Here is a 72,089-nt window from a genome sequence, read left to right as displayed (position 1 = left end):
TACTAACAGTTGAGCTAGATAATCAAATAGAGTAAGCTATTTGGTTATCTCAACCTTTCTATTACTAAAAAGGTTACCCCTAGATTTCTTTAACCACTGACTATCACCACACATGCTTCCAAATCACCGAAGCACATATAACATCAAACTACATAAAATTAGCATTATTAGTCAATTTACAAATTGACTACCAGTACTAATTATCATTAAAGATTATAGTTAACTATTTATTTCCTTTTACTTAGTCAATTTAGATCTCTCATACCCCAATCAACCTTTCTATCATTTCTTCAAATTCCAACATGTCCCACCCATAATTTTAAACCCTTTTGTTACCATCTTAGGGCTATCTCAAACTTACAGCCTTAAAGCTTTATCATTAATTGCAAAATAGTGGCAAAACCTTAACTTAACTCTTGAGCATCTTTTTATTAATGAAAGGTAAAAAAAATTCCCTTAAAACTTCCCGATTCAATTTCTTTATAACTTATACTAAGAGAAATTAGGGTAGAATTTGAGCTAAAGCTAGTATGAAACTTAATCGGTAAGTTATTGGTTGAAAATTTCTCTTGAGGCTTCAAAACTTCTTGCCCCAGTAAAGACTTGTCTTCTCTTCCTCTTCTCCATGCATTTCCTCTCTTCTCCTCTTTGATTTCATGATCTATCCACGTAACTATTAATCAAGACTAGTTTTAAGGATTGAATCACAAATTAGTGTATTTACTTAGAGGTTTGTGCATTAGATTATAAGTTGTTACTAGATTTTAATCACTATCACCCAGTCTTGATGGTCATTAAGATACCTTCACATGTTTTTGTCTTTGAATCTAAAAAAGGTGAGGAAGAAGAAGGATGGAAGAGGTGGATTTTAATCTTAGGAAGTTACTTTAATGTTTGGTTGATTCTTGCACATTTTCTCTTTATTTTCTTCAAATTTAAATCAAACATAAACATTTAATTTCTTTCTTAAACTTTCAAATTCAACTCTAAAATTTTAACTTGTCATGACCATTAGCTTGACTTAGTTGCAAATTGCTTGTCCTTTGAGGATAGAATATCTTAGGCTGCTCTCACTACTACACTTTAGTTTCTTTGAGAAGCTTGACATGACTTAAGGCCTTTCAACTGGTGCTGTTGCTGTGAAGTGATGAGGCTAATCGTACACATATCAAAATAATACTAGTTTTAACCTTAATATAGTAGAGGGTCAACTTTAGGTCATCTCCTTAGTAAATGTCTAAAATTTAAAAGTGAGGATATTGAGTAAACAAATTATCCAATAGTTTAAGGGTTCAAACTACATCAAGTTATCTAAAAAAACTTATGCAAACTAAGCTAAAGGAAATGGATAAATTACCCTATGTTAATTATAGAGAATCTTAGATATTCAATGTTAGAGATCTTATTGCCCACTAAAGTGATTAAATGAGGCTCCCTTTCTCACTAGGTTAGGTTCCACTTAGGTCAATTAGACCTAGTTGGATTAGCTAGTTAACCTAACTTAATTCCCTAGATTAAGGTGAATTAAGCCACGACCAACCATCTAAATTTGGTTTTCTAGTGTGCATTCCTTAGACATAGCAACAATCAACTAAGAAAGAGACATGAATCATTACAAGATTATGCAATAACATAATTTAAGTCAATGAACAAATCAACAAGATTATATAAAGTCTATTTCAAGACAAATCATATCACATTAACTTAAGATTATCTAGCAATATGATATGGATGAAATTCATACTTTGAACAAGGCAAATGAGTAAACAAACATTCCTTCATTACAAAAGATGATGATCTCAAATTATAGTTCATGAACTAATCAAAATGAAACTTAAATCTAGTATTATAACTTGAAGTAAAATGAAGAGAATCTAGAGTTATAATATCCTTAACCAATTGAAGAAGGTGTAAACTCTATCTCTTCCGTCTCCCACCTAGGAATCCTCCATGATCTCTAGCCTTCCATCACCATAGTTGAAGCCATTAAGGTCTTCCACATTTAGATGAAACTCTTGCCTTCTCCCATAGTTGATTTGAGCCTTCAATCCTTGATTTCTTTAGAGGGCTTGGATAAGATTGAGAAGAGGAGAAGAATGAAAGTGGTTTTATGTGATTTGGATGAGAAATGAGAGAGATAAGAGTGATTGATTGGATAGGAAAATTGAAGAACAATTGAGAAAGTGAGAAAAAAATATTTGAATGTGATAAAATGAGTGAGAGATTGAATGGAGAGTGAGGAGCATGAAATTGGCTATGAGAAAATGAGAGAAAAGTGATGGAAATTTCTAAATTGGTTGTGGTCTTTAATTACTTGCACAAGTGGCCAAACTACTTAGTGAATTTGAAGGGAAATAGTTAATTATTTCAATGTAGACTTGATCTAACATAATGCACTATTCTAATAGGAAATTGGTTGCTTACCCTCAAAATTAAACTAAAGCTAACTCTATTACAATATAGGGCTAACCCTAAGTTATCTCTTAAGGAATGATCTTAGTCTAATTAAAAGTTATCTAGTGGAATAATTTACCTAAAGTTATAGGAATTTAGTTGCCTAATTATCTAAACTAATTACCTAATATGCAAGTAATTAAAATGCTAATTAAAGTGAGCGAAATGAACTTCCCTTTTCATAGAAGTAGAACCCTAGAGATTAGTTAATTTTGGACTCATTATTTTCTCATGATTAGGCTAAGCTAAGCTTCTCTTTCCTCTTGATTAAAGCTGTCATGACTTAAAAAAATTATCCTAAGCCAATCAACTTAATTAGCTAACTTTCCTATGTCTTAAATTAAAGTCCTTAGTTTAATTAACCAATTGGTGAAGAAATTAGCCAAATGGGTCACTTAGATCTCTCCCTTAAATGCCATATCCAAGACAAGGAATCAAGTAACTGTAAGATTATGTCAAAGTAGCCAACAACTCAAGTATTAACACCACAAGATTATGCAACATTAACATATGTAATTCATTAATTGAAAAAATACAAGATTATGTGGAAAACAAAGAGTGGCAAAAATCACCATAGCTGTCTAAGGAAGAATTAAATGAAACAATCCTTTCTTTTTATATCAACATGAAATTTAAATTAGAATTTACAAGCTAAGATGGTTAAACCCTATATTAAGGAATCTAACTATCTAGGAAAAAGAGAAGAGGATAGAAAATAAAAGAACTTTGCCAATTTAAAGCTCAAGACTCATTCTCCATTTTCATCTCTCTAGGATTCCACCAAAGAAATTAGCCAATCTTTATTATGTTTAAGAACTCTAGTAATTGCTTGTGAAGGCTTAACTCCATAGCTTTTAAATGATAGAAATGAGCTTCATCCTTGTAAAAGTGGGAGACATGGAACGAAATTGAAGAGGGAAGAAGAATGGTGTGACTTTTGTGAAGTTTTTATGGATGAATGTGGAGTAATGGGTGTTGGAAAAATGAAGAAAGTAGAGAGAAGGTGGAGAAAATGAAGAATAAGATGAACTAGAGAAAGAGAATGAAAGAGATTGAAATGTGTGTCATGAATCTGAAATTGAGGAATGTGGGACATGCTTAATGAGTTTGGCATCAGCTGAACACAAATGAAAAATAGAAAAAGAAGATAAAAAGGAAATGGGAGTCTTGTCACATTTGCAAGGTAGCATCCTCTTATTGGCTTGTAGATGATTCTAATATATGTCTACTTTTCCATGTGTCATTCACATTTTTCAAGCTAATTTAATCCCTTAAATGAAGTATAAAAAAACATTCAAACCATCAGCTTTAACCTCAAGGACTATTGACTTTAATTACCCAATTGATGTATAAGTCACATGCCACCTATTTCACATAAATCACATAATTCAATTAAATAACAAGTGACATAATAAAATCTAATTAATGACTAGAATTAAATTCAAAATTAGAAGAGAGAATTAATTAAAATAATTGAGTTTTAAGTTGTACAAAATTATATAAGAATTTTCACACAAAGGTAAATCGAAAATTAGGTTAAACAAAGACACTTTAGAAAGTATTGACTTTTATTTAATTACTCTCAAACTAAAATAAATTTTAAAAATATAATTTAGCCACTCATCAATTGGGCATAAAATTTACCTTTTTAATTTTTCTTGTACATTTTCTTAAAAGTTTATTTTTAGACTAAAATACCCCTGGTGCACTAAACCTAAACTCTTAGGCAATTTTCTAAATCTAATTCAATGAGTACACTTTAAAGTGATAAAACATTAATAAAAAAAAGTCCTAATTGACAAATAAAAGTGTGTAACAAATGTGTTCTATCACATTCCAAGCCTAATTTAGGCCTCTCTATGTTTGATTATGTCACGCTAATAATGAACTTTGGAAGCTCTCTTCAATTGCCTTGAGTTATGCCTTCGTTTTTCATATGAATTCACCTTCTCAGAATTAAATCAAATAATCAAATAACCATAGTGTGACATTTATTTAATTGGACTAAGCTAAGAATATTTAATTCATCTAAAGTATTAAAATGACTAAGGAAAAATGAATATGAAAGCCTCATAAGACACAGATGTGGACAAACACACACTTGAACTAAAATCAAAGGCTAATTGAAAACCTTTAGGGAGACAATTTTAAAATGTTATCTTTTCCTAATAACTTTCAACCTACGATGAATCAATAAAAATTAATTAAACTAATCATCTTAGCTCATTGAAAGAAATAAATCTTTAGCTTAACTCTAATTTGGTGAAAAAGTGCATTTAATGACCAAATTACCCCTTAGGCATGTAATTTAACATTTAGTCAAAATTGCACTTAGAATGTGATATGAATGTATATGGAGACTTTTGATGTGTATAAAATAGTCCTAATGAGCTAATAAATGTGTGTAAATAATATGTCTTATTAGGAAACAACATAGCCAACCATTTCATTTATTTGATCATCATTTTAATTTTCTTTTGCTTGAATTTTCTCTTTTATTCATTGAGTTTCAATGCAAGGGATGAGCTAGACATAATCTGGACAAGACTCAACACTACCTATATCTCTAAATTCTTCACTCAAATTCAAAATTAGAAAGATACACATCTTAGATTTAATTCAAGACTAGTTTCAGAATTTTTAGACAAGAAAAGTGTTCTTTAGAAATTTTACAAGACAATTGGGTCTAGGAAGCATTACTAGAGGAGTCCAAAATCTTGAGCTAATTTTGAGTGAGCATATCTCTATCCCTTTATGTCCAAATTAGTTGAGTATTATCTCAAACTTTTCTTCATTGTCTTAGCTTAGTTTCTTGTGTATTTCTCATTTTCCTTAATTTGCCATTAACCTATAAGGAGTGTTAGAAACTTATAGGGTCATCTTGGGAAAATTCTAACTTTTCAGAGTTGTTGATCATATTGTTTGATTTTTTGGGAGCTACTGGGAATTATTTTTGAGCTGAAAGTTTTATAGAGTATTCCTATACATTGTGGTTACATCATATAAAAATTCTAGACGATTTGGACATGAGTAAATGTGAATGAATCTTCAAAGTGTTAGTGCCAAAACCTTCAAAAATTTGGATAGAAGCTTAAATGAGAATTTCTAACTCTCCACTACTCCAATTTGGGTGATTTTTGTTTCTAAATTTTATTTGGCATATTAGCTTCATTTTTATCTATTTTGTGGTTTTGCTAATTATATTATTAAAGATAAACTAAAGTCTCTTTAGTTTCTCTCCTCCTTTGACATCATCAAAAAGATAAAGTTCAACCTAAAGTAGAATGTAACCTTGCTCAAATAAAGGCTTCTAAGATTTTTCTATCAAACATAAAATCTAGAGAAGGGTTGAGAGGAATTGGGGTTTATGATAGGTATAGGATCAAGAGGTTCTTCTTGTTCTAAAATGAACCTTTAATAGTTTACTGTTACCCTTTGTCTTCATTATTCTAGTAGCTTTCAATAACCATTTTCTCAATTGCTTTCTTATTTTGTTCCTCATTGATAGTCTCTTCAACTAAAATATGTTACGAATATTGGGAAGGTTTGGTTTGTCTATATTTAGAAACATATTTCTTCCTCTGAAAGGTTCTAGTAATTGATTATGCAAAGGGAAGAATAGGAGGTGAGGCAAAAGATTTTAGAATAAAGGAAGGGGTTGTAGGTTCTCTAACTTGCTTAGTGAGTTCACCAAGTAATTTTTTCACACTAATATCCATAATGTCTTCTTGAGTATATGCTACTTGGAATGTTAGAGTTCTTGAGGATTTTATTAAAAAGGGTAGTTTTGGGTTAAGCATACCATCAAAAGGGTATGTGTCTGTTTGTTTTTCTTGATGACCAAGGTTTTCAACTTGAGACTTCATTTGAGGATTTTCTATTTGGTTTTAGATCTCAACTTCTTTAGTGGATTGAAGTTGGTTTTATGATATGAGAAGGTTTTAGGTTTCCTAGTCTTAGGTTTTTAGAAATGAGGCTTATGAAGAAGGTATTTAGAATGGTGATAGTAGAGAAGGTGTACCTATATTGAGTTTGGTTTTAGCTTTTAGAGAGGCTGTAGGAGTCTTAGAGGTTGGGAAGAGGAGACTTCTTGAGCAAACCTTATCTAAATCTCGATAGTCTATCTTCAAATCCTTGCCCTTCAATTATACCCAAATGTTGAATGATCTTGTCCAATTTGCTATTCAAATACAACATAATCACTCCTAAGCTAGCAATGTCACTTTTTAAGTGTACTACTACTTGATCCAACTTGCCTTTAATTCTATTTAGTACTTTGTAGAGAAATGCAATTGATATTTCTCCTTAAGGCACTGGTAGTAATAGTAGAGCTTGTTGAGATGATGTAGGTTGCAAGGCTTTAACAGCAACTTTCTTGCTTTTCATTTTTCTCTCCAATTTCTTCATTTTAGTAACATTTTCATTTGAATCATCACCTTTCTAACTAGCTTGAATTTCATCTTATAGGGAGTTGTGTCCTTAAATTCCTTAGGCTCTTTTATAATACCTTCCAAGTGTTTGACATGGAAATGCTTAAAGATTGCTGATATTACTATAAGAAAGAATAGATTCCTATCCCATTGCTCCTCCTCTTTTTTTGTGTCAACCCTTGACATATACAACATTTTGTTGAGAATGTAGTGATACATGTTGATCTTCTTCTTCTTAATTAGTTGTGTTAATATTTCCACTTCAAACTTATTGCAATTATCGAAAGTGGTTTTTTTCATGGATAAAGAATCAAAATGCCACATAAGCCAGCATCCTGTGCTTGCAAGGAAAAGTTATAAGTTTAAAGATATACCTAGGCTTTGTTACCTCCTCTAGCATCTCCTCAGTCATCATAATTATCTTGTATTTTTCTTCTATTAAATGAAACTTGAGATAATTCTTTTGTGATACTCTATCAAATTCTTACAACTCAACATCATTTGGATTAATGTCCAGAATATAAACCAAGCTTTTAGAAGTAAGAAACATGAAACAACCTATCATAATAGATTTGTACACTTTTCTAGTTTATTCCTTACTAAAACTATAAACTTTCACCACCTCTGGAGAATATTCTAATTCTAGCTCTATTAACCCCTTGTAATCCTTAATATACTTGTCTATCTCAAAGTTGTGACTCCTAAAGAGTTATACTTTGACTAGCAGCTAAAACAATATTGAGAAGTACTTGTTGAAATTGGAGACATGTTTTGGATTTAGCAACTTTTCTTTTTTCAAGGGAGCTTTAATCATCTTTCTTGGAAGCACATTGTTGCCATCACATGATAGTTCTCTGCCAATCCTCATTAATTTAGCCTCTTCATGAGAAACTTGAGATTTATGAATAACTTATATTGTAGCTTCTCTTCCCTTTCTTGGAGTCCTTCTCTTTTTAGTTAGTTGAACTAAAGAATTCCCAGCTTCTTCAATTATAGCCTTAGTAAATTTCCTCTTCTTAGAGACTTCATTCCCTCTCTTCTTTCTAGTATCATTCTTTCTATTTTCTCAAACTAGATGAAACTCACTTGAGGGTAGGTTAAGTATGTAAAGAGGCTTAGAAGTAATTGGAGTAGAGAAGAAGTGTTCTTAGATGATGGGTAAATGATTTTGAGCACAAGAGTAGGCTTAGATTGCTCATAAAAGAAATTGGAGTTGAGAAAGAATGTAACAGACATTTTTAAATGTTATGAGTCACATTTAAAAATGAGAGAATGAAGCTTGATATATATGTATAGATATATATTTTCAAGCATGTTTTGGCATGTTTTATTCTTGAAATGTCTTTAATCCACTCTGAAGGTCATTTCATGCTTGGAACAACCTATTTCATGTTTGAAACATCCATATGCACATTTAACACAAGTTAAGACTTTTAAATGTATAACTATTTCATGCTTGAGCACCATGCATGATCATACTTAAAATGACATGGTGGAAGTACACTTGAATTCTCCCTTTTGTTTCATGCTTAACCCATTATGGGTTCTACACTTGAAATGGATAGGCCTCAAAATGGTTGCTCTTTATGACTTCTTCCATGCTTGAAAGCAACTTGCCTCTATACTTGAAATGGAATTATCCTTTAAGTGTGATATTTTGTGATCCAATCCATGCTCTGGACCCATTTCCTATCATGCTTGGATGAAATTAATGCTTTAAAGGAAAATTTTTGCGGAGTTTAATTCAAGTGTGAATTTTCCACTTTCACAATTGAAATGGCTTCCAAAGACTACTAATTTTTTATTTTCTGTTTATTACTTAAGTTGAGGATCATGCTTGGAATCACCCTAGTTTAGACTCTTTGAAACTCCAATTCAAACTTGAAACACCTTATTCTATGCTTAAAATGGAAGTTTCTTCAGACTTTATCATTAAAAGGATAAAAGCACTGAAATTCAAAGGTGAGATCCTATAAAATAATTCATAACCACTCCGAAGCTTAAGTTAGTAATACACAACATGCTAAAACTTAAATCGCAAGGTTAAGGTGAAGAAATGAATTACAATTTATTGAGACTTATCATTCCCAACTCTTTTCTTATGATGGTGAATTGTTCTTTAACTAAAGGCTTAATGAAAATGTCTATTGTAACATCCTAAATTCATGAATTTTAGAATTGAATGTTAATTAAGGAGTGAATTAGTAATTTAGTGTGTTATTAGGGGGTTAGATGGTGGAATGTTATTTTGACTCTTTGACATGTTACATTGACAAATTAGAGTGAAAAAATGCCATTACTACAAGAAACGCGTGAGTGTAGTGAGGAGTTTCCTCACTGTGCCACGTGCCATAGTGCATTGCACAGAAAGTTGGCTAATAAGTACGCAAAGGGCTCGTGGAATTCAGAGGAAAAAGTGAGAAAACACATAAAAGGTGAGGAGAAGAGGAGGAGTCTTTACTAAGGCAAGCTATTTTAGGAGCTCAAGAGATATTTATAATCTGTTACTTATCAGATAAGTCTTGTACTGCCTTAACCTCTGATTCTACACTGATTTTCATTAGTTTATACTATTAAGAAACCGCATCTCAAAGTTTTAAAGGGTTGATTTCTTATCCAATAATAGAAAGACTCTTTAGAGTTAAATTAAGACTTTGTGATTGGTTTGAACTTTAGTGATAGAGCTTTTAAGCTGTAGATTCAAATTTGTTAAGTTTGAAAAGAGAAAATGGGTGAAATTTGAGAATAAGTATGTTAATATTTGCAATAAGTGGTGTTTGTGTGTAAAAGGTAGAAACGGACATAGGATAAATAGTTGGGAAGGTTTGGGTATTTAATTATTATAATTGATACTATTAGTCAATGTAACAATTGATATAAGGTGCCAATTTTGTGTACATTTTCATGTGTAAAATGCATTGGAATAGCAATGGGAATTTTGTGTGAGAAAATGTACCACAGGTAACCTTTCTTGAGAACAAAAGTGTTGATATAACCAAATAGTTTGTTATGTTTATTAACTATTATAATTGTGTAGAAGTAAATGTATAATTATGAATTCAATGTTTGAGTTTTTATGCATTATTTTGTAACATAAATGGTTTTGGCATGTAAAGTGGTTTTGAAATGCTTGCTAAATGACTGTTATTTTTAAATGAATCATATATATATATATATATATATGTATGTATGTATATGGTGTAAGATGTGAAAAAGTGGTAATTTACACATGTTAAGAGCATGATCATAGGGGGTAAAAGTTTACTCTAGGTATATGCGGATGAGTGTGTATAGAGATATAAGTGAACAAAGCTATATAGTTGGACTAACACCATAGGACATCTGATGCAACAAATTATATTGGGCTAGCATTATAGGACATCTAGTATAGCACTATATTATGACTATTACCATGGGACATTCAAACAGTCTGGAAACTCTTTAGTGCCCATAAGGGTATGGCTAAGTGTCAACAACACCCCTATGACGAGTGTGTGTGAAGGGGAAAACTATAGTTCGGAAGTAGAATAGAATACCTTTAACCAAGTGTTTTTACCACTAAAGGTGTACACAAGTCAATATGCGATTGATCCATTAGAGCTTATGGTTTCAAGTCAGGGAGCTTTAGAGGATTAGTAGATATATGATCATGCTAGTCTTTGTGATTGTGTGAAAATGTTCAGAAGAAAGAAAAATATGTTTATAATTGATATATACATACATACATACATATAAACTGTTATTGCAGTTTTGTTTACATATATGTGGTTATATGTGTTAATGAGCATTTTGTTTACTTCTATGCCTACTCTATCTCACGTAGCACTAAGACTTTTAAACAAGATAACATTGAGCACTGGGGCCTCTACAGTGCCAATATACCCAATAGATTTCCAAACAATGTCCCAATACTAGGGGACTCCTACCTTCTCACAATGATCATATTAAACATGCTTAAGGATTCTAACACATAGTCATAACATAGATTATTTATGAAAATGCTCATTTCTATTTAAATCATAGAGTTTTGCAAATACTTATACTTAAATAGCATTTAGCTTTTTAAAATCCACAACACTAAAACATAAGTTGCCATTCCATTTCACATAGTTTCTAATTCATCAACATTATATATTAATACTATACTAGTACCAATAAGAACATTAGTTTTACATAAACAATCACACAACCATCCAAATACACAAATAGGGAGATTAGACAATCCAATTACCTCAATCCTTTTATTACTAAAAGGGTTACCGTGATCACACAATAGCTTCACATGTGTCCACTAGCACCACAATGCTTGATCAAAGGCTAATCTATAAGGTTAAACTCTTAATTGTCAATTCACACATTAATTACCCCATTTTTAACATAATTAAGGGTCCATTATACTCAAAACCTTAATTTAGCCCCAACAATTCTTCCAATATACTTTATTAATTTAATTTAACACCTAAACACATAAACAACATCATTACATTACCCACATTGCTCTTAATCACCCAATTTCTACCTAAGGTTAATCCAAACCCTAACCAAAAATTCCAAATCACTATAAAATCTATTAATCTAGGTTTACATGCTTGATTTAGCTCCTCAAGACCTTATCGAAGCCAACGAGTTTAGCCATTAGCCAAGAAAACTCAAAATCAAAGCCCTAATAATACCTTAATCCTTAAAAAGTTTAAACAAAGGGAGAGGAAGAGGTGTAGGAAGCTTACTTAAAGTTAAATATTAATCCAAATGCTTCCAAAATGGTCGAAAAATCATGCCCTAGCTGCCACAAGTTCGTCCTTTATTAACTCTCATTTTCTCTTTATTCCACTTTTGGTTTTCAGTCTAATTTTGTAAACTGATAAGTGTAAAAATTTGCACACGTGTTGTGGTACATTAGCCTGCCCACCATAGCGCATGACATAGAGAGCTCCACACAAGTTTTACATCTCTCTCTATGCCACGACCAACTCACACTCTAATCCAGCCCTCTTTTAAGATTGTCCAAAAATCTATTATCTACATTAGTTTCCCAAAATATCATTAACCAAAGATTTACTTAATTTGAATAAAATACCCTTATAAACATTGAAAATTTCTAAAATTAAAGTCTAGGATGTTACACATGGCATACAGTGAACGCATATGCCTTTATGCCACATGCCACAATGCATAGATCATATTTTTCCTAAAAATTATTTTTTGGAGTTAGTTTCCTTACATGCATGGATAAAGTGATTCCATTATGTACTATCTTATGACTTGAGCATTTTTGGAAATGGTTTTCAAATGCTTTAACTTGGGATCCCAACCCTTTTGAAAAGATTTATAAAGTTTGTTAGATTGCGTTGAAGGTTGAATGGTAATGTCAGAAGGGCATTACATCTATAAATTGTTTAGTTATTAGCACAATGTCCTTTTTTTTGCACGTGATCTTTGAGAAAATAATGCCTCACATCAATATGCTTTATCCTTAAGTATTGAATTGGATTTTTAGGTAGGTTGATAGTGCTTGTGTTGTCACACTTGATTGGGACTTCTTTGATATGTGCTTCCAAGTTCTCTAATTGTTGCTTTAACCATAGCACTTGTGCATAACAACTTCTAGCAACCAAGTATTCAGCCTTACATAAGATAGAGTAAGGAGCCAATCATTTGTCTAGACTTAGCTTGATCTACCTTCTTTCCCTTCTCATTTTTATTCATTTTAATTAAGGAGATCATGGGAGTTTTGCTCATATTTGAACTGCCAAACCTAAATTTCCTTAGTAGCTCTTTTTGTGTACTTAATCTGACTTATGAAGATCCCAAGAAAGAGTTGAGTTCACCTATCATTGACATCTCAAACTACTCCTTTCTGATCAATCTTTATTGTAGCCTTTAGGGAGATTTCTTCATACTTCATTCTCCTAAAAGTCGGTACTGCCTTTTCTTAAGGTTGCATGTTCATCTCCTTATAGATCTTGAGTCTTCCAATTCAATCGTGTATATCTTCTAGAATCACGCTTGTTTTATCTGTGTCTAAACATCTTCTTGGATCCTTAGTTCTTGAGACTTTCAAGGCTCTTGTTTATCCATTCTAAAACCACATGAATTTATATGGCACTCAACTATGCTGGGTATGAACAAGGTTAGCTTATGTAATACATGAGTTTTCACAGTTTCCTTTGCTTACTCTAGGATGAGAGGAAATCTCATTTCTTTAAGTTCACTGTTCAAGACATTCTTTTGATGCAAAAAATTAAGGTTTAACATGCTTTTTCTTAAAATGCATCTAACCTTTTCAAAATATGAGAAAAACACTAATGCATGTAAAATCATAAGAAAATTAATCATTTGGTCTTTATAGTTTTAACTCAATAGTAACTCAATACTTAAACTTTGACTCATTATAACTTAGTTTCTAAAGTTTTGACTTGGTTGTAACTCAATTTTTAAATGATGCCTCTTGCAATTTAATCCTTATAGTTTTAACCACTTAAACATTGATCCTTATATTTTAAAAAATAAAATTATTAAGATTAAAAATATGTTGTAAATTTATTACTAATATTTTAAATTAGTAAACCCTTTTAATCTTTATAAATATCATAAATATTAAAATTTTAAAATATTTTTAATCTTTATACTTTTGTTTTTAAAATATAGGGACTAATATTTAAGTATATGCAATTATAGGAACTAAATTGCAAGAGACAAAGTTCAGGGATTAATTTATAACCGAGTTAAAATTATAAAGATAGAGTTACAACAAGTTTAAATTCAGGAACTGAATTATAATTGAGTTAAAACTATAAGAATCAAATGATTAATTTTCCCTAAAATCATATATCTTTTTCAAATTCATGATGTATCCAATAGTTGACATGGGAGAAAGACACTTATCATCTAAGTTTGGTTTATAACTGCTCTTGCGTCAGCTTGTCACATTCTTTCATTTAGACTTTTCAGAACATGTCTCTACATGATTGTGACTTCTTGAGAATAATGACAATAAAGATCATCATTCCTTTGCACTTATTCCATGATTGGTAGCCCTCACTCCTTGTAAGGAATCTTTGTTGATTTCATCTTATTTATCAATATTCTATTAGAGTTACACTCTTTTGCTTAATTCATCTTCTTGGCTTGGCATCAATCCTTTTATGGCTTAGTGCTTCTTTATGTACCAGTACATTATGAAATACCTCCCTTAACTAATCACAATTAATTACTAAATCTAACATAATTAAGGGTCTAACCCTAATAAGGATTACTAAGTTTGTAATTTGTAGAAATGAGATCCCAAACTTTCATAGTTTAAAATAAAACAAAATCATATATTAAACTTTCAATTAGAGTAAAATAATGTTTTGGAAGCATGGAATACCTTAAAGAAGTGAAATAATTCAAGAATGGTTGAAAAATATTAAAGAATGAAAAAAAGAGCAGTGTGTTGTGGCATATGCAAATGCGCTGTGGCTGTTGCAGGTTTTTGACAACAGCCTTGTCATTTGACAACAACTTAGGGCAACTTTTAGTGTTCCTCGTTTCTTCATTTGACGTCTAAATGAAGTGATCTAAGTGTCTATGGAAAACTCTTTTCATAAATTAGCTAATGGAACAAGTTTTACTTCTAAATTAAGTCACACAAGAAAGTTGGATACCTAAACACATTTTCATAATTTTTACAACTTAAAGGTGTCCAAAATACCACACAAGTACCAAATCCCATTCCTAACACCTAAACGATACTTAATGGACTTAGAACTACCTATGTAATACACTACATGTGCATTTACATCATAGTATCAAATTTTCACTCCTCAACATAGTTATAATCAACTGAACATCCCTACACTTACATTAGTATTTTAGCCCTTTTAAACACTTAAATAACTTACAAACAACATCCTAGGGCCCATTAATAAGTGCAATGTATGCAAAGTATAACGTAATTGGCAATAACTTAATCATTACACAAGATAAATAAACTAAGGAGGCATTATTACAGGAATACTTAAATTCCTAAGCCTTTGGAATCTTTTTCCTTTCCATACTAGAGCTAGAGCTTGTAAAATATTGAACAAGAGAGGTGAGTTTATCCACTTGATAACCAAGGTACACCTACACTATACAATTGTATATCAAGTAAATAAACACACATAAATGGAGTTGATTACCTAAAATATACTTTTGCATGCCATATTAGTTGTCATTTCACAATTTAACTAACTTTCATACTTCTCATCTCAAATCATAAGGTACATCGTCACAAGATATACAAACATGTGATAATGACCCAATTCATTAATTCTATGTGCATTGCCACTCACAGAGATAACTATTTAATAATGGCACACTCACTACCATGACTTGCCATAAACTTAACAACTATATGACACGTTAGGTAAACATATATGTATGATCAATTTTACTTTATGCCCTCCTTATATCTTTTAACTGAAACCACATACCATAATATTAAATAGAGCTCCATCTGTGTAACTGAACTATCCAAGCTCACCAATTGTGAAGTGTAACTCGGCTAAATATCACATAACTCACTCTTGAACCACATTATCCCCCACTCTTGAATCTTTAGGGTGTCATATACCTTAAGCTAATATCCTTAATAAATAGGTGGATAAGGCTATACCTTCGTGCACCGAAAGGCAGCCATGAGTATTATATGTATTTTCCTACTCCTTTCTCTAGGAAAACTCCCACTAAATGATCATATAATGTACGATGCTTACACATTTCACAATTTCATATGTTCTATAACAACATATTAGGCTTATGCTATGGTGCTACCCAAGCGAGTATCCATCCTAGTTTCATAAAACTTCTCAATTTAAACTTTCAACCTAATAATACATTTCAAATCCTCATTTAGCAATACACATATCATTCACATTTCAGTACAACCATATAATCATGAGGCATCACACTTCTTATTTCAATTACATGACAAAATTTAAATATCATTTTGAGTTAAACTCCATATTGTAATCAAATCAAACCAATATGCATATTCATAATTCATTGAATCATCAAGGTTTAGGGTATGCTTTCACATTCACAATTCAACCATACATGGAAGTTTGCACATTTTCACATTAAACTCAATTAATAAATAACTACTCAAAATAAGGTTCCCTCAGTTACCTTAAACCTTTGGTAGGTCAAAGGTTTATCCCTTAATAACTTGCTTCCAAGTTTACTTTCCTAGCTAAATATAGTACCCGAATGATCAATCTATAATTAATCATGTCGAACTCATCAATATTGTCAAATACACACTTTCAAGCTCTTACTTTCCCCTTCTAAAATACCCAGTACACTTATTTCTCACATCTAAGCTTATCCTTTGGGTGTATTAACTATTATCCATCCCTAACTAACCATTATAAATCTCACACGGAATCATTAATGCCTCAACCATCGTCATAACTCACATTCAATTCCTTATTTTGGAACATTAATGAAGCTAACAATTAAAAAATTATAAATTTATCAATACTAGGAACAACCTAAAAAACTCACATTAACTCTATCTAAGTCAATAGATTTGAACTCATAGCCCATATGGACCTAAAATCACCATTTCCATTCAAACCCTAACTTAAATCCTTATGAAAATAGAAGAGAAAGGGAGGAGAGAAGTTTATAACACTTACCTCATGTGTTCTCTAGCTCCAAAATGCCCCCAAACCTCTAATGTAGCAAGCCCTAGTAGTAAAAAAGATGGGCTCTTCATTTCTTCTATCTCTTTTTGGTTTTCATATCAGTTCACATCTTATTTCTACAGAAAATGTTTCGTGCATCGTGGTGCACGTCCCCACACACTATGGCATAGGGTTTAGAGAGAGATCTTTATGTGTTTTGGCTTTGTGCGCCATAGTGAACCATGCACATGCTATGGCATATAGCACAAAGCCTTCTTTATTTTTCACTTCTTTTGATGCCGAAGTAACTCTATTTCATCTTTAGACCCAAATCTATGGAAGAAATTATATCAAAAACACTTATTAGTCCTCTCTGACTACATACCACATAATTCTCACTTATTTATGCTTAATCACTTAATTGTCAAGAGTTTAATTTTTGGATCCATTAAAGGTCTATTAGTAGGAAATGCAAGAATTTGTCAAATGATAATGAATTTTCATGCATAAGACAATTTATTTTTTCTAAGACATGTATATATGAGAGATTATATAGGGAAACTAAATAACAAAGATTTAGGTAGAGGATTTATACCTTATACTTTACTTGTGTTTTAACCTCTTAAGAGATTCTTGTTTCTTACCTATTGTTGAGTTTAACTCTTTAGTCTAGGTGCTAAGGATTTCTCATAGCATATGGACTCAGAAATTCATCCAATTGTGAGAATTCTTTATTCCTCTTTTTCTTCTTCTACTAACTGAATGATACCTTATAATAGTCCATTCTAGAGGCATAAGAGGTTCTATTTCTATATGACTCTCATCTTTGTTTATGCTTAGTCAAGTAAGCTCTTTGATACTTGAGACCTCTTTGCTTTTGTGCAAGAAAATTATATTGTTTTGAAGAACCTTCTTTCTTCTGCAATGCCATAAGCTTCTATATGAATCTTTCATGTTCACACATAGGCTTTGTGAGATGTCTTTTATATGCTTATGAAGCTTGAATAATGAAACTTTTTTGAACATATATAGCTTGTGATTAATATTTCTTGTAATCTTTTATTGCATTCACATGGTTCCTTCTATGTGCAAGTGCATGACTTGTATATTTTTTCTTGTTACTTTCAATTACATGTGCACTAAAACTCCTTTGATTAAATGCATGCTTTCCGTAATATGGATTGTGAATCTTGGAAGCTTCAACATATGATCTTCTCTGAATTGAAGCATAATTCAAGTATTGCCTCTTGTAGTATTGATATCTTTCTTTATCAACTCTTCTCCAATTAGAATGATCTTCATTGCTTCTCCTTGAGAAGTTTTTATTCCTTGAATTAGCATGACCATTCCTTCATTTTTTTACACATGGAAATCATTTCTAGGTACCCATTTATTTTTGAGTCTTGATTTGTTAATTGTGGTTTTCCCTTCACCTTTAAGAACCCAATTAGTAGCACCTCTCTTGTAGAGATTCTTTCTACCATAGCAATTTTAAGAGATATAACATTTTTACCATAGAAATAGCAAATGAAAAAAATTATATACATGATGGCTAGAGTTGCTATTATGATGATTTCTTTTATGAAGGTTCTTTCTTCTATAATTACTATCAGAGTTAGCTTTAGGAACTTTGTTCTTCAAGATGCTGTAATTTAAGCAAGGTTTAGTTATGGTTCAAGCTTGAATGAGATTCTCCAAGTCTTATATGCATAAAAAATGATCAAACACATGTGACACACTTACAGTCAAAGCATGAATAAAGCAATGTGAATCATGAGTGCAAGAAAACATGTGTCAAACATGTGTGAATGTATCTTGTCCTTTCATAGATGATATTTTTAGCCTAAAGGACTTATGAGAGTATGAATTTCTAAATGACGCAGTCTTACTTCAAATCATGATTTTGCACTCAAATTAGTTTTCACAAATTTATCTAATAGAAGAATAATATAAATATGATTTTGTGATGATTCTCTTTCTTTTCTTGATATTTTTATACTCTTGAGTGTAGCATGCTCATGTTGATTCCATTATTTGTTTCTTTATGCTCACTCCTTTTCTTTGTGTATAGCATGCTTAAGATGATTTCTCTTTAGGTTCTTCATGCGCGCACTTAGTTTTTCACTTGTCTTATGATATTATAATTTGCACAAGTAACAAATTTTTTTCCCTTGATTTTATTATCATTAAAATACTTAGTCTAACATCTTGCCCTTACTTAATAGACAGAGTGCATGTATAGCTCTCAATTACTTTAGTGCAACGATACATATCTTTTAGTTTATCCAATCTATCATGTGCATTAGTGTAGTGTCTTACTTCTACAAAATCAAATTATGTTAAAGCACAATGCAAAATTTTTACAACTTTGATATTTAAATAGAAATATTTATGTTCTCTAGGAGAAAAGTTTCCCAGGTTTTATATTGAAATCAAGTTTCAATTATATCTCATAAGTCTAAATTAATAGATTCAATAAAAAGTTTCATTCTAAATCTCCAAAAGTCAAAACACACATCTTTTAAAATAAGTAGAGGAAAAATGTCAAAGTCTTTTATAAAATGTACAACTGTTACCATTTTCACTTAAGTCTATTCAAGACTTTCAACAAGTGACCTACTTTAATACCAAATATTAGATCAAGCAACAATACCTAAGAGGAGATGAATTGGGATTTTAAGAAATTTTTGACCAATTAAAGATTTTCAATTACTTTGGCACAACAAAAGGTGCAACGAGAAGTTTGGAATAAAATAAGGGACTAAAAAACTCAAATACTTATGTTGCGAGAATGTTTCTTGAACCACTTTAACATATAAGCATAATAAATATTTTCACAATTAAGTTTAAAGTAATGAAAATACAAATAATAAGAGCACATGCACAGCTTTCATGATTTTGAGTTAAAGAGCCGAGAGAGAGAGAGAGAGAGAGAGAATCTAAAAGTGCTGAACATAAAGAGTTGAGGGACAAAAATACTACATAAAAGATTTATCCTGGTTCAGCCTAACTACTTAGCTTACATCCAGTCCTCAAAATTACTCTTAAGATTTTTTACTATAACTACAAACTTAAATGGTGCTTGCCATCATAGTATAATTCACAAGTTGCTTGGGAACTTGTGAGCCATTTACAAGTATCTCATAATGCCTGTAAGTCTCTTAACCTCAAGAAAAGACCTCTCTTAATAACAAGGAACCCTCTCCTTACTAAAATCACCTTGACATAGAAAATCTATTCTTTGTACAATACAAGGGATAACAGCCCTTCATTTACTTAAGAATAAGTAGAAGGTGTTTCTTAATGAATTCTTTCTCAAAGAGATAATAGGAGAAATTTAGACACACTCACTGAATTCTATTAAAAGAATAGATAATACATTATGGCCTACAAACTAACTAAGAGCTATTTTCCACATAAATATAATGCAAATAGTTAAGAATAAAACTAAGGTCTAATGCACTTCAATCATTACACACTAACTTAAATTTGGTCCTATATATAGTTTAAGGTAGTTTAGACTATTAGGAACATTCAGGGAATGAATTGTAGCTGTTAGAGATGTGTAGGAGTGAAGAACATAAGAAGAAGCCACTTTTCTTGTGAAGTATTTAATGCTATGTCAGAGTTTTATTCAAGCATGAATGGGACCTTTCCAGGTATTGAATGGCATTTAGGCTTTTGGCTCTAGTTCACTTATGACATTTCAAGCATAAGGCTATAATGTTCTTAAGCATGATTTATATGATAGAAGCTCCTAGCTTCTTTGTGTGACAAATCACATATGGGTACTTAAGGTTCTCAAGTGTAGAATAGATGACAGAAGCACCAAGATTCTCTATATGACAAAACACGCTTAGAACACTCCAAAACAAGCTTGATTTGACTTGTTTGGTTTTAAGGCTCTCTAAGGTTAAACTTCAACGCAAAGTAGGCAAGTTCCATTTCAAGCATGGATCAACCTGATCCAGGCATGTAATCTCACTCATGCAAACTTAAGCTGACAATCTTGGATAATTTAAGCATAGACACAAAGTGCATTCAAGTGTGAATTAGAACATAAAAGCATCTCTAAGACACTTCCACACTTAAGTTCCAAAACATACATAGATCGCTCTGATTCAAGTGTGGAATGGCTCATAGTATGGTGTCTAACTTTTATAGTCTAATTCAAGCAAAATTCATTCTAGTCATGCTTGAATTGGATTCTCTAAGTCCTAACATGTTCTTAAGGTAGCCAAAATACAAGTGGATCATCATAGATCAAGCATGGATTAGCACAATAAGTTTAGGTACTTTCTAAAGGTTTGACACTAAAGTTCAAAGGACAAATGTGATTATGTAATGGACAAGTGTACATCCTTAGACTATTTTTGGTTGAAGTCAAGTATTAAACTATTGTGAATATTGTTTGGACTCATTTTGGGTATTATTAAGCAAATTATTATTTGGAAGGTATTATGGTTTAACAAAATTTAGTATATATTGCTTAGGATGTACACTTGGGTCATATTAGTATGTCATAAGTTTTTCTAGCTTATGTTTGGAATTATGCCATCCTGGGATAGCATGCTTATATGCTAGTTGTGGTTTTGAAATAAATATTAGTTTTTAAATATAGGTGTGCGAAATGGGATCCCAGTAATTATACTCAATATTACTATCATTTTATTTACCATGGTAATAGTAAATTTTCTATGTTTAATCCTTTCCAATGGGTAAAAATTACAATAACTGTTATTTTAATTACCATGCTAAAATTTATTTATTATGTTAAATTCTTTCTACTATGGTACATCTTTTCTACCATAGCAAGTCATTTGTAAAATAATTTATTTATATAACAAACTCTTTTCCATCATGGTAGGGTTGCTAAAAGGCGGTTTAACTTTTTAATTACCATGTTAGTCATGTTGTATTCAATATTATTAAATTGGTTTAATAACTTGTTAGTTTGTGAAAAATAAGATTGAAAATTTAGAGTATTACAAAAACCGCATTGTGTAATAAATTATATCCACATGAAATCAAAGTTCCCAAGGACAATTTTTAAAGCAAAACATCATATGATTATTTCCAAAACACCCAAATAATTATTTCAAGTGTCCACCCTAAAATATACAACAAAATCCATTCATTGGCTTTGGCTTGGTATCCAATCATTTTCATATGAAAAATTGTATCTACAAACTCATTTAGGGCTTAACAATAGCTCCCAAATAAGGCACTTCACATCACAACCAAAATCAATGTTTAGTGTAAACAACTTGATCACAACCCATTCATCCACAATATATACAAATTCTATAATCTATTAAACTCATAAAAAAACCAAAGTTGAGTTACAGTCACTCAACACAATTTATATAAAATTAAATATAATAAATTCATTCTCAAAACTCATATAAATCCTTAAATACAATAACTTAAGACAATGAGTGTCAGACACAAATCTTACGACTATCATATACAAGTCACTTAAAATAATGTCAAATGATTAAGTAGTCAAGATATGCTTCTAGGTTGGCATTATATACATTAGCTAACTAAATGAAACTTACACAAAAAGTTAGTGTCTCAGACATCAATCTAGGCTTCCAGTGCTTCTTCAGCTTGACTTACTCCTATAAAAATATTAACCATGGAGAATGAAACATAAAGGTCCTAATAACCAATATTAACATGTCATAATGTATGCCATAAATCTAATCATATGGCTATGTAATGGGCATCCAAAATAATTTTTAAACAATTTAATCCAAACAATTCCAAGCATAACTAAACAAAATATGCAAGACCAAGGGCATACCACATTGTATAATTTATTTTCAAACAAGCCTCCCAAATAAACTTCCACAACCAAACAATTCATCCATATATGATTTCTGAATAGTTATGAATTCTAAACAATATTATATACTTCCAAACAAGAAATTTTCATACCAAACATAAATATATATATATATATATATATTAGTTTTTCATCCTACTAGCAATACAATTTTTCAAACAATAATTATATATTCCTAAAGCATATATTTCCAAATAATACTAAATTTTCAATAAAACAGCACAATGTAAAATTTTAAAATTTTTATTTTTAGAATTTTATTAATAGCTGAATCAAATATTATGGTCATTAAAATTTACAACGTAATTATTTGGGTAAGCATATTTTGCTTAAAAAATTAAAAAGATAATTTATAGAAAAAATTATATAATTAGGTGATTAGATGGAGATATTTAAAATTTAAAATAATTTTCAAACTATCTTATTATAATTCATTAATTATTTAATAAGTTATTTTATAAAAGCTAAAATCAACCTGAGCAAAAACTTTTAGAGTTGAAGGAAATTGTTAATATGCATATGCATAAATAAATTTTTATAATAGATACATATACATAAGCTTTTTTTAGTTAAAAAAGAAATAAAATATAAGAATCATCAATCTCTTTTATCATTTATTGTTGAGCTGAGCCGAACTTCCAACATGGCTCTTGACACACATAAATGAATAGTTTCAGCTAGGATAAATAGTAGCGGCTCTCCTCTAATGTCGTGCTTTCCTCTTGCTTCATTTTTTATTTCACTCTCTTTTTCAAATTTGATTTCCCTCTCATTTTCAAAATTCATTCCTACTTGTGCTACTTTTTCTTTTGTTGCTTAGCATTTTCATATTTTCATCTTGACAATTCTTTAGGCATTCTCACATTTTCATCATGCCAATGTTTTCATCTCCTTTAATGTGTTCTTTTCCTTTCCTCTTTTAAGGTAGTTTTCATCATTCATTCGTGCATGTTCCTTCCTCTTTGCCATCAATCTTGGTTTCCAGTTTTCTTGCTCTTAATGGTTTATCACTCTTTATTTTGCATCTCCTCCTATGCTCATTTAGTACTTTCATCTAATATGTTTTCAAGTCATTAAGAGGATGGTTTCACGGCATAAAAATCTTCTTCATTGTTATTCATCTCTCCTTTTTCTGCATTTTTTTCATTAAATCTTCTTCATTGTTATTCATCTCTCCTCTTATAAATTCCTTTTGCATCCTAAAACCTAATAGACTTATCTACTTCTATTGTTCTTATAACATCTAGAATTTCAATCTCAGAAACTAGTTACTAATCAAGGTAAATTAGTAATTAATAGATTGATTATGGTTTAGGTATTGAGTTAGTGTTTTGTGTTGTTTGGATGTTGTAATATATGATTGAAGGGTGGAAAGACAATCCGGGGCATAACACACAAGCACAATAAGATTAGACTCATTATGCCACATGTTGCAGCAAAAACTACGTGCTCCATGGCACATTGTCTAAGGATCACTTAAAGCTGACGTGATCAGCTCTTGAAATCAATAGGAGAAGTACTGGGAAATGTAGTAGGAGAGGAGAAGAGTCTCCTATCTACTAGGGCAAGCCATATTTGGAGTTTTGGAATTTGCTTCGATTAATAACTTGCTGGGTAAGTATTGTGCAATCCTAAGCTTCATTTCTACCCCATTTTTGTTGAATTTCATTGTCTGAGAAATTAAATTTTGAAATTTTAAGGTGTTGTAATCTAAAAGAAAGGGTTAAAATGGGCTATTGAATACAGAACTAAGGTTTTGTGACTAATATAAAGTTGAATGGTTAAGCTTTAAGGATTAAGGCTTAAAATAGCTTAAAAGTTAGGTTAAATGGTGAATTTGGGTGTATGAATGTGTTAGGAGGTTGTTATGGTTATTTGAGTTGTCTATAGGGCTAAGGACTATAAATAATGGACGTACAAATTTAACAGGTATTAATTGAATCATTTTATGTGTCAAGGAATTTAGTTTAGCTAAATCAATGCTTAGGTAAAGTGTTTGAGAATTGACTAAGGGGTACTATAGTATGTAGATTAAGCACCTGTGGAGTTGCTCGTAGGAATCTACACCCTTAGGAGACCCCCATACATAAAGAGGATTACCTAGTTTGAGCAGTAGTATGGTGGGCCTTGTTCCATGTAACTAGAAGTCTTAGTTCAAGTATAGAGATTACTTCTCTAGGTGGAACTAGGCATGCATTACATGAGCATAATGAGATTGATAAGAATGAATTCCTATATATGCATATGATTTTGTTTTTACTAATACACATGCTACTTTATCACTTATTTATGATTTTGCTTACTAATCGGTAATTAGGGTTACCTCTGAGTTACTAAGACATATGTCTCACTCCGTTACTTTTTAACATAGGTGAAGAGAGCACAAGAAGGCTGGAAAAGGAATTAAGGAAAGAGTAGCCTTACTTGATAGTGGTATGACTACCATTTGTGTAAATAAATGTATAGTAAGTTGTGATAATAGAGTTGCCAACTAGGATGCATAAATGACTGTGTGTTGAAATGTAGTGTGAAACTTGATTGGATATATGTATATGATGTTGCATCTCACCGAGAATGCCCTAATAAGAGGGCACATGGGTAGGCTTAAATGCTAAACAAGCAAGTGTATTTTATTGTGTAACTTGTTTCACTTATATATATGTGTGTTGAATGTAAAATTGATTGTTAATTATGCATGTATGTGAGAACTTAACACAAATGGTGAGGGGAAACCCCATTTAGAAGAGTCGAGTATATTGTAATTCCCGACCATATGGTGAGGAAGAGCCCCATATGTAAGAGTCAGGGGGTGGAAAGTGAAACAAATCTATTTGTATATATGTGACTATGTGTTGTATATGTATTCCTCACATAAGTCTACAATTGTGTAATGTGGCATTAAGAGGCCAAAATGGGCAATTTATATGATATTTGTGGTATAAGTTGTTAATCAAGTATAGTGATCCTTTTGGACTTAATTCAAGGCATAAAGTGGTTTAATCAAATAAGAAATGAGAATTGAGTGCTTAGAGTGCAAGTTTTTAAAAGAAAAGTTACATTTTATACTCGAGTGTCCTATTTTAGATTGGACCGTCAGATTGAGTTAAAACTTTTTCCATTAGCTAGTGTATGTTTTAAGTTTTATGTGGGTGATTGAATCACTCCAATTAGATGTCAAGTGTGGAAATGACACATGGCAAAATTTCATCTTTCGAGTTATCAAAAATTGCAGTCATATGCATCGCAGCATAATATTTACCTGCTGTGGCACATGATGCAAACAAGAATAGAGCATTTTGCTCTATACCACATGTCACAGAACATGTGATACATGCCACGACACATGGCCCATTTTCATGGTTAAGAATATTTTGTCTTTTTAGAGTCATTGACTACATTTATGCTTTTACTAATCCTCTTATTTGAATATATGTTTTAAGAAGTTGGGATCCCGTGATTCAAAAAAAAGGCTATTACTTTAATATTACTCTATTGGTAATTGTTGATTGTGTGATTGGGAATGATAAAGCCCAATTTGAGCTAGAACTTTACAGTTTGGTATCAGTCTTCTTTGGTTTTGTTCTATTTGTGCATTGTATCATATTAGTTGGTAACTTTTATACATTCATTACTCTTTTTAGCCTTTAACACCTGTTTACTGACTTTTTCTACCTTTACTCTAAAGGAGGGGAGAAAGATATGTAAAGCTATAGTTAACCTATAATAGCTATAAGAGGATATGGTATAATTTCATGACTCACACAGGCTCAGAATGCCCAAGATGTGCAAGATTTAGAGGTGCCACTTGAACAACCTTAGGGTAATGACCCTATTATGGCACGCAGGTTGGAAGTGATGCTAGACATTTAAAGAAGTCTAACCAGCTAGGATGCCCTAAACCATAACAAGGATCACGAGGAGCTAAGGCCAGAGCAAGAGGCAAGGCCTAATGCTGAAGAGAGAGTAGAACTTGAGATACAATTCAGTAGGCTAGTGACCTCCTATGCTTCAAGGAGTAGGCAAGTGACTGGTAAGGAAGATTAGGAAATTCCCATGGACTGAGTTTGGAGGACTTTTTCACAGTTGAATTTTCTAACTTTCAATAGCAGTATAAGAGAGGGAGATGTAGAGAACTGGATTAAGAGAATGGAGACAATCTTTGAGGTCACTCCATGTTTATCTAAGAAAAAAATGGTATTAGCCATAGTACAATTGATTGAGGATGCCAAGCATTAGTGGCATTCGGTAAGACCCTTTAGTGGTAATCAGCTCAGTTGGGAGCAATTCAGAGAGAGATTCTTTTACTGTCACTTCCTTACAATGTTCAGAGATAAGAAGGAAGGAGAGTTTTATGCTTTTTAGTAAGGAGATATGGATAAGGAGCCATTTATGAGGAAGTACAAACAGCTCTCAAAATTTATAACTTACTTGCATGGGAAGGATGATGGTAAGTGGAGAGCCAAGAGGTTGATTGAAAAGATATGTCTTGAATATAAAAGGTAAATTGCCTTATTGGGGGAGGCTACTTATGAGGAAACTTATAATCGGCTTTATATAGCTGTGAGGTGAGGTCAAGAGGTAGATGTTAAGAAGAGAATAGACAGTTATGGAATTACTCCATTAGGCCTAACTAGAGGGATATTCAAGAGAGGCAGTTATGGTGCTAGTAGTTCTGGATCTTTAGGGAGGAGGATGTTTAGTAGAGGATCACATCGTAAGGAGTGATTGGCCAGGGTAGAAGGTTTAGTAGGCTTAAAGATTCTAGAGCTCTATAGTAGTCGAGTCAAATTGTTACTGCCCTACATCTCGTGTAAGCATTGCATGCTCACCTATATGTATAATTGTAGGCAGAACCATCCTGAAAGGTGTTGGATATGCTACATTTATAGTGGCATAGGCCATTTTATAAAGGATTACCCCAAGAATTGAGGGGGAGCTTTTGAGCAACAACTGATCGTAACAGGATGATTTCCCGAGAGGAGGTTCAGATAGCACCAAATCTGATCACAGGTACAATTTCTATCCGCAAGCAAAGAGTTGAGGCTTTATTTGACTTGAGAGCTATTCAGTGGTTTATGTCGTATGATTGTGTGCAAAAGATGGATTTGCCTGTGCATGAGTTACCTTATATTGTTAAGGTGTCTGCGCCTTTTAGATTATTGAACAAGACTAGTAAGGTATGTAAAAGGGTTGAGTTGTGCTTTAAGGGTAAAACTTTAGTGATAGATTTGATCTTAATTCTTATACAAGGACTAGATATGATTATTGGGATGGACTGGTTAGTAAGGAATAATGTTACCTTAGATTATGCCAGAAAGATAGTGTTACTGCTAGTTCATATGACACCAATTGTGATTTCCACAACAACTGCCAATCAACTAAAATTGTCGGTAGTGCAAGTTGAGAGGTTAGTTTTTGAAGGCTATCAAGCTTATGCAGTTTTTTTCATGGTGGAAGGTAGTGGCAATAGTAATATTGATGAGATTCAAGTTATAAGCAAGTTTTCAAAAGTGTTTGTAGATGAGGTATCAGGTTTGTCACTAAAACAAGAAGTAGAATTCTCTATTGATTTGGCACTTGGCATCGAACTTATATCAAAAGCTCTATGTAGGATGACTCCTTCAGAATTGATAGAGCTTAAGAAATAGCTTAAGGAGTTGCTAGAGAAGGGCTTCATATGCCTTAATATGTCACCTTAGGGTTCGCCTATCCTATTTGTGAAGAAGAAAGATGGCAACCTATGATTATGTATCGATTAGACAACTGAATAAGGTGATAGTAAAGAACAAGTACCCACTAACAAGAATAGATGGCTTGCTTGATCAACTAGTGGGAGCTTTAGTGTTTTCTAAGATAGATTTGTGATCTAGGTATCATCAGTTAAGGGTAAATGCTAATGATGTACCTAGATAGCATTTTGTACTCAATATGGTCACTTTGAGTTTTTAGTGATACCATTCAGGTTGACGAATACACCTGTAATTTTCATAGACTACATGAACTACATATTTTGTTCCTTCTTAGATCAGTTTATTTTTATGTTCTTAGATGACATATTGATATACTCTAAGGGTGAGGAAGAGCACACAAGGCATCTGAGGACTGTACTAAGAATTCTAAGAGATAACCACTTGTATGCCAAGTTGAGCAAATGTAAATTTTGGCAACAGGAGGTAAGATTTCTCAAACACATGGTATCAACTCAGGGGATTTAAGTGGATCTTCATAAAGTAGATATGGTATTGTAATGGGAACGGCTAAGTTCAGTAATTAAGGTATGAAATTTTCTAAGTTTGGTAGGATATTATTGAAGATTTATTCAAGGATTTTTGCATATTGCTATTCTTTTGACTCGATTAATAAGGAAGAATCAGCCTTTCATTTGGGATGATCGGTGTGAAGCCACTTTTGTGAAGCTTAAGGAAAAGTTAAACTCGTCGTCATATTGATAATTCTCAATCCATGATTTCCTTATGAGGTTTATACATACGCTTCTTTGAAAGGTCTGAGGTGTGTATTGATGCAAGAGAACTAAGTTGTGGCTTATGCATCTAGACAATTACAACCTCACAAGGAGAGTTATCTGACACATGACTTATAGTTAGCAACTATAGTGTTTGCTCTCAAGATTTGGCTATATTATCTCTATGGTGTAGAGTTTAATATGTGTAGTGATCACAAGTGTTTAAAATATCTTATAGATCAGAAAGAGCTCAATATAAGATAAAGGCAATAGATGGAATTCTTAAAAGATTATAGCTTTAAGTTTAAGTACCATCCAAGGAAAGCCAATGTTATAGCTAATGCTTTGAGTCAAAAATCGTTACATATGGTTGGATTAATGGTTCAAGAACACCAATTGTTGTTGTGTTTCTTAGAAGTATAGCTTAAGGCATCAGATTATACTTTAAATGTAATTCATTCAACCACGATTTCCAATGAGTTTTGGAAAGAAATACGAGAAGCTCAATTGAAAAACAAGTTTTTATCAAGTGTATGAGAGGATATAGAAGAAGGTCGTACTACTTTGTTTTAGTTTAGTGATGATGGGTTCATCTTGTATAAAGACCGAATCTATATACCTGTGAATTTGAGATTAGAAGGAGGCTATTAGAAGAAGCTCATTGGAGCAGATACACAATATATCCTGTTGTAACCAAGATATACTATGACATAAAGAGGCATTAGTGGTGGCAAGGTATAAAGTGAGATGTTATTAAGTTTGTGAGCCAATGTCTTACATGTCAAAAAGTGAAGATCAAGCATCATAAACTAGCTGGTACACTATAACGTCTAGAAATTCCCTAATAGAAATAAGGCAGCATTTTAAAAGACTTCATATCCAGTCTACCAAGAACTCAAGTAAGATATAACTTTGTGTGGGTTATTATGGATCAATTGATGTACTTTTTGCCAGTTAAGACTACTTACGATGTCAAAAAGTATGCAAAGTATATGTGAGAGAAGTGATAAAACTACATAGTGTACCTAAAGATATAGTGTCTGATAGAGATCCCTGGTTTGCTTCAAGGTTTTGGGGAGTACTGTAGAGAGTAATGGGTACTGAGTTGAGGTTTAGTACCTCTTATCATCCATAGGCTAATGGATAGACTAAGCGCACAATACAAACTCTGGAAGACATGTTACAATCATGTATCCTTGAATGAAGAGGCAGTTGGGATAGCTATTTACCTTTGGCTAAGTTCACCTACAACAACAGCTTTCACTCGAGTATTCAGGTGGCATCACATGAGGCATTATACAAGAGAAAGTATAGATTGCCCTTGTGTTGGGTTGAATTGAGCAAAAGAAGTATGATTAGTCTTGATATTATGGATCAGACCACTGAGAAGATCAGGATTGTTCAGTAAAAACTTCATACTGCCCAAAGCTATCAAAAGAGTTATGCTAATAAGCGGCATTGACTGTTAGAGTTTGAAGTAGGAGATCACGTGTTTCTTTGAGTTTCTCCTTTGATTGGTATTGGTAGGTCTATAAGGGCCAAGAAATTAACATCTCGTTATATAGGATCATACCAAATTCGGAGTAGAGTAGGTCCTGTAATGTATAAGATTACTTTGCCTCTACCTTTATTTGGAATACATAACGTGTTTCATGTATCACAATTGAAGAAGTATCAACCAAATCCATCACATGCGATCAAGCTAGAAGAAGTAAAGCTTTAAGAGAATCTCACTTACCGAATTGAACTGGAATAAATAGTAGATGTCAAAGAGAAACCACTGTGAAACAAGACTATCTAGTTGGTTAAAGTGTTTTGGTAAGGAATAGCTTCTAGTGATGTGATATGGGAGACAGATGAGAATACAAGGAAGTAGTACCCTCATTAGTTTTCATGAGGTAAGTGCTTGTGTTTGGATTTTAAGGACAAAATTCCTTTAAAGGAGGGGAGAATTGTAACATCCTAAATTTCAATTTCAGGAACTAGTTGCAAATTAAGAGTAGATTAGTAATTAGTAGATTGCTTGTGATTTGGGTGTTGAATTGGTGTTTTGTGTTGGGATTGAAAGGTAGGAAAATAATTCAGGGCATAACATGTGAGCACAAGTGAGATTGGACTCACTATACCACGTAACATGGTGCATTGTCCAAAGATCACTTAAAGCTGACGTGATCAGCTCATGAAATCAAAAGGCTCCCATCTACTAGGGCAAGCCATATATGGAGATTAGAATCTACTTCAATTAATAACTTGCTGGATAAGTATCGCACAAGCCCAAGCTTCATTTCTACTCGATTTTTATTGAATTTCATTAGTTGAGAAATTGAATTATGAAGTTCTGAGGTGTTGTATCTAAAAGAAAAGGTTAAAACGGGCTATTAAATATAGAACTAAGGTTTTGTGACTAATATAGAGTTGAATGGTTAAGCTTTAAGGATTTAGGTTCAAAATGGCCTAAAAGGTAGGTTAAATGGTGAATTTGAGTGAAAAAATGTATTAGGAGGTTGTTATGATTATTTAAGTAGCTTATAGGGCTAATGATTATAAATAATAGACGTATGAATTCAAAAGGTGTTAATTGAATCATTTGTGTATTAAGGTATTTGGTTTAGCCAAAGCCAAATCAGTGCTTACGTAAAGTGTTGAGAATTGACTTAGGGGCACTATATTATATAGATTGAGTACCTATGGAGTGGCCGATATGAATCTACGCCCTTAAGAGCCTACTGTGATTATTAACCCTTAGTAGTAAGGGTTAAAGGTAACTGAAGTAACCATTTTACTTGTTTGTTTGTGAAATTGTTTATGTGTATTGTGTTGTAAACTAATAGAGTAGCAGCATTGTGAAAGTATATGCATACGAGTATGTGAGTATTAATTAAAATGAATTTAAGATGGCATGTGCATTACCATGCATCGCATTCACGAGAATACCTTAGATTATGGTAGGGGGATGCGGCTTTATTGTGAGGAGGTCTAGGAAGTCCTAATGATCCAAAGAGTAGAGCTTGACTCTACCAGGATAGACTTAGGAGAAAAATCTTAATGATCAAGAGCGTAAAACTTGACTCCGCCGTGATGAGGACCTAAGATATGGAATGATCCACAAGGTTATCCTAAACTACAGTAGGGCGTCGTAGTCCTACTTTGTATAAGGCTAGAAAGTCCTGATGATTTAGAGCATAGAGTTTAACTCTGCCATGATGGACCAATGAGACCACCCATACGCAAAGAGCATTACCTGGTCTAAGTAGTGGTATGGTGGCCCTATTCTATATGACTAAAAGTCCTAGTCCGAGCGTAAAGATTACTTCAAGTTGGAATTAGGAATGCATTGCATGAGCATAACGAGATTGATAAGAATGAATTCTTGTGTATGTATATGATATTGTTTTTATTAATACACATACTACTTTATTGCTTGTTTATAATTTTACTTGCTACCCAGTAATTAGGGTTACCTTCAAGTTATTAGGATGTATGTCTCACTTCGTTACTTTTGAATACAAGTAAAGAGAGCACGAGAAGGTTGGAAAAGGAATCGAGGGAAGACTAGCCTCACTTAGTAGTGGTATGACTACTATTTATATAAATGAATGTATAATGAGTTGTGATAGTAGAGTTTCCAACTAGGATGCATAAATGAATGTGTGTTAAAATGTGGTATGAAACTTGCTTAGATATATGTATATGATGTTGCATCTCATCGAGGGTGCCCTAGTAAGAGGGTACATGAGTAGTCCTAGATGCTAAACAAGTAAGTATATGTTATTGTGTAACTTGTTCCACTTATGTGTGTGGTGTGTGTATGTGTTGAATGTGAAATTGATTGTGAATTGTGTATGTATGTGAGAACTTGACACAAATGGTGAGGCTGAGCCCCATTCAGAAGAGTCGAGTATATTGTGATCTCGACCAAATGGTGAGGCAGAGTCTCGTATGTAAGAATCAGAGGGTTGAAAGTGAAATAAGTCTATTTGTATATATGTGAATATGTATTGTATGTGTATTCCTCATATGAGTTCACAATTGTGTGATGTGGCATTGAGAGGTCAAAATGGGCAATTGATGTGATATTTGTGGTATGAGTTATTAATCAGTGTATATGATCCTTTTGGACTTGGTTCACGATCGGAAGTAGTTTAATGGGACAAGAAATGAGAATTAAGCAGTTATGGTGTAAGTTTTTGAAAGAAAAGTAACTTTTTACACTCGAATGTTCAAATTTAGATTGGATTGCCAAATCAAGTTCAAACTTATTTCATTAGCTAATATATGTTTTAAATTTCATAAAGGTGCTTGAATTATTATAATCGAACATAGGGTGTAGAAATGGTGTGCAATGAAAGTTCGTCTTTCAAGTTGTCATATAAATAGTAAAAATTGTTGTCATATACGCCGCAGTGCATGATGTAGAAGGAATAAAGTATGTTACTTTGTACCACATACAGCAGTGCATGTGGCACACACTATAGTGTATGGCCCATTTTTAGGGTTAAGAATGTTGTGTCTTTTTTAGAGTCGTTTGACTACATTTATACTTTGCTAGCTCTCTTATTTTAAAGAAGGGCTATTACTCTAATATTACTGTACTTTTTAATAATTGTTGATTGTGTAATTGGAGATGGTAAAGTCCGATTTGAGTTGGGACTTTACAATTTCATTTCATTCACTCTTTATCAATATGGGTTTTCTTTTTGCAAGTAGGTTAAGTGACCTCCATCTGTTAGACCATACTTGAGAGATGCTAGCCAAGGTCGACTGTGTTTTTCATAACAAGTGAACTTGATATATGTGGAACAAAGAAGGGCTAGCCAAAAAAGATCCTCTCACAGGACTTTATCTTTTTTAATAACTATACATGTTCTTTATTTTACATAAGATCCTTTCACTAGACTTTATATTTGTTAATAACTATGTATGTTCTTTATTTTTCATCATTTATTCCTCATTTTATCTTGTCGTTCACAATTTTCCCACTAGATCTTATAGTACTTTCCATCTTTGTAGTCCCTCTGATTTTGTCTCTATTACTAGGGAGAACAATACATGCTTCTATCGTTGGCTATGATTTAGTTCACCGTTTCTTCCAAGAGATTAAGGAAGGAAAGTGGTCCTTCTTTAGAGGCTTCACTATCTATTTGGGAGGACAAAGATTCCTTGAACATTTTAGAATCATCTTTAGAAGTGAGAGTATTGAAAAGAACTAAGCATTATCATACTTCATATGGTTTCATTTTTGTAGACATTAAGTCTTTGAGGTAGACTTGCATCTTTGAATAGATTGCAATAGGCTCATAGCTTTCCATTATTTTGGTCTTATAAAGTCTATCATTCCCTTATTCATAACATCATTGTGACTTTTTTACTAGATATTTGTGCTATTCTTAAGAGTATTGATTGCCTGTAATTGGTCAAAGTTCATGATAGAGACATTATTCAACTTTCATTTATTGTAGAGGATGAAAGCTTTCAATTTTTCTCCTTCTCAAAGCATCCTTTTAGTGTTTCAATGTTTTAAATCCTTCTATATTTCTTCATGATGTTGTTAGTTCTTAGGAAAAATTCTATACTAGTGTTTCTTGGAGAAGATTATGCCAAGAAAGCATGGAAGATCTATACCCAATTTAATGTGTAGACGCACTTTATTTGATTTTGCCACTTGTATCACTATGATTAATTAACATGCATTTGCATAGGCTAGATTTTTCCTTAGTTACTAAGTAGTTTTACTCACCCCTCATTTAATATTTTACAGGAACTAGCTCTGGTTGGAACAAGGAAAAGGCATATGAGGTTTAGGAATCAAATTTCCTATTGTAATTCCTCAATTACTTTTGATTAATGTGTAATTGTCATAATATTTTCAACTAGGATGTTCATGTTTTATTATACATACACCATTGAATATTCAATATTAAAATGTGTATGTGATATCTTTTTTAGTTAAGATATTTGTACTAGGCTAAAACACTTATGCAAGTAAGAAGTGAGTATATTTGTGAATGATGATAATTTAGACGTGGAATTACATATTTTGGCTCCCCCTTATATTTTTTGTGATCAAGGAGTTGAGAGGTGAAAATGTAATATAAGTATTGTTTGAATGTTGTGGTATATTGCATGAGTCTGTTATAGTCCATTAAATGTGGTCTAAGGTTGATATAGGCTTTTGGCACTTAGATTGAGTTTTAGACACCTTAGTTATGTTTTGAAAGAAAAAAAAGAGTGAGTTTGCTTTTTGGTATCTAACTTTTGATTGAGAAATAATTTGAATATGAAACCAATGCCACTAGCTAAAGCTCAAAGAAAGCTTTCTGTAGAAACTTAGATTATTTCAGTTGAATATTAAAAGAAGATTTGGTGAGTGTAAGAAATTTAGAAAATTTACCATGACAACACGTTGTCACAGGTTTTTTAGTTTATGCCATAAAATGAAATTTTATGCTACAGCATATTTTTTTAAATAATTATTTTTGGCTGTAACTGATGTCCAAGCTTCCGTATGCATGTTTTTTCTTAATTTTAGTTTATGAAATAATTTTTATAGCATTTTAAGTTTTGAAAACTTAGGATCCCACTACAGCATAAAATTTTATGCTACAGTGTATTTTTTAAAATCATTATTTTTACTCGTTTAACCCTAATTTAATGTTATCTTACCTTGTATGATGTCCATGCTTTCATATACAAGTTTTGCTCTGAGTTTAGATTATGAAATGATTTTTATAGCATTTTAAGTTTTGAAAACTTAGGATCCCATAAATGTAAATTTTACAAACTTGGTAATTTACTTAGGTTAGTCCTGTAATTACTTTTATTATGGAGTTAATTGTGGATTAGTAAAGGAGACCTTACATGTACCACCGAGACTACTTCATCTATTTTCTCTTCCTCCTTTAAGACTTGCCAACATAACTTTCTCTTAATTTCTAGCTCACTCTATCATTTATCCAACCCTTTACACATGCCACGTGGTTCCTTTATCATGCAACATGTAGCTTATGATATGCAATATATCATACAACGTCATTGCCATGTGTTTTCTATTCTCTTTTTCCTTCATTCCTTGCTCAACATCTTATTGTTTGTGCGTGGCTACTCGAGAATTTAGTTCCCTTGACAACCTTCATTCAGGCATTAATGGACAAAGAATTTATGTTCATCTTGTGTGTCCCTTTGTTTTCACACATTCTTATGCCATTACTTTTGGCATGGCTTCTTTAAGAGACCTCAATAACTAGATTTCATTGTCATTAACCACTAGGTTTCTTATCTCCACAACTAACTAAGTTTCCATTAGCACTTCTAACTTTTTTCTTCCAACCTCTTTAGGCTTTCTACAACAATTGTTCATTGGATTACTTCTTAAAGAACTCATATGTAAGCCATCATTACACAAGAGCTACTTAAACAAACTTTCTTGCTATTGCTTGTTGAAGGAAAATGTTATGCCATTTCTAATGTTGAACTTGCATGATAGAGAGATGAGGTGCACTCTCAATATCATATTCACATTACTCCAATAACTCTTATGAAAGAATCTCAATCTATTATGCCTTAATTTTGCTTCAAGTTCATTAACATAAGATATCTTAAGAGGAGCTTCACCCTTGAGAGACAGAATTTTGGTTGACCCTTATTTCGAATCATTATCTTCACTTCTTATTTCTTTTTGCTATATTTAGGACTTTCACTTCTAGTTGTGTTCTTTTATTTTATAAACTTTAACTTATCCAATCATCACTGAAATTTGTCTTTAACTATTACTTCCTAGATGCTTATGGATGAGTTATCAAACTTTATCCCTTACACTTGGTGTAGAGGATATCAAATTTAACTTATCTGCTGTCTTCACTATCCAAGATGCACAGTAATTTCAATCATATTTTGTTGTCACTAATATATATTTTTTCTTTACAACCTTACGTTCTCCCATTTCTCTTAGGTTTCAATAGGTCAAATGTTATCTTCATGAAGAATGTGCACTTATCACATCACAAGAGTTGAAGTACCATCTAAACAAAAATCCTCTTATAATTGTTTTACTTTATGTTGTGAAATCTGTTTGTGCAGGTTCTTTCTCTAAAACTATTTTACCTTTCACATGTACTTACTTTTATTTCATCTGTTTTTGACACCTTGCTTATTTATCATAGGTGAAATTGTGCTCACCAGCTTTTCTACTGCAACAAAAGTCATCTTTGATGCTCAAATTAGGATGTCTTTAATGGAAGCTAATGGAGCTATTATGATCTTTTGAACTCCTTACAAGGAAAAGGCTATGATCTTTTTTTTTTTTGTTCTAATTTTCAGTGTACATGTGTTTTGCTCTTCTTGGCATTTTATTTCTGAAACTGCTTCCATTATAAATATTTCCTCTTCTAGTTAACCTCCTCTCTTGATCTATGAAATAGCTATAACTTATTCTTATGCTCTATGTCTTTCTATCATCTTGATTTCTTCTTTTCCAATACCTCTTAATTCACTAAAGTTTTATCAGTCAACCAAGGATTTTAACTCAAGTGAACATACAAAAAAAAAAAAGATATGTACCTCTAGATCAAAAACATATTAGTGTAACTAACTAATGCCCCTACTTGACGCATTTGATGCTCTTCAATTGTATTTATTCACAAAAAATCATTCTCCCACTTACTATTATTGTGCTATGAATAACAAAAAAAATTACAATCTACAATATCTTTAACTCAATCTAATAGAAACATGTTCTTTCAAATAGATACTCTTGGTACTTTTCTGCATATGTAATTACAACCAAATTTATATCAACATCCTAAAAAATTAACTTATGGAATCTACATGTTCTAATCTAATGCATCAATTTTATAACTTCCTTCATTTCTACAACCAATTTTTATAGAAAACATCTATTTAAGGTTCTTTTTTTCCTTTCACATGCACAGAACTTTAGTCCCTTTACACAATTCATTTCAAGTCTAATTCCCTTCATCTAATTCTTTCAATTGCATCAATTACTTAAGTTATAAAATTCCTCATTCATTTATTCTTTAATCAAATCAAATCTCTTCACCCACCTCCACAGCCGATATTAACAGTCATATTCGTTTGCTCCTATGTACAATGTTATTGCACTGTAATCAATAGCTACATCATTATAACATTTCAACTTAACACTCTTCAAGCTTTAAATCATCACAATTATGCTTTCTCTAAAACTATTCAATTCTTTCTGCCACATCTATTGCTTATTTTATGCTCTCAATTTTCCTTGTACTTCATTTCCATTGTAAAAAAAAATTGCAACATCATATCAAAATTCATGTTTTGGTGCTTGTAATTCAAATCTTATTATTGATCCTTCTTTCTTGCTCCCTTTCTTGATCTACTATATATAAATTAGCTTTGTTGTCATCATTTACAGATACCATAATATTCTTTTCTTTTCAACATTATTGCACTTATCTTTTATATTTATCAAGCACAAACACAAACCCTTCAAATGGTAATTCTTATGCAACTATAGCAATTACGTAGCCATTCATTCAATATTGTCCATATATTCATTGATTATCCTAGCTATACTATATTGTCTTTGGTAGAGACTTTTGTAAAATCTTACTAGTAATACCTAAAGGTGGCAAAGCAATATTGTCAATGCATCTATCAACTCATCATACTTATGGAATCACTGTACTATCTTCAAATTGACAAAGAACATGCACCTCTCTTCTTCTACAAACTCTATTGATCAACCAAAAATAAGGCATTTGTAGGTTGCTTGATGTAGGTGATGGAAAATTATCATTTCCAAATGATGTTGTTGTAGAGATTGACATACAAATCTTTTAGTTGCAGACTACTCTAATCCACTTGAAGCAATTATCAATGCACTTATCCAATTTCCAATCATATCTATCTAATTTGACTTACTTTAATAATATGGCAATCCTAGCTCCGACTATAGGCATAGTCAATAAGATAAATGATTATGTGTGTTCATTATTGCTAAGGGAACCTATATACTATTTCAACGCTAACTTAATCCCTAAGTCAGCACAAGATAGTAAGTTAATAGATAACTTGTATACAACAAAGTTTTAAACAGCATCAATAGCTTAGGTCTCCTTCCACACAAACTTACTTTAAAAGTAGGTACTCTTATTATGCTTGTGTGAAACATAAACCAAGCACCAAGTCTTTGCAATGGAACTAGAATTAGAATTACATACCCGGCAAACATGTACTTAAACTAATTTTGTGTTCACCATCATATATTCTTGTGTTCTTTTAAATTGACTTTAATGGGAGAAGTTTTATATGACGGGGATATTTAACCATCATACATAGTTAAGTATATATGATAGAAAAATAACCATCATATAAAAAGGTAGATTTTAAATGATAGCCTAATTTAGTTCTTTCAAAAATAACTATTATTTATGCTTGTTTTTGTAGTAGTGCTTATTTTTAAAAAAACTACACAAGCAATGTTTTATTACCATAATTTGTAAATAAAATTTTACCACTACACTTCACTCATTTTCCAACTATAACTCATATAACATAAAAAACTTATAATTAATGTTGTTGATAAAATTCACAAAACAAAAACATACATGATTGCCATTATTTACACCTAACAATTAAAATTTAAAACACATGAGACCACTTTCTAACATCTATCTATAATCTATTGTATTTACCATCGAATGGTACTGCATCTGACTTTTTTACTTTTTTTTTAATTTTTATTCATCATTGATTGATAACTATTAGATTCGACTTTTCTCTTTTTTTAAAAAAATTTTTATTTGTCACTGTTAGATGGTACTGTATATCTACAGTACGATCCAACTTTTTAACTTTTTTTTATTTTATTTGTTATTTTTTTAATATGATACATTAAAAAAGGTACAAAATAATATGGGCCCTATAGTAAAAGAAGTACATCTAGAACCTTAAAAATAAGTTGCTAATATGAAATTTATAATTAAAAATGAGTAAACTATTTTGTCTGTTTTCATCTTAATTAATGATAGATCTATTTTGCTTTGTAAAATTTATATGAACATTTTTAATATGAATAGTTATAAAATATAAAATTTTCTTTTAATGTTAATATTTTATTTTCATTCATTTAACCATTAATTGATTATTAAGTCATATATATTAAACCAAAATACCCCTATTTAAATATAAATATTTCCTAAAAAATTTAAATTATCAAAAAATATTTTTTACTATTTAAATGTATTTATTTTTTAATTTTTTTAAAAATTAAATATATAAATTAGCCAAAAAAAATGCAAAGGTAGGAGTCTACATTTATAAATGTGAGTGGGACCTATAATTTAATTAAAAATTTATTTATGTAGGGTGAAAAAAATTTTCCATATAAAATTTCATTTTCAAATGTTAAAATTGTGGATAAGATGTAAAAAATAATAAGATTTTTATTTTTTAAAAGATCATATAAGATTTATAGTAAAAATTAGAGGTGGATATAAAATTTTTACTAATAAAGAGAGAAAAATAAAATAATTTTTAATAATTTGGGATAGTTAAATTAAACAATCTAAATAGACTCTAAAGCTAGAGGTGTCAAGAGTCGGGCTTGATTATAATTTTTTTTATTTAGATATTTTAAACTTAATATGAATTGAGGCTCTAAGGAAAATGGAGAGAATATAAGATTTTAACAAACTTAATTTTTTAAACAATTGAGCTAATGTGATATAAAAAGTACGTGGAACCTACCATTAAAAATGTGAGTAGGGGCTTGCATTTATAAATTTGAGCTAGACTTTTAATTTAATTAATAAAATTTATTTATATGATATAAAAACCATTTTCCATACAAATTTTCATTTGTAAATGTTAAAATTTTAGATAAGATGTAAAAAAGAATAAGATTTTTATATTTTAAATGATTATATAAGATATATAGTAAAAAATTGAGGAGGATATAATATTCTTATTGAAAATAATAGGTATTAGACATATAATAAAATTTATATGGGATACACGATTTAGATAAAAATAATTTTCTATTTATTTATTATTAACATATGGTAACAAATCAAAAATTTGTAAGACTATATATAAGATAAGTTTTTGTTTATATTCTTCAAATGCATGAGGTTTAAAAATCTATTATTTTTTATTTATACGTAAAAGTTGATTATGATTTGAACACCTATGGAAAATATTGATGTGGTTATGTGCCTCAAGTTTAAGTAAAAAATAATATGGGCTACAAGTTAGTTATATAATATTAATGAATTTATCTTTTATTGCACACCTAATCTTTTTTTAATAATTATTATGTTACTTGAAATGCTCGTACATATGGTTAGTAAATGGTATTAAAATATAGATTATATCATTTGCTTGATTTATAACCATTATAATTATAATTTATAAATAGTATTATCACCTAAATTATAGTATGATTCATTATGGTATATGTTTTTTTTCCTTAAGGTGATATATTAGCCAACACATTTAAAAAAAACAAGTTAAATTATATTTCAAATTGTAGGAGGCAAGAAATGTTAAAAAACAATTATAGTTTTAGTATATATAAAAGTAACTCATTGCAAAATAGAAGTTATTTTTTAGGTATCTTCCTATTAAAATTTTGATCTTATACTTACCAGCTATAGGAATACTTTAGGAAAAAAAGAAGAAGTTGATCATTAACTTTTAACTATACCGGGTATATATTCTAAAATAAAATGAATTATGATTTATATTTTTAATATATACGAACAAAACAAATTTTAAAATAAAATTTTTTAGATTTTAATTTTCACAAATTAATATATTATAGAGTAAAATACATTTGCATTCCTTTTGTTTGTTAGAATTATAAAGACTTATTCTTTATATGAAAAAACTTATACTTTAGTTTCATTTTCAATATGGTTAGAAATATTATGTTAAATTTCTAAAATATTCAATTTATTATTTGTATTTATTTGGAAAAATTTAAATTATTAATTTACCCCTATAATTTATTCATCTATCCTATTTCTTCCTAATTTAAGGAACTTCAAACAATTTTTGGCAAAAAAAAAAATTAACCATTAATTATAACAATAATTTAAAAATATTTATCAAAATTATTAAATTTAAACAAACAAAAACATAAATTATATTGATTAATTTATCTCTTATTACTAAGTTTTTTTCTGCACATACGTTTTTGAAAGATTATTTTAATAAACTTACTCTCTTAGTTAAAAAATGAAGGCATTTTTAAGGTATTTTTTAAGGTTAGATGTTAAAAAATATAAGATATTTTTAGTACAATCATTTTTCCAAAAGTTTCCATAATAAATAATTATTTTAGAGTAAAACATTCAATTAAATAGTAAATATGGAAAGATGATGTTATTTTAAAAATAAAAAACTACTTTATTGGAGGTAAAATTCAATTAAAAATATCTTGCATATTTAAAAAGATGGAGTATGTATTTGATTTTTTAAAAAAGCACTGAATAAATTAGTTTGTATGACTAATAAATTTAAAATATAAATAAAAATCTAAAAGAATATATTAATAATTGTGAACACTGTATTTTATTCAGATATTTTTTTTTTTAAATTTAATAAAAATACTAATGAATAAACAAAAAAATTATATATAAAAATATAAAAAAAATAAAATTTAATCTTTTTTAGGATCATTTTTTTATAAAATAAAAAATCTTTAATTAATAGGTTTAATGTTATTTTAATTTAGATAATCTTTTGTAGGTTAGGATCTTATTTCTTTTAGTTCATTAAAAATAACCAAAAAATAATAAAAAATACAAAAACAAAACAAAATTTAATCCTTTTTAAGATTATATTTTTAAAAATAATTTAAATAAATAAATAATAATCTTACTTAATCTTTAAAAATATCTCTGAAATTATTCCAACCATTCAAGACATTAGGAACTAATTTTTGAGAAGTCAACTCTTCTTGAATTTCTTCCTTTTAAATTTTGTTATCTTCGAAAAAAAATATGCTTGCTTAATTCAAAATCAAATTTGTTTTCTAATTTTTAAAATTAATAAACATGATTAAAAAGCAAAAAAAAAGAATTATAGTTTTTTTTTCAAAAAAAAAAGTAAAATAATGATATAAACCAATGGGATAAACCTTAACCCATCAGTCTCAAAGTCAATTGCTCGATCAAGCGCCACTGGTCAAAAACACGCAGAAAGAAAGCAAAGAAATGCAGATGGAAGAGATAGAAGAAAGGAAGAAGATCAAAGCACGCAGAGGCAAAAAGGGAGGATGAAAACACAGAGCAAAGAAAAGGGAAGGGTGCCAGTCACGGAGAACAAGCCAGAGATGAGAGAGCTTTCAGCACACATAAGAAAAGGCAAAAAAAAAAGAGACAGAAACGTGACAAAGACGCGTAAACACGATGACACAGCGAAACAAGGGGAAAAAAGGTATAAAAAAAAGGGCATGCACGTGATCAGGAAGAGAGGACAGGGATGACAATCTGAAACAAAAAGGTGTAGCGATGAGTAATCGCCCTTCCCTTAGATCCTCTATAAAAGCTAGAGAGGATTTCAGAAGAGGGGATCGGGTGAGAAGAGACCGAAACATCTGTGTATTTTCTGGAAAAAAAAAAGATTGAGAGAATTGGTGGAATTCACAACTAATTCGAGAAGTAATATGAGGCTTTGAAGGTGAGATAGGTTTGGAAATTCTCAACTGCAGCAATAGGTTTGAAATTTATGAATCCAAATTACTCTAACTTTGATTGGTTAGCTTATGTTACCTAGTTGATTATCTAACTCTTGTTCTTTTTGACTGTGATTCAATGTTGGGAATCTGGAGTTGAAAATTAGATAGAATTTTTTTGTGTTTTTTCTTTCTTTGGTTAACTTGTAGGGGGATCTGGGTTAAGCTCAATATATGTATGTGTTGAACGAATGTCTGGTTTAGCTCTGCATCTGTATGTGTTGAACGATTGTTTATCCTGGCTGAATAATTCATGCATGTTTAAAGTTATTTAAAAGCTCAAAGATAGATTAAAAATTTAAGGTGTCATTTGGTTAAAAGCTGGTTTCATGACCTGGTGGTTGGCATTGCGTGAACTATCCGGATTTTAATATTTAACGATTATATTAGTAAATGAGAGTGTGGTTATAGGTATGAATCATATTGCTTTTTTTATTTTTAATTTTTTATGGATCACTGTCCAACTATTTATAAGATTAGATATGATTTTATGCATCCTAGTGATCAGAGAATGTAGTTCAATTAAATTTTAGCCTCATGGTAGTTGAAGATTTATCATCGTGCTTGCTTATTAATCATGAGAATTTGCCAATTTCATGGTGACTGTTTTGGGTATGGTTGAATTATAATATGAATTCTCATGCTTTTTATTTATTGGCCATGTGAGATTTTAAGAAATATATATAGGCATTCAAAATGATCATCTACTGTGTAAATGAATAAGGTTTCACAAGTAGATAGATCTAACTTGTATATATTGATATTGATTCCAATGATCCTCCATAATAATTAACCTTTTTTAACTTAAATCGATAAAATATTTAAGTTTTTCATGTAAAAGTTCAAGGAATTTTCATAGAGATTTAAATTAATTGCGTCATCAGATGGGATAATAAATCCTCACAGATAATGTGATTATCAATTTATATATAGTAAATAAATAAATTTTTTGTAAATAAAATAAAATAATAAACATTTTTTTAATAAAATTAATTAATTAAATTAATATATTTACACGAAGACCTTAAAATCTTTTGATCATATGAGATTTTTGAATCTCTATAAATTGCTAAGATAATTATTTTGTCATGAGTTAATAAGACTCTGCTGATATGATGATCATGAGTTTTATCATACGCTGTGAATGATTATAGTCCTCGTGTGCCCACTGAATAAATTTTTAATATATAAAAAACATATTAAAATAAAATATTGTGTAGATAATCTTAGATTTCATATCATAAAGAAAATATAGAATTTTAAAAAGCATTAAAGTTATTTAAATGTCCACGAGTGACAATAAATCTCCGTAGGCATATTAAAATTTTTTCCTTTAAATTACTTTTTTATGTTGACAAAATGAATCTTTAAAATAAGAGAAAGTATAATAATGAAAACATTTTCAAAATATAAAATGAGAAGAAGAAAGTGAAACCACATTATCTTTACAATTTAAAACACAGCAAATCTTAGAAAATTATTTTATTTGCAATTGATAAGTTATTTTCATTTAAACTTCTCTTTTTTAGGGATATTATAAATAAAGAAAACCATTGACATTAGTCTTATCCCGAATTACAGGAACTTTGATCCCCCATAGAGTATGTAGACCTCAGAGTCTAATTCTGAGTCAAGTTAGTCCTTATAAATAAATAAAAATATTTTTATTAATTATTATCATTTTTATATCAAATACATGACTGAGAAAGGGATAAATTAAAATAACTTTAAAATTATATTAATTTAGCACAACAAACTTTAGGTATCGTTATCATGAACAGGTGTTATAGGGTGCCTAACACTTTTTCACACTTAATCGACTCCTGACCTATTTTCTACTTTCACAAACCATGTTTACCTCTTTTAAACGGTTTTTCAAGATTTTTTCTCAAAATTTTGATGACGACTCCATTTTTTCGGTTTCTTTCCAAAGGGCGAAATCTCCACTCTCGCGCGCCGTCAGCATCGCATTTCTGGATTCGACAATAATAGTATTTTAGTCCAATATATGACTTAATTATCAAATAATGGTTGGATGGATGAAACTAAGAACTTAAATATAGAAGACATATTTGTATTTTATAACTCTTAACTATTAATTTTAAGAGGGATTCATATAGATTTTAAAATAAAAAAATGTTTATAATTAAAATAAAATAAAGGGAAAAGTAACATATTTTACTTTAAAGATATTAAAATAATTTTTTAATCGGGTTAATGTGGGATTTGAACTCTAAACTATAGCTCTAGAGATGATTGAATCTTTGAAATTTTAAAATGTACATTTTAAATTTTAATAATTAAAGATGGAATAATTTTACCTTATCATTAAAATTTAAAAAAAACATCTATTAGTTTTTCAAAAATTAAAATCTAATGTATAGTTTTATCAAATTTTACTATCCCTCTTTTCCACTCGTTCATCGCACAAGATAAAATTTTAGTTAAATATAAATACAATATACAATGTAAAAAGTACGACATTATCGATCCCTCTATTTATTTCCAAATCATAGTTAATTACACATGCGCAACAAACTATTAATACTAATCAGTATTTTGCTTCCCAGTTAACAATTATTATTATTAAAATCTCTAAACTTCTAATGATTTCAATGCCATTCCCTTCACTGTCTACAAAATTGCTCACCTAAAAAAAAAAAAAATACGTCATTTTATTCTATCATATTCTGATGGCTCTATCTTAATTAAAAATTATAAATAATCATCCTACTTCCTTCATTCCAATATCATAGAGATTACTTTTCAATGTCTTCAATATCTCCGGCCTCTCCGCATTTCCTTCAATCTGTTTTTTTTTTCCTTTTTTTTTGGGGTTAAATTCTTCCATCTTTTCGGCAAAAATGCTTCCATACAGGGCAAAACTATGATTTAAGAATAAAGTGGGTTAAAATTAAAATATATATATATATATACCATAAAGTTTTTATAAATTTTAGGACAGTTAAAATATGTAACATGTATATAACATAAAAAAAAATAAAAAAATTGGAGGGCATGGCTTCTATTGATCCCCTCACTCGGCCATTGCTTCCATACCTGCCAATCTCAGTCATGCCATGCAAGAACAAACTTCGAGCCATAGAGTACGATCTTGGATCTACTATTTCAACACAACTACAATAATATCTCTGTTCAAGCAAAATTCATTCCCATAAGCCATACTCATAAAAAAACTATATAATCATGACCCACAAATTTCTTCATGAGCCAACATCGTTAACAAAATCTAACAACCCTACAACAATACTTTATAAATCAACCCCTTCATACTCCAAAACCAAGACAACTTTGCATTAAAAACCTCATCAACCTTATAATTAATTTTACAATTCGATATATGTCAAATTAACTTCTCGTGCGATGCAGGGGCACATTCTCTAGTTGATAATCAAAGTGAGTTGTAGGCCGCTTTGATTTGACACAAGGGCATCATTATAATATCCTAACTTGTCTGCGCGCGTGAAAGACGAGAAGTGTCTTTCTTCCTTCCAAAGCCAAGAGAGTCAGAACCACTAGGAGTGAAAATAATACAGCAGGAGCTTAACTAGAGTTTCAAAAGAATTTATGGGATAAGAGGGTTGTCTTTTAATCTTATGTTTAGAGAGGATAATATTTTTGTCCATCTTTTGGTCAAGTTTGCTTTGAATATAATAAATGAGTTTCAATCTTTTAATTAACTCCCACCTTATTGTATTAAGATGGTGGATGATGATAAGAGGATTTTTTAATAAACTTTTTTGCAGGTTGTATTAGTTACTTTGTTTACCTTGTAATTAAGGAAAAAAAAAGAATTTATGGGATGAAAGTCATTTTGCTTCTAAATTTCATCTCAAAAATCAATGGGCATCCTAAACTCAAATATTTTATAATAAAAATATTAAAAAAATGTAATTTGAGGCTCACTAATAATGAATAGACAACAAGTTAATATTAGGGTGATAAGAGAGTAAATATTTAATGTTGAAGGATATAATTGATTTACAGTTGAATTTAAGTTGCTCAATAACGCTTCATGTAAAGTTCAGAAGTAAAAATGACTTTTAATTCTATAATTTTTTAGTTCTTTTATGTTATTTTTGAGATTTCTTTTCTAATTTTATAGTCAACTACTAATCAAAGTTAATGATAAGGGGATTGCTATGATTTAAAGTTTATGATTCCAAGTATTTTTGGACATATATTAAAAGACTAATTAAACTGACATTTTACCTCGTAAAAAAATGACAGGCTACTTAATTATTAATTAATCATCAATAATAGGCAACGATGTCATGAATTAATAATTGATAAAGACTAATTAATTAATTAATTAATTTTTAAATTGAAACAAAAATTAGAATTTAATTCTATTTGTGTACTTTTTATTTTTTTAAGAGCTAGGCACCTACACTCTTAAATAAACAATTGTCTCTTGGAGTAAATTTTTGAGGCCCAAAAATGTGGTAATCAGCTATAAACTACCCTGTTGTTTGGTGACGTGGCAACATGTGGGCCCAGACAAATTTCATTTGACCATCTGACATGTCTTACCTCCTCCTTTTGACCAGATACGTGGCTCTTTCTTAAGTCATCAAAGGCAAACCACATCCGAAGGAGTGGTTCATCCTCTTCCTCGTGTTGCTTCTCGATCTCGTTGCAGTGACGGCCACTTCAGGTCTTGGAAATGGCTGAAACTTCCTCATCGTCAATGGCAAGCAATAGAGAAGGGTCACTTTGCTCCTGCAATGTGTGGTGGAGAGCGAGATTACGATGAAAACGCGATGGATAGAGAGAGAGAGAGAGAGAAGCTAACCGAATAATAAGGAGCAGTGGTGACAACGTTGATAGGGATATCGGCGGGAGAAAGGGAATAGGAAGAAGAAAAAGAGAGCGCAAAGAATGAAGCCTGAAAGAGCTGCGTGGAGCCATTTTTAATGAAAATGCGGCTATTATGTATCTCTGCGTTGCCAAGTAGAGCATGAAGCAATGGTGTCTCTGAGCTTAGGCATCATGGACCAACACACACTCCTCAAATTGCCCGCAAACCTTCATCACCACCGTACATTCGTCACTCATCTTCCTCTGGTACGACTCCAACAACACTGTATCCCCTTCTAATTCATTCATATCTAATAATATTAAAACTGCACAAAAGAACGGCATTGAATTTAACTTAATTTAAAATTAATTTTTTTATAAAAAAAATGAATTAAATAATCCTATAATTTAGTCTTATTTAATAATAATTTAAAAATTAATAGGATCGAATTTGATTTATAAATTAAAAGATTGATCTTGTTATTTCAATACCCACTTAACTGTTTTTTACTTTTTTTTTAATGAGAGCTAATAATATTTCAACATAATAAACTCAATTAAATAATAAAATTATTTATAATCATAATAAATTTAAAATAATTTTTAATAAAAAATATTTCAGTTATATAACTTCAATAAAAACAATACTTAACAAACTTCATCAACACTACATATAACAATAATTTAAAAACAAACTCAACAAATTTCATGTAATCATCTCTTTAGTATAAATTATACTTGGAGCATTTGTTAAAAATAAATTAATTATAATTATATTAAATAAATTAATAGAACTTGACTGGATTAAGTGATCAAGATGCCCAATCTCCTATCCAGTCCACTTCAAAAAAATAGTCTGATTTTTAGTCTTTTAATCTGAAGAACTAATTGTTTATAAAAAATGAATAAGACAGGACTATCTTAGATTGAATTGGGTCAAACAAAATTGAAAGACTTTTGTATAGCACTATCTAATATATTGAAACCCTAAACATCACCAATCAAACCAAAAACTATTGTTTATATATATATATATATATATGGTGAGTTCCTCATCGGTGAGATTGACGATGGAGGCGTCTGGCAGAGAAGCATTTGCATTAGTAGGGGCAAGCCATTGTTGTGGAGAGGAACTGCGTCGGGAAGGTTAGCCACCATTGTTGGACTTGTTCTGTACGTCGGCAATGACTAATTAAGCTCTTCATGATAATCTTTCTATGTATTTGATTTTTCTCCTTCGCAGCCTTCGATGCCTCTGCCTACACATCCCTGTCCGCCCTACTTCCGCCTTCAAATGTAGTCTGCGCTTTGTCCCCGTTTTCATAGAAAACCTCCTTTCATCAAACTTGCTCTCTCGTATGGAACACACCTACACCAATTTATGCGTAACATTCAGAATATTACACGTTTCGGATTGGATCCAATTGCTAGAAAAGAACAATCTTATGAATAATTGGGCAAAATTGAATCAAGAAAGACCATGAGATGGATTTTGCTGACAGGTTTGCGTTGGTGAGAGGGTTATAGTGGTGACTGGCAATTCAACGCAAGGTAGATTCCCCATTTTAGCCTGATGTGTCCCTCCCAAATAGGATGCCAACTAAGATGGTCAATGGGTCAGACTTCGGACATTTGAAGCCAAATTAGAATTTGCTTGGAGCTTATATTGCCACATCACCATATAACAAGGGAATCCACAGCTGATTAACAAAAAGACATTTTTGGACCTCAGAAAATTGCTCGAGGGAAAAAATTGTCCCCAATTAAAAATATTCTTTTTATTAAAAAATATTTTTTAAGAGAGGTTGAATATTAAAAAATATAAAATATTTTTAATTTGTTAAAATGTAATTATTATTTTTTTAAAGTATCTTATTAAAAAATTTACATACATGAAGGTTATATCCATAGTATACTTTTCTCAATAAATTGATGCCAGCTGGATGATTTTTTCACCTCACCATTTAACTCTCTTTAACTGTGTTTTCCACCATTATCTTTCAAAAATGGAAAGAAAATCAATAACCCCGCTTTTTTGTTCCAACTTATAGTCGCTGATGTTTTTGACGCTCCCCTGTTGCCGCTGCAACACCATTCTTCGCCTTCCATTGTCTGATGATGGCAAAAATTGTTGTGGGGTAAAAGGGAATTGACAGCATAAATTGATTTATATATAATGTAAATAAATTATAAATAAATAAAGTCACCCACCACTAGTTTCAGCGATGCAATATCCACACAAAAAACAAAGCCCCTCACCTGTTCTTCTTTTTTCTTACTTGCTTTGCTTTGCTGTAAGACCACCAACTCTTCTAAAATCATACAGCGGCAGCGACAGGGTGTCAAAAACATCAACAGCTACAAGGATTAATTGAGACAAAAAATCAGGGTTATTGCTTTTCTTTCCATTTTTGAAAGACAACTGTGGAAAACTCTGTCAAGGACAGTTAAATGGCGAACTAAAAAAATCATCCAAGTGACAATAATTTATTAGAGAAAAATATATTAAAAATATAACCTTAAGTATGCAAGTTTTGCCTTTAAATAAATTATTTTATATTTATTTTAAAATAAATTATCTCATTAAATAAGGATAAATTTAAAAGATAGAGTTAATTTAAAAATAATTAATTATTTTATTAAAATAAGATTAATATTTTATATTTTTAAACCGCAGGGCAAGATATCTAGTGTTTTTAGAAAATAAATGTACCACAATTCAAAAAGAAAAAAAAAAAAAAAGAACACGGCACCATGATGAACGTTACATATTTGTACCGGCCCTGAAGACGAGATAACGCTCTGGAACTGGATGGCTGGGCACCACCAGGCCCCAGTACCTGCCGTTCGCTTGGCCAATTGAGCTTCTCAGAATGCAATGTTAGCGATCATGCTCCTGTACTTATGGGGGAGAACGTCGAAGTTTGAACTTCTAAAATCACAAAATTTAAATTAAAAAGAAATTCAGGGAAAGCATAAAAATAAAGAAAAAGTGTATATAAAGAGTGAGACATGCTTCCTTCTTCTTCATCACTGTCCTTGGACATTCATCGATTTTTCGCCATTCCGCTCACTCTCAGTCTCGCTGTAGTGCTTTCCTGTGGGTTTGGGCTTCCTCGCCCGGTTCTTGCCTCTGCTTCTCGGCTCTCCCATCAACGTCACGTCGCTTTCAAGTCAGTTCAGTCTTTGTCCTCGTCGGCGATGGCATTCTCCCAGTCTCAATTTCCGCCTCCTCCGGTGGCTAAGAAGGTGAAACACGCAATGGAGATGTTCGGCGACGTGAGGGTCGACAACTATTACTGGCTTCGGGATGATTCTCGCAGCGATCCTGATGTCCTCTCTTACCTCCGTCAAGAAAATGCCTACACTGACTCCATTATGAAAGGTGTTAACCTTATCCTATACTTTCTTGGGCATAAAACACCGCAAACTGTAGGATTAATATGGCTTGTTTCGGAATGTTAAATGTTATCGAGCATGCCTGCCTGATTTCTCAAACCTGCTGAGATAATTTGTTTTGAATTTCTCGGATTACTTGGAATGTTATAAAATTTTGACTTTGGGTATAGTTGGATCTACTGGATTGCATATTAGTATCTACGTGACTATATTCAGTTTAGCTCGCAAACAATGAAGTGTAGCATTTAGTTGGTTATTGGAGGCTTTTTCTTATTATTCATTACTGATATGAAACATATATTATCATCCATACACCCATTTGCCATAGCTACATGCGACAACTAATATATCCCTAAAATGATAGCTTCACATCGATTGATTGCCAGATACTAAGCTAAGATGACATCTGATTGCTGCACAGCCAAAATGATTCATGTCTATATCAATCTCAGGCAATCTGCTCATATTTATTATCAGTATTTAAAAATCAGTTCTTAAAAAGAAAATATGGTGACAACTTAGAAGGCTAGATATGTGTGACTTGGCTTAGTTGAACTTAACTTCATTGAATTATGGTTGCCTTGAAACTTGGCTTGACTTTTCAAAGTTCAACTCAAAGTAGGCCTTTATCTGCTTGTTTTTAAAGAAGATTAGCTCAAATTTGATGGATTAAATTGGCAGAAATACTGAATGGTCCAAATGAGCCAAAGTTAAGCCCACAATTCAGAGTGTTTTTTGAAGTCTGTTCATTATCTTGGTTCTTTAGCTCAATTCAGCTCGATGTTTACACTTGCAAGAAATATGCAGCTAATATTAATGACATCGCCATCATATTTGTCCAGGCCTCTGTTGTCTATAGACAAGCTTGAGGTTGTATTCTTGGTTCTTGTTCAAATCAGTCCCCTGTAGTCTACTTATACATGCATATTTATCTTCATTTGGAATGAATACAAGTTAAAACCTAACAAGTTGAAGCAATAAAGCCTGGGGATTTCAAGATATATGGTTGGAAATGCTCTTGCCTGTTCTCAGTTCTGTGTTTCTGATGGGTATATTATCCTGTAGGGACCAAAGAATTTGAAGATAAGGTTTTTGCTGAGATAAGAGGAAGGATTAAGGAGGATGATACAACTGCACCTTTACGAAAGGGGCCTTACTATTATTATGAGAGAACTTTGCAGGGGAAGGAGTATGTTCAACGCTGTCGGTGCCCGGTACCTGACAATAAGGCAACACCATCTATTTATGATACTGTTCTGACTGAACCTGTTCCACCTCAGGAGCATGTTATTTTGGATGAGAATATCAAGGCCCAAAATCATGAATACTACAGGATTGGTGCTTTTAAGGTTAGACCATTTATTATAGCATTTCCTCTTTTTATTTATTATCTCTATTATATTACGAATGCTCCTTCTTTTCAGGTCAGTCCAAATAATAAGTTGGTAGCATATGCAGAGGACACTAAAGGTGATGAAATTTATACTATCTATGTCATAGATGCTGAAACCCAAGCTCCTAAAGGAGAGCCTCTTCATAATGTAACATCATACATTGAATGGGCTGGTGATGAAGCTTTGGTTTATATCACAATGGATGAGATTCTCAGGCCTGATAAGGTGTTGCATTTTCTCTTGATACTCTTATTAGTAGTTTGCACCATAATGATTGATGCTTTTGTCTGGACTCACTAAATATTAGTATTTGGTCAGTGGGTTTTTTCTTTTTATTACAGTAGCTTCATGTATCCAAATGAATGCAAAGCTAGGCTTGAAAATTAGTATTTTAAACCTTAGGCCTACGATTAAACAATAATGTATTGGGAATCAGATAATGTAAATTGGGTATTGTGTCCTGAATATGCCATAAACAGGATTTTCTTTTCGCAACTTCTATTCCCTTTTCATGGAAAATGAAAACTACTAACTTAAGGTCAAATTTATGTTTATAATGATTACACTGGGATTATGCATCTTGCATCCTTTGTCTTGCATAACTACATTGATTTTATGTGGTGAAGCATTTGTTTAGCTGTTCCCATTGTGATGTAGGACTAGAACAAATGAATCAAAAAATTAAGGAAAAAAACAGTCAAGTCGAATAAGAAGGCTTACTCAAATTCTTACTAAGGTTACATTCCTAAATGAGTGCAGACTAAGTTATAGGCAACCAAAATAGTTGGTCCCTTTTCTTAACAGTTATCCTAATTGTATAAATAGTGTTCAGTCTGGGGTGACATTTTCCTAGGCTCAGGTTCCTTCATTTGAACCCATGATTAAATATTAAATTTCCCTACTTATCTGATTAAAAATTCAAAGTTGCCAATGATGATATTATTATTCATAAATAATAATTTATTCTAAGTTGACCTTGGTTTTCAAATGAGTAAGGAGGAGAAAAGCATGAATAACAGCAACAGGCTGATGGTAGTGTTGGTGGAATGAACACATGTAAATTTTCGAATTTATGAAATTTTCTGGAATAACAAAGTTAATGTAAAAGCTTAACTTTGTTTCCATGGTTGCTTATCTGTAACTTCAATATTGTTGATCTTCATTCTTTAGTGCTGTTTGCTGCTGATCTGCTCTTTTATTTAATCCAAACTAAGGCACAAAAGTTGACAGCTCAGCCCTAGACTAACTAACCTACAAAATAACCTTGGTATCTGAAAATAACTAAAATATGAAACTAGAAACACATAAAACAACAAATAGAAAAACTAGATAAACAATAAATAACAGCAACGGCAGTGCTACATTCTTAGTCAGCAGCACAGTACTCCATCATTGAGGTGGAGAATAGAGGCAAGTCAGTCAAACCCCTCCAGCTGAAGAGTAGAGGTTAATCATTCCCTACATTCTTCTAAGACTTTCAAACATCCCTCTTGGCATGGAAACTTGCATCTGTGTGGTTGTATGATGAAGATCAAAGGCTCCAGCGTTAAATTTCTTCTTGTTAAAATCTTACTGATCAACTGACCTAATTGTTAGACTTCATCTAGTATGTACTTAATAAAAGTTAGCAAGTTTGGAATCAACTAACCAATTCTCTTGTGCATTAACGACATTAACTATATGTTACAAAAGAAAGAGGTAGAAGAGAGGAATGGGAGAGAAGAAGAATAAATAGAATAGATAGGTAGGCAGAAGATTTGAAGGAGAGCAGAAACTACGGAAATTGTATTGACCAAAAGTCTGATTACTAATGGCTCCCTCCTTGCCCTAACATATGTAAGCAGTGGCCACTAATAAGAAGACCCTTGCCCTAACCAACAAAGCTAACTAACTTCCCCTATCATTTACAACTAGCATTAATCCTCGTGCATTTCATGTAAGAATAATGATACAATCTACTATTGACAAAAAAAAAAATGATGAGAATCCAAAGTGTGAAGATTTTGAAATCTAACATTTGATTATAATTTTTCAGAAGTATGAGAAACGCTTTTCAAATTTCAATAGTATTGATGTGTAGAAAAAGTACAATATACATGTAAATCAGATCATACAATTTGTTAACGCCAACAGTCATATAAAGTTAATTTGCAATTGACGAATCTATATGAAACAACTTATACATGATAAATTCCTGTGCAACGTATATAACAGTCATTTAAAATTTAATTGACGTACAACATGGTTTAAATGATAAACTACATGACAAATCAACCTTTTGACATTATGAAGCGAAGATCCTCAAAATCAGGAGTCAGTTACTAAGAACTTCATTTCTTTCAACACAAATTAATATAATTATATGATTACAAAATATATCTTATTTGTGGGCTTGGCAATAGTCCTCGCTTTGTTTTGTTCAAACACAAGCTAATCAATTTAATTTAAAATAATTTATATTACATATTGAAGGTGATATTAGCTCTGTCATTTGTCATTTGATACAAAATAAATTATACCAACATGGAGGCAAACGAATAAATATAAATCCATTTGTCAGTGACATACTTGGATGGGGCAGGTATACAACAATCCATTTATCAAATAATTTTAAAAAGTTCAACGACATTTGACTTAAATTAACCAAGTTCAGTTCCATGTGAACCCAACTAAAATAGTCCTGCAAGCAGTTCAATTTAACAACATATTGAATTTCTTTAACTTTATTAAATAAGTGCACGACTTAAGTGAGCAATGGTACAGTACATTAATGGGTATCTCATGAGTCTATGCGGCTTGCCATAATGGGCTTTTAGATTGAAGGAATACTGCACATGCTTAGGCTTTTGGTGTCCATTAATTTTGTTTCAAATTTTTTTTTCCTTCTTTTACAAGTCTTAGCAACTTATTGTCTATTAAAAAAAGTGTTATTCTAGATGATTGTTTTATTTACAGCTTTTGTTCTGATCCTTGAGGACAAGGATCTTCTAGTGGCGGGAGTATATTGATACATGAGAATTAGGAATAGTAAGGGTAATTAGGGAAATTAAGGGTAAAAAAGGTGGTATAGTAGTATGGGAATTCAGTTATATTCTCCATAATTAGGGTCCTAATGATGTAATGGGGTTTAGCGTAAATGATATTTCTATTACTTAGTCTCTATTTCCCTTTTACCTCTCAGTTTCTTTTCTTTTATTTACTTAGAAAAGTTTCTCTATGTCCTTTTGGTTTGGTATGCCTAGGACTTTGCTGATTATTGTGGCTTACTAGTTTTATATTCTGTTTGTATATGTGTTTTAAAAATGAGCAATTTTCTTTTCTGATTTTTTTTCTTCTTTTGATAATTGTTTTTGTCTGTGAAAATTTCATTCATCATTCAAAACCTACTAGACACTTTGCTTTTTTCTATTCTCGCTGTTTTTGTGTGTGTGTGTGTGTGGGGGGGGGGTTTCTTATCTCTTTGTTTCTGTTAATTTGTTACTATGTATGTTTGGTGTTATGGGAAGGAATGAACATATCTTAGTCATTTATAAATTTCTACCTTCCTCAATCTTTATTCTACAAAATCCTTTTGAATATCTCTCCAGTTTATTGTGTGTGGGTGATGTTCATGGCATCATTGATACAGGCATGGTTGCACAAGCTGGGAACAGAACAGTCAAAGGACGTATGTCTTTATGTGGAAAAGGACGATAAATTTTCTCTTGACCTTCAAGCTTCTGAGAGCAAGAAATATTTGTTTGTAGCATCAGAAAGTAAAAATACAAGGTTTAATTTTTATCTTGATGTTTCCAAACCTGAAGAGGGACTTAAAGTTTTGACACCGCGTGTGGAGGGTATTGATACAACTGTTAGCCATCGAGGAAATCATTTTTTCATTAAGAGGAGAAGTGATCAGTTTTATAATTCAGAAGTAGTCGCTTGCCCAGTTGATGATACCTCCTCTACTATAGTTCTTCTTCCCCACAGGGAAAGGTAAGGCACTTGCTTCCATAATCCTTTGTTCTGATATATTTGATTGTGTTTTCTTCATTATATATGCTGTTGTGGCATTGGAAAGATCTTCTGAGCTAAATTTTTTATTACTTTCTGATCTGGATATTATCAGCTTCTTTTTATTTGTGAAGTTTTACTCCCTCAACCCAAAAAGCCCAAAAACCCTCCTTTTTCTAGGCTGTAATATTTGAGTACTGTAAATTATTTGTAATTTGGCTTTTAAATTACAGGTTACTAGTGGTTCTCTAATTTAGGAAAGATTGAGAGTTTGCTTTCTGGAAAGGAGTTAAACACTTTAAAATATGAACATCTAGGTTCACAAGATAAATGTACATGGTACATATCTTGTATGTTATAAGTTGTACATAATATCTCCTATGGTTAATTAGGTTGGAAGAGAGTCTTGAGTAGTTCGTTTTATTAATTCAGGATGCATTGCTCGCTCTTTGAATTTCAAAGCCATAATTCCTAAGATAATTTCTGATCATTTAAGCTACCTTTGCAAGATTCTTCTTTCCCATTTCGCCCCCTGTTACTGTCTCTTCCTTATTTTTTTTTTCAATAAGATTTTCAAGCATCTTATGGTCAAATGATAACCGCCGAAGGGAGATATGCTATTATACATCAAGTTGTTGCATTGTGTGTTGTAGTTTTATTGTGAACTTTTTTGGTAATCAATTCTCAAAATTCTTAATTCATTCTGGAAGCATAACTTGGGAAAACAAGTCTAGTGTGTGATTTATAAAAGAATGCCTGATGAAGGAATGAAAATAAAGTTACAAAATAAATTACCTAAATCATAAAATAAATCTTTCATAATTTCCAATAATGTCCTCATGCTTGAAAGAACTCTCATCTAGAGAGGAAGACTGCTAATAGGAATCTAACAAGTATGGATCTAAGTGGGAAAACTCCCTCTTTAGTCATTCAAGTAGCACCCAAATCTAAACGACCTTTCTAGTGGACGGGATAACCTTGGAGGTGGCCATAAGGAGAAGGAACAATTTAATAAGTTAAATTGCATTAATTTCCTCCAAGATGGAGCTGCATATTTATACAATTTCTGATGAGATTTGGGGTGCATTTTCAGTGATGAAATTGTGAATGGAACAAAGGGAGCTTTGTTCTGATACCAAATTGATTTGGCATTTTTTGGGGGGGGGGAGGAAATCGAGGGAGAAATAGAGAGATAAATGGAGAAAGGGAATGAGAAGGATGGGGAAGTAGAGAGCAAAAGGGAGAAAGCAAGGATGATTGAGGGAGAGATAGATAATAGTAACTCTAAATATTCAGATCATCAATTTTGATGAAAGACAATAGTATAGGGCTATTTATTGGAAGATCAAAGACAATAATTTAAAGTTAAATAAAGCAAAAAAGAAACCATAATAAATGAAATAAAAAGAATGTTGCAAAATAAATTATTAAAATCATAATGTAAATCTTTCCAAATTTGCCATTAGTGTGTTATTATCTATCTCTCTGTCACAGAAACTTACATTGAATTTTCTTCAGTGTCAAACTTCAGGAGATTCAACTTTTTATTGATCACCTTGTAGCATATGAGAGAGAAAATGGTCTACCAAAGATATTAGTTTATCACCTTCCCCCCATTGGAGAACCACTACAGAGCCTTCAAGGTGGTCATGCTGTTAATTTCACTGATCCAGTATATTCAGTGGATTCTTCAGAGTCAGAATTTTCCACAAGTATTTTACGGTTTTCATACAGTTCCTTGAAAACTCCTTCCTCTGTATATGATTATGATATGAATTCAGGCATTTCTGCTTTGAAGAAGATTGACTCGGTAAGCAATGTCAGCACTTGAACTTACTTAGCTGCACGGTGGTGCTTTGTGTTTCACTTATGTCTTGATTTATGACTGCAATCTTATTTGTTGTGATGTCTCTTTCTTTCCTTTCCTTTTGTTTTTTTTAGGTTTTTTGTGAAGTTAAAATTTTTTTCTTTGTTTTGCTTAGGCTAATTTATTTCATATTATCTGGGTTAAAACTTTGTTTTTTTTTTGTGATTGTTTTCCTATTCATTATTGTCTTTTCTCATTCTTACCATTCCAAGATAGGGCATGTAGTGCTAAAATGAATCTTGGATGCTAAACTAGTTGAAAAACTATTGTTAGCATGTTGCCAATGTGCTGCTCAAAACGTGTGCACGCTCAACAATAACCCCTCAAGAAGAGGGGGAAGGGAAAAAGTAATGAAGAAAAGAAATAAATCTGATATATGTTTTTGATACATGTTTAAATGAATTTTATTAGTGCATGATACATCCAGTTCATAGGCTCACTTAATATATGCATTTCAACATCTTTGATTCGAATAGAGCTTGTCTTGCAAAATTTTCACCTAATGATGTTTATAATTGCATCTATTTGATATTTTTAGAAGCATCGGCAAAGTGAGATTGAATGTTTTTGGGTTCATTTCAATATAATAATTCCTTTCTTATTGTTGTGATAGAGATCCTTTACAACTTGCTCAGATCTAAGAAATTCTGTGTTATTGTCCCTCTGTCATAGATCTTTATATTTTTCTTCATCAATAATACACCTATTGCAAAACTAGGAGCATGCATTTTTTTTTTAAATATTTGTATGGATTTTTGCTGATTTTTGTTTTGAGATGTTGGATAAGTTTGTCTAAGGCTTTAATAGTTTTTTTATACACAATTCAGGTATTGGGTGGTTTTGATGCAACAAATTATGTTACTGATAGACTGTGGGCACCTGCTTTGGATGGAACTTTGATTCCCATTTCAATTGTCTACCGAAAGGACCTTGTTAAACTTGATGGCTCTGATCCTTTACTACTTTATGGCTATGGGTCTTATGAGGTAAAAAGAGAAGAAAATATTTTATGCATTTAATTGAAGATATCAATGACAACTTCGAATGCTTTGCTTTTAATGGGGTGATGATTAGTGCAAGAAGGTGATTTCTTTGTGTGTGTGTGTGTGTGTGTGTTTGACTCTTATAAAAGTTTTATGTTGTTGTTCTCTTTTGTATATATATGTTTTTATTTTTTAATGTCCTAAGGCAGTCTTTGATGCACTTGCCATTGTAAATTGACACTGAAAGAAAAATATATACTCCTAAATATGACCAAACTTCTTTTCCATTTTTTCTCCTTTCCTTTCCTTTTTGCTCACTGATTAAATTTTCTGTTCTATCATAGCTAAAATACAATCTCTGTCATTCCTGTTGATTTTGGTATTATGACTATTTATTAATGTCTTTCGGATTCCAATATTGACAAGTATAACTCTGTTAATAATTTGTGACATGCTGTGAAGAAAATTTATTCTTTTCAGTTTGCTGGTCCTTTTGTTTTGGTGTTTTGTGGCATTGTTTGTTGGTCTGTTTAGCTACATTTTGCCAATTTTAATGTCTAGACTCTGGAGTCTTTTTATTTATAATGGGCCAGTGGCATTTGGGCAGGGTACAAAAGGCTGGCCAGGGGGAAGAGGGAGAGAGGTGGGTGCTGTGAGTGTCAATTGGTCTGTGAGTGTGATGAGCGGAGAGGTTTATTAAGGGGGCTTGGTTGTTTGTTGGGAAGCAGGCAGAGTGTGGTTTTGTTAGGGAGAGTGCCTGGTCTCTGAAACACCTGGTTGGGTTGGAGGAAAGCTTCTTTCTTCATCATTATCCTTTTATGTTTTGCTGTGTCCAGTGGTTAGTGAGTTTGAGTGTGCTGAGTTTATTTTCCTTCTGCTTCCAGTAGCTTGTTTTCATTGTGTATATGTGGGATTTTTGCTTTAATTTCTCTTTCTTCCCACTGAAGAAGAGAGTATTTCAAAGATGAATACAGTATCAGTGCTTTCATAGATTATTCCTGAGGTTATTTGCAGTCAAATTTATATTTAGTTGCTAAGGTTCCTTCAATTTATAATTTTTTGTTTTTGGGGATATCTTGTAAGTCCAACTTGTCTCGTTTGATAATTTAGTGACTCACTTTGTCCACAGGTGTGCATAGATCCCAGTTTCAAGTCATCAAGGCTGTCATTGTTAGATCGAGGTTTTATATTTGCAATCGCTCATGTTCGTGGAGGTGGCGAAATGGGAAGGCAGTGGTATGAGAATGGGAAGTTCTTGAAAAAAAAGAACACTTTTACAGATTTTATTGCTTCTGCTGAATATTTGATTGATCAAAAATACTCTTCAAAGGAAAGACTTTGCATCAATGGACGAAGTGCAGGGGGTTTACTAATTGGTGCAGTTCTTAATATGAGGCCTGACTTGTTCAAGGCTGCAGTTGCCGGTGTACCTTTTGTGGATGTTGTGACAACCATGCTTGATCCATCTATACCCCTCACAACTTCAGAATGGGAGGTATTTATTGTCCTCTGTTAAATTATTTTGCCTGGTTTTCTCATAACATTTTAAAAATGCCTGAATATGTTTTCCATTTTATTATTCTTGGAATAGATGACTTGGAAAGACATGCAGTTACATAGTATTATTATTAAATGCTTGTATTAATAGTATTATGGAAGTAGAGAAAAATATTGCTTATTGAAGATAGACATGTCAAAGATAAATTTAGTTGTGTTTGCCTTAGAAAGTAAGCCTTGGTTCAAAGCACTTGTCAATATGATTTTTAGCAATTTGATAAGGCGGTTGATGACATGGTATGATGGAACCCATGAAGGCACGAGGAACTGATAGAGCTGGTGATTCCAAAAAGATTTGGATGTCATTTCCTAAGACCTGTGGTAGACGATCTAGGGAGGAAAGTGATTTAGAGAAGGGCAAACGCCAGTGGCGAAGAGATTTATCCCAATGTTTTTATCTGTAGGATTAAAATGGTAAAGGACGAGTCAAGTTCGGTGTAGCCAAATGTATAGGTAGTGTTGGTAGGGGCAATGACCACTTTTTGGCTCTTTAAATTTGTCCATTCATGCAAAGGGATTTGAATATTGAGAGTGGTGAGGAGAGCTTTGGCCTCTCAAATGCCGGATTGGGGTGGAGGAAGAACATCTTTCTTTATCATTTGTTCATGTGTAGCTTATGTTTGTGTTGCTGTACTGGGTGTATTTTGTGTTGTTTCATGTACTCCGTAATTTCAGTTCCTTATTTTGCTTGAAATACAACTCCATTATTCTGTTGAGTTCCATTTGCAATGTATTTTCTGTATTTTTGCTTGTTTTAATTTTATTAGGATAGATGGAACCCACATAAATATGCATTGTGATGAGCCCAATCCTGTAGTGGGCCAAGTATACAAGAAAGGATGCCTAAAGATAGGATCCAGTCACTTATAATAATGATATGGGCCAAAGCAAGGAAGCTAAGGGAGGCCTAAAGTCCAGGAATATTCTTGGAAAATGGTGGGAGCCAGTTATCTAGGATTGTGTGTCCTTAGTGATGCTGACAGCTGGTGTGTCAAGGGAGAGTCCTGACCTACTTCTAATGTCTGGGAAGTTAGTACCTTTGTCCGTTGTCATTTGCTGAATTTCCATTTTCAGTAAGTAGTAGCAAGAGAGTTAGTAACCTTTAGTCGTTTTGTAAGTCTCAATTTTACATGGGAATCAGGGGTAGTTTGGGAATTAATGTCAGAAGTAATTAGCGTAAAGGGTATTTAGGGAATTATATGTATCACTAAAATGTGTATGCATGGCAGGAAATGAAATAGCATTTTTGTCCATGTTATTTGAGTTTATCAACTATCAAATGGTATTAGAGTCAGGTTTTTGACCACCGGTAATGGTTGCTGGAATTGTGATCTTCACCACAGTAAAGATGGTAGAGTATATCAATATCACCTCTGTCTAATATGTATCCATGGAAGGAAATGAAATAGTATATCTCTGTGTGCATTTATTTTTATTTTGTTTAATGTATTAAAGGAGTATAATGATCACCTCTGTTTTAATCCCTAATCGAACTTCCTTGTACACTGAATAAAGATGAGAAAAATATCGGTCAGAATTAAGCCCTAATCTGATTTGGGCAGTAAATGACGCCACAGCATTTTACTAGGTATTCTCTTTCTGTTTTGCAGGAATGGGGAGATCCTAGGAAGGAGGAATTCTACTTCTATATGAAGTCATATTCTCCAGTTGATAATGTGAGAACCTGTCGATAAGTATTTTGATTAAAACTTAAATGTTATCTCTGCTGTGAAGCCTTGCCTATAACTTTTTTTATCCATCTTATTTTGAATTTTTTTTTTTAATATTTTGGTTGGCATCTAAGTATTATGGGAATTTTTGTCAAAATTTGGTTTCTCATTTGATCCTACTCTTATTTTATGCAGGTGAAGGCACAAGATTATCCTCACATTCTTGTTACTGCTGGTTTAAATGGTAAACATATCTTATATGATTGATTCCTCGATGTCCTTATAGTTTCATCAATTTTGAATTAGGTCCTTTTGGTTTATTTTGTTTTAATCAAGTTTTTATAGTTTAATCAATTAAATATGTTAATTCTTGAAGGTTAAAATTATTAATGAATGATTAATTTTAAAAAACAGTTTTAAAAATTATAAAAACTTTGATTTAATACTTTTGGCCAAAAAGAAAAAGAAAAGAAAAGTTGATTTAATACAATGTTTATATTTTTATTGAATTTTTTAATGAAAATTTTATAGGATAAAATTATTTAGAACACATAACTTTATTATATAAATTTTGAGTTATAAAAGTTATGTGATTAATTCTATAAGGTATATAATCTTTTAATAAAAATGTAAAAGTCCTTAATTTTATTTTTTAATAGAAAAAATTCAAGGATCCTAATCTTCAAGGATTAATATATTTAATCAATCAAATTATAAAGACTTAATTAAAATAAAATAAATTACAAAGACCTAATTTAAAATTAAGAAAAACTAAAAGATCCTGCAGATTAATTTTCCCTAGATTCTTTATTGGATTACTTTCTGAACATTGCATCAATTAGTGAACAATAATTACCATCAATTTTGGTGGACGGCAATGATTTCACTTGCCTACCGGCTGCAGATCCCCGTGTTCTGTATTCTGAACCTGCTAAGTTTGTGGCAAAACTGAGGGATATGAAGACTGATGACAATATTCTGCTGTTTAAATGCGAGCTTGGTGCTGGCCATTTTTCAAAGTCTGGGAGGTAAAGTTTAATTTAATGAGCGCTTTTTCTAAAATTTCTTTTGTTTTCAATTTAATTCCTCTTTATTTTGGTTTTCTTCTTCTTCCTCAACCATGTTTCTTATTGAAGATTGGGGAGGAAAAGATAAGTGTCATTTAAGAAAATACGTTCTAAAGAAATAGCAAGGATTGCCGTGACTTGTATGCTCCTACTAACTCTAAACTGTAGAGTGTGATTTAATGGGCTCCATTAGCTATTTAAGAAAATGCAATGGTATGGGTAGTGGGTCCGTTTGGGTGCTCATTCACCCGTGATGAGATTTGGACTGTCTATATTTAACAATGTTTTCAGAACTGAACTGAATATTGAACTGAAAAGATCTGCAGTTTACGGTTTACATAGTTTAATTAAGTTGGACCAATGGTCAAACCAGTGACGTAATGATTAAATTAAAAAAATTATATATGTATATAATAATATAAATATAAGAAATAAATATAAAATTGCTACTAAACTAAAAAAATTAAATATTTTAAGTTTATCATGATTTAACAAGTTACATGATATAACATAACATTAAATGATTAAAAAAATTGATCATTTTTTAACAAAAATTCAATAAAAAAATTAATTTTTTTTTAACAGTTTGGTTTTTGAAAACTGGATCTGGTTCTCGGTCCAACCACAGGTTTGAAATAGCTCAACCTCCAAAACAGTTTTCATACATTGACCAAATCAAAATCTGGACTGGTTGATAGTCAGATTGGTCCAACCAACCGTCATGTTCGGTTTTAAAATCACTGATATTTAATTCTTGATGGTCTAGATTTAAAGTTTTTTTATTTTATATTTATTAAAATAAAAATTTATTAAACAAATTTAATAAATGCGTTTTTTAATAATCTAGACAGTATATTTAATCTGAATAATCCAATTTAATATTAAAATTTTTATAATCTATACAAATTTTTATTTTGATGAATGCAATATTAATAAAATAAAGACAATATCTTAATTGGCACTTTCAAAAAATATTTTTTTAAATATTAAGTTAAAATTTTTAAAAATTTGGACTGTCAAGAATATATTAGATAGTTACTTTATATACATTATAAAAAAATTTTATATGAAATTTGGATCATCCAAACTATACCTAGATTGTCCCAGTTGGTGATAAGAAGATTTAAAATTTTTATTTAAAATTTAGACTATTCATATTAAATTTAAATAGTCCAGATCTCATAGGGGGACTAATGAGCATTGAATATGGATCTGTTGGGTGGCATATTAGAGCCCAATGTTTGCAATGACAAAGGAAAAATATTAGTAATGCTTGCAAGTAAGTAGAAAATCCCATAATCATGAGTAAAGTACTTATCCTTTTACCTATTACTTCTAGCTTAATTAGACTTTCTTCTTCCCTTTCTCTTGACCAACTTCCTTCCTCAGTCAAAGGAACTATTGCTAACAAGATTGACAATTTAGTCGAGATTTTACATCTTCCTGACGATGCTTGAATTCAAGACACAAGTGCCTCCTCTTCTTAGCCCACACAGTCTTTATCATCGACTTAGTTGTTTTACTAGGAGCATCTAGTCTTTGATTTCTATTGGAAGACCTCAGGCTAAAGAAGTTGTTCAAACTTCTAAACTTAATCCATGTGGTCTCTAGGCAACCTCTGTAGAACAATATGTTACTCTTGAAATTCCTTAGTTTTTGATAAATTTATGGCATGAACAAGGATATACTCATATGCACATTGGAGTTGTTTGTCTCATTTTGACTCTTCATGGAAGAAAGAGGATTCTAGCAACTGCTAGAATTGCTCTTTTGGATACCAATTACATGACTTACAACAATGCCCTGATCGAGACACTGTTCTTTAGTAATGAGAATGTGATCCTCACTATTGCTCCAGACTTCAACATGAAGTTGTCTGATCCAACCCTTTCTACTAGACTGAAAGTACAACTTCAGATATAGTTGGTGCAGATCAAAATTCTCATGCTAATATGGCTACACTACACCATCAGATTTTTTGTTGGTGACAAAATCACTCATTAGACCTTTATTTTCTTAACTCTACTAGGGATGTTTTGTAGATGGTGGTAGAAAGATCAAGTGAAGCCTCTATCACCAGATTCTGAGGCAGCTTCCTAGAGATGGAGCTCTCTTAGTTGATGCCCCTTGAATAGGTCAATAATCATGAGGCAATTTCATCATAGCCAACTTGATGTTCAAACTACTACTCTGCCCCTCCTAACTTCTGATGGAACAGTCAAATCTATTTTCAAGAGGCTTGGACAAGAAAAAATTGGTCAATCCTCTAGACAAATATTGACAAATTCTCCAACCTATATACAGCATCCTAAAGATCCACTGATTAATTCAGTTTAGACAGATGCAAAACCAATTTTTGTCTCCCTTATTAATGGTTATTTTATCTATGAATGGTTACGATAAAATTGCCTTTCATAATTATTGATTTATTCGAAAGTCATTAGCTAAGAGAGCTCATCTCTAGAAAGTTGCCTTGGTATTTGTATGATAGAGGCTTCACCTGATCTTTCCACCCCCATGTATAAAGCATCTCCAGTGGAGTTAGAAAAATGAAGGTCTAATGAGTGATTCTACAACGGACAAATCATCTAATGGTATACTGTAGCCATAATTGCATAAAGATGTTGATTTGCACAAACTATCTGAACTTGTAGATTCAGCCTTGTAGAGAGGGTTGGATAGTGAGACCTTATTTGATTACAGTAAATTAAAAAAATATAGATTAATAAATGTGAAAACTATTCGTTCTGTTGTCAATTATGGAAGCTCATGGATATGTTATTGGAGCCAAAAAAAAAAAAACAAAGTTGTTTGGCCTGACATGTAGTTCAGCATGCGGATAGTGTGTTCTTATTTCGTTTTGTTTATTTTATATATCTGGCCATTTTTCATAAAATAATTCTTTGGATGTAGGTTTGAGAAGCTCCAAGAGGATGCCTTCACCTATGTCTTTATTTTGAAGGCCCTTGATATGATTAGTTAGCTAAAGACACATGGTTAATTCAGCTTGAGTCCGGAGATCCAAGTTGAATGGTGAACTGCTGAACTTGTCTTGGACTCTATTCACTGCGGTTTAATTCCATGTCCTGCTTATGTGCTCGTGCAGCAAGAAAAAATTAACTTGATTTATTAATATTTACAAGTGACTCATTTTTTTCTTGTGGATTGCGCAAGAAAATATAGTCAAATGTTAAACTGAAAAGGTTGGCAGGCATCGATTTTTATGGTTTAATCATTTAGGCCGGTTGTTGAATATAATATACATGTGAAGGGTCTAGAAATAAAGTTAGCTTTTAGTAGGTCTAATTTTTGAACTGTTTTTTTTTCTTTCTTAAATTTAGCTTTTTTTATATTATATTTAGATCCATTTGGTGTTTTGAAAATCGTTTTAGTTTTTTGCTCAACTTTGGTTTCTATCTCATTGGCTCAACCATGAAAATAATTTTTTGGTTCAAGCTAAGCTATCTAATTGGTTTGACCATTCAATTCGGTCTATTTTGTAAAACGATGATTCTAGTTGATGTCAATATGCATGCAGCTCATAACTCATGTTTTATGGTCATGGTATTTTGTATATTTAGTAGTTTACAACTTGAGTGGTGGAGTCTATGTTGCACATGGACTCTAGCTTATCTTTATATTTAAATTTGAATGCTCACTAGTCAATTAAGATTGGCATGAATGGTAGGAGTTCTTTACTCTCATTTAAGCAAGTAGTTGGGAGTTTGAATCCTAATTCTTATATACGTAGCAACTTAGTTGTGAGAAGTTTATCCTTTGCTTTCAATATCTTGGGGAAATAATTTCTGCTGCGGTGGAATGTAAGCGTTATAAAAAAAAATTGAAAGCTTTTGTAATCTTTTCTAGGTTGATTGGTTCGTTATTCTTCCTGGTTCATTTAGCATATGATATGGCATAAGGTTTTGAGAGAATGCTAGAGAGTTCCCAACAAAGATCAATTAATTTAATTTAGATTTCAAGTGTTAAATTTTAAGAATTTGTAAGTTTGGGTTTCAATTTTATAATTTAATTGTAATAAATTTATAATTTATTTTTTAAATTTTAACATAGTTGAAAAATAAATTTTTTTTTATTAAAATTTAAACATAAATTATAAATTCATTGCAATAAAATTTATTAAAAACTAAATTTGTAAATTTCTAAAATTTTACATTTAAAATTTAAATTGAATTAATTAATTTGTTTGGGACTTGTTTGTTATTTTTCATAAGGTTTTGTAGTTTTATGTTGCCTGCATGGCTATATGGGCCCGTTTGGTTTGGTTGGACGGAGTGAAAGCATGGGAATGGTGAAAAGACTTCATTACTTTTGTGTGTGTCATTTTTTGTTCGGTCTGCGTCTGTTTGTTTTTTTTGGGGGGTGGTTTGGTAGTTGGGCTTCTATGTGATCCATGATAATCTTGATTGCATATGTTATGGTAATTAAGATTTTTAGGGGACTAATTAACAAAGATTGGTCAATTTGATAAGAATTTGGTCCATATCTTACATGGTTGGTTTAATGTGAGGATCTTGTTAGTTTGTGATATGTAAGTATGTGCCTTTGTAAATGTGTTGAGTCTAGAGACATGCCCTAATTTTAATAATATTTTAGGATTCAATTTGCCTAAACTTTTTTGTATGCGTATGTCTAGATTTGTAGGGGGACTTGTGTGAATCTTTATTATCATCATCATCAAAGTTACAATATTAGACTTCTCTTCCTCCCCTTCCTTGATACCACTGAGTCGTCTTCACCTTTGTCCACCTCACAACCAACTTCGTTGATGTGAGGTCTTCTCCTGCGCCTAATGAGGCTATAACATCATGCCTTTTTGAACCGGTTTAAACTTTTTTTTTTTTAAATATTAAGAAACCAGTTTTTGATGAATAAGTATTAAAAGAAGAGGCTTAGTCAGTGTCCGCTAGGCTGTGAGAAGAAAGAAGACATCCTACACTTACTGAGAGATTGCTAACACGCTGAGGAACGATGGAGGGCAATGATTAAACCAGAACTTTGGAACACTTTCAAGAGCATAGAATGTGGGGATTAGATCAAATGGAACCTAAGAATGAAGCAGGTTAGAATTTCATCAAACAGGTACCTTGGAAAGGTGTGTTATATATATATATATATATATATATGGTGTTAATTAAATGCAAGCAAACGTTTTCTACTAAAGATAATAGAAATCTTAAATGTTTCTAGAAGCTTTTAAAAAGAAAAAATGGATTTAGATATCCAGAACAACTCACGTACTTTGAATATGTCTAGCTGCAACTCACCTAGCAAATAAAGTAGACCTTTAACGGATTTAAATCCTTTAAAGTTGATATTTATAGATTTCTATGAAGTTTTTCTTTTTTATAGTATGTTTTTCTAATTTTTTTTATGAAATATAAAATTTTCTCTTTCTTTCTTAAAAAGGAAACTTCACATAAATTTATAGTTTTAAATGTCAAATGAGTTAAATCCATCTCTAACAGATTCTGAAAGATTATATGTAAATAGCTTACTTAAGGATGGAATGGATAAATGTGAAGAGGTTATTAAGGATTCAAATGAAAATTGGGTTGTTGGATTTAATATCAATGTTGGCTCACTTCCCATTGCCATTACTGAACTCTTGAGAATCATTCATGGCCTACAATTATGGACAAGAGGATTATAGAAAATAAAAGTGTCCATTGATTATGCAGAAGCAATTAATTTTCTTACTAGAGAAGAAAATATTGGATCATTTTGTTTTTTATGATAATAAACCCTTTAAAAAGGTTGTTTTGCAGGATTTATTGAAAGCTTATATGACAGAACGAATGAGATAGATAGAGTTTTTGGAATTCAAAGCCAGAGCTAGGATTTTGTATTAGTGGGTGCAAATCAATGTTTTTTTTAAAAAATCATTGAAAAATAATTATTTAATAAGTTTTATATTTTATAATTGTTCTTTACTAATTGTCAAATGTTATTTAAAATGTTTCCTTTAATATACAAGGCATTAAATTATGATATTTTTTTATCTATAAAAAAATCTATAAATATATATATAATAATTTACCAGAAACTTAAAAATATAAAATAAGCATATACTTTTATAAAAATCATGTTAGAGTTTTGGATTCAGTGGATATAAATTGGGCTAAAGTTAACATATTCACTAAAAAAAAGGGTCTTAATCTTTAGGGGTGTAAAATTTTGTGACTAGAAAGGATAAATAATAAAATATATACAACTTATAATTTCTCCCAAATTGAGGGATGACTTAGCCATTAATTTGGATATATTTTTATAAATCATAATTTTACTTGATTTTTAATTCTGCCTTTTAATTTTGCTTAAAAGCAAGCAACTATATATTATGTAACATAATTAATTATGTTTAAAATCAATTATATTAACAAATTTTTCTGAATTATATTCAAATGTACCTTTTGTCCCCTACTATTGCAGATCAACACACGCTACTGAAAGAAACTAACAACATGAAAGACAAAAGAATAAGTACAAAATTTATAGAAAATTTGAGCCTCCAACAGCACAAAATCAATGAAAACAAATATCTTCGAATAGGCAAAATCTGCATCGAAGAAATCAGCATAGGACTTAGCAAAGACACGAGCGATAACAAACCAAGACCTGCCACTGGAATCAAGATCAGTCAAACGAACACACTTAATTAGGTTAGATGACTGCAAGAGATTTGTCAGTGCTATTGACTAATAAACTATGGTGGCATTTGGATTGATGCATTTAGATTTGAATTTTAAATTTAAAATATTACATTTTAAATTTTACATTTAAAATTAATGTATTTAAAATCCTTTATTTGGATAGTTAAAAAAATTTCAAACAAAAAAAAAATGAATTGAGATTCAAAACAAAAATAAAAAAAATAAAAATGATGATTTTATTTTTATTTTTAATTAACAAAAAATGAGAAAAGATATGATAGTATAGGGATATCAATGTAAAAATGTATAGAGTTTGAAATGATTAAAATTTAAATTATTAGAGTGTAAAATGAACTTTTATGTATTCAAGTGAAAGATTGGGTTCAATTTGAATCTGAAACCAAATTCTCGTCAACCCAAACACACTATAAGGGAAAAGAGAAACAGGATATGTGAATCATTTGTGAAATTTTACATAACGGCAAGCTTTTGAGTACAACACAAACAGAGAGATGTAGTAACAAGTGTTGATTGCACGGAGACACGGTTTAAAATCGGAAGCCTGAAGCATGCAGCAGAAAGGTGGTGGTACAGAGATGTATCCAGAAGGATCAATTAAGCTTGGACGTACCTAAAGTGGTTGAGAGGACAGGGGATGACAATGTCTCCTTTCTGAGAGAAGCCATACTCTTTCTCGGCCACCTTCAATAGCTGACCAAATAGAGAGGATGGTTCAGCTGCATCACTAGCAACGCTATCCTCTCTTTCACTTCTCCTTCTCCTCCCACTTTTATTTTCACATGCCCTTTTAGTACTCCCTTCCCCCTTTTCACCATCGATCGCCTCATTAATCTCACCCTCAAACAACAACAACAACAAAAACAAGACCCTCTTGGTTAGTTTTGTGCTTGAGACTTGTGTGTGTGTGTGTGTGTGTGTGTGTTAGGAATGGATAGGCATGAAGCGTGATAATGAGAGACAAGGAATTTAGGAATAAAAGGGGACAAGGAACATGAAGGAGATTAAAGTGCCAAGGCTTGACTCGTGAGTCATAACCAAAGTCCTTAAATCCATCGAGTCAGCTC

At 31.5% G+C, this 72,089-nt stretch overlaps 3 protein-coding genes across 3 annotated transcripts; all 3 read left to right on the top strand.

Moving 5' to 3' along the window:
* The first annotated feature begins 26,756 nt into the window (after positions 1-26,756).
* LOC129322477 (uncharacterized) lies at positions 26,757-28,033 on the top strand. Its single transcript, XM_054968789.1, has 2 exons — positions 26,757-26,884; positions 27,349-28,033. Exons 1-2 carry the CDS (start codon positions 26,757-26,759, stop codon positions 28,031-28,033), a joined length of 813 nt encoding a protein of 270 aa, XP_054824764.1.
* A 20,134-nt stretch (positions 28,034-48,167) lies between these two features.
* LOC129321444 (uncharacterized) lies at positions 48,168-50,004 on the top strand. Its single transcript, XM_054967206.1, has 3 exons — positions 48,168-48,670; positions 49,491-49,549; positions 49,647-50,004. The coding sequence occupies exons 1-3, from the start codon at positions 48,572-48,574 to the stop codon at positions 49,885-49,887; spliced, it is 399 nt and encodes a 132-aa protein (XP_054823181.1). The 5' UTR covers positions 48,168-48,571; the 3' UTR covers positions 49,888-50,004.
* Positions 50,005-51,207: 1,203 nt separating this feature from the next.
* Positions 51,208-67,647, top strand: LOC129322304 (uncharacterized). The gene is made up of 11 exons (XM_054968558.1): positions 51,208-51,788; positions 52,868-53,151; positions 53,227-53,421; positions 56,825-57,171; positions 58,708-58,999; positions 59,884-60,042; positions 61,169-61,534; positions 63,207-63,272; positions 63,462-63,510; positions 64,171-64,294; positions 67,247-67,647. The coding sequence occupies exons 1-11, from the start codon at positions 51,416-51,418 to the stop codon at positions 67,314-67,316; spliced, it is 2,325 nt and encodes a 774-aa protein (XP_054824533.1). The 5' UTR covers positions 51,208-51,415; the 3' UTR covers positions 67,317-67,647.
* The last annotated feature ends 4,442 nt before the right edge of the window (positions 67,648-72,089 follow it).

Source organism: Prosopis cineraria, unplaced genomic scaffold, assembly GCF_029017545.1.
Source record: "Prosopis cineraria cultivar Desert tree isolate PC_DT_omini unplaced genomic scaffold, ASM2901754v1 PC10, whole genome shotgun sequence".
Lineage (NCBI taxonomy): Eukaryota > Viridiplantae > Streptophyta > Magnoliopsida > Fabales > Fabaceae > Prosopis > Prosopis cineraria.
The sequence above is the reverse complement of the archived record's forward strand: the minus strand, read 5'-3'. Positions and strand labels throughout refer to the sequence as shown.

Excerpts from the sequence above, each read along its gene's own strand:
- LOC129322477 (XM_054968789.1), top strand. The coding sequence starts at position 26,757 with ATGGATAAGGAGCCATTTATGAGGAAGTACAAACAGCTCTCAAAATTT. Across the intron at positions 26,885-27,348 it reads ATATGTCTTGAATATAAAAG|GATGATTTCCCGAGAGGAGG; the intron begins GTAAATTGCCTT and ends TGATCGTAACAG.
- LOC129321444 (XM_054967206.1), top strand. The coding sequence starts at position 48,572 with ATGGTGTCTCTGAGCTTAGGCATCATGGACCAACACACACTCCTCAAA. Across the intron at positions 48,671-49,490 it reads TCGTCACTCATCTTCCTCTG|AGAAGCATTTGCATTAGTAG; the intron begins GTACGACTCCAA and ends GGCGTCTGGCAG. Across the intron at positions 49,550-49,646 it reads AGAGGAACTGCGTCGGGAAG|CCTTCGATGCCTCTGCCTAC; the intron begins GTTAGCCACCAT and ends TCTCCTTCGCAG.
- LOC129322304 (XM_054968558.1), top strand. The coding sequence starts at position 51,416 with ATGCTTCCTTCTTCTTCATCACTGTCCTTGGACATTCATCGATTTTTC. Across the intron at positions 53,152-53,226 it reads ACAGGATTGGTGCTTTTAAG|GTCAGTCCAAATAATAAGTT; the intron begins GTTAGACCATTT and ends CCTTCTTTTCAG. Across the intron at positions 64,295-67,246 it reads CATTTTTCAAAGTCTGGGAG|GTTTGAGAAGCTCCAAGAGG; the intron begins GTAAAGTTTAAT and ends CTTTGGATGTAG.